The sequence below is a fragment of the Triturus cristatus genome, chromosome 5_1 (genome assembly GCF_964204655.1).
Source record: "Triturus cristatus chromosome 5_1, aTriCri1.1, whole genome shotgun sequence".
NCBI classification, from domain to species: Eukaryota; Metazoa; Chordata; class Amphibia; order Caudata; family Salamandridae; genus Triturus; species Triturus cristatus.
In genome coordinates this window covers 670977932-671050020 of record NC_140587.1, presented here as the reverse complement: position 1 = coordinate 671050020, position 72089 = coordinate 670977932, and positions in this window count along the sequence as shown.

The window sequence follows — 72089 nt, the reverse complement described above, 5'->3', positions numbered from 1 at the left end:
TTACCCTGACTAGGAGTGGGGTTACTGCTTGATCAGGGCTCACACATCAGTGAACTAGAAACCAAGTTCCTAACAGCTAGTCTAACCCCACATTCGTGTTACTTGGAAGTGCTGCACTTCATGCAGCTACTGCCCACTGCCTCAATGGAGATTTTCGGTTTCATTCAATTTCTTACTGCGCTGGAATTTAGCTCCAATCTCACTGAGGCTAAGCTGACAAGCCGGTGTTGAAGAATTCCAAACTGGCAATCTTCAAATGAACAGCGACTGTTTGCAGATAGCATTGCAGAAAATTAACATTTCCATTACTGTGCCATTTAGCAGAGCCGACTGACTTACATCCATTCCTGAACATGTGCAGGACAATGGTGTGATTCAATGCTGGAATAAACATTAGGATTATTTCAAAGTATTTCCCACATGCACTTGGAAGTGAATGCTTTACTTATTGATAATATTGTCTAGTTAATGCAGGTATCCCTTGAAGGGAGTGCTGAGTCTTGGCAGAATTAGATGCCAGGCTAGTTATACAGAGAAAAAAGAAATTAGATCAGCCTCCACAAAAAATGAGGAACAATATTAGCTAGATATAAGAATGCAAATCAAATTGATTGGTCCAGTGATATTCAGTAGGACCTACCTCAACTACCAGAGCTGTCAGAACTCAGGAAACCACAAGAGTAAATAATTCCTTTCTTGGCAAGGTCAAATTGCCAACCCAAAGAAAGAAAGAGGCCTGCTGGAAGCCTGAAGATGTGCTCTACTTTTAATGCTAGTAACAAAAAACTTAGGCACTTAAGGGAAGATTTTCTAACATTTTGCACCAGGTTTCTAACACAAAAGTGATGCAAACCAGTGCACAATGTCTATTTAGGTAGGATTTATTTTCCAGCAAAAATCATTATTTGAAGTGAAATGTAGCCCTAGTGTAACTCAAAGCACAGCTACCATTACTTAATTTTGCAATTATTAAAGACGATAAACAAAAGTCAGTAATTGAGATAAACTGGAACAATAAAATTCAACAGAAAATTGATAAATATGAAATACAGTATAAAGTAGACAATAAAGCTATTGAAGTAGATGTAAATAAAAGAAAATATACATCTTACGCTGTGGAAAACTGTGGCTTTGCATAAAATACATAAGGGGGCACAAAAGGGGGAGAGGGGAAGTAAGAGTGTTAGCTGCATCTATTCATTTGTAAATCTATATTAAAATTTGGCCAAAAAAAAAAGACAGAGAGATGAATTCATGGTGGTTTCTGTACTTCAGCAGACACAGTAATGGATTTGTTTGCAAGTAAGGTAGATTGGGATAAATAAGTAGTCATTGGGAACCATAAAATTTCTCTTTTTATAGCTAAGGATATCGGAGAAACATAATTGGTATCCAGCCGATGTTGAAAGCAGACAGCATTCCACGAAAACCTGAAGGTAACATAACAAGCCTGTTTCCAATTAGTTGGTATTAAATGAAAAGCAACAGCCAGTAATAAATCTATCTGTTTGTGGTTTGGAGCTAACTGAGATCAATGGGGAGACAAACTGCCAGAGAAAGTATTTGATAAGGAAAAGGGAATAGCAAACTTGAACATCTTGTTGATTTCTTGCCATACCAGTTTACAAAATTGGATAATAGAAGTGTACTCAAACAACATATGTTTCAAATTAGCATTCAAACACAAAAAGAGCAAGCAAGATGAACATAAAGTTGGAGAGAAGGATTTTAAGGTTATGGGAATAAATAATAAACAATGATAAACAAAATAAAGAGTCTGCAGAGTGTTTTGGTGCCTGACTAGATTTATGGAGCTTAAACCAAAAATTATCCCAGAAAGCAGTAGGCCAGCATTCCAAGAGATCCTTTTCCCAAATTAGTACAGTCTTTGCTTGAATTCGGTCAGTGGTATCCTGCAGTGACATATAAATAGTAGAAGCCGTGGGACTGGTATCCAATAATTGATTTTTTTTTTTAGATGTTTGAGGTCATGTTGGGACATATCAGTGAGGGAGGTGCGGAGAAGGTCATACTGTGTTTTGAAAGTATATGGTAAGGAGAATTTAACTTGGAGATCAGAAAAGGATAAAATCTGATTTCCATTGAAAAGTTGCGATAACCACCACAATCCTCAGACTCTCCAAGTTTTCAAATATATAGAGCAATTGTTAATCCAAATAAGTCTGTTATACCAAATAGATTGCTGTTGTGAATTAGCGACGAAGGATTGGTAGATAGTATGAGAGGAGCCAAGATGTTACAAGAGTGGGTGATTACTGGAGGACCTGTTTTAGAGAGAGTTGCAGTGAAAGTCAATATTTCTTTAACATCAAAAGGGGATATTAGAGATTTTGTTAATAGTCACATTTTCTAATTTGAGTTTTAACAGAGTTCCACCAATCAACAATGGGGTCGCCAGCAGTGTGCATTTGAATGTTAGTGAGACAAACAGTTTCCAATAGGTAGTGACATTCACTATTATGATCAAATGTTCCAGTAAGAGCACTGTCAAAAAGTAGTCTGCATCAGAGAGTCAAAAATATTGACCAAAAATGACCCCCGTCCCCACATAAAAAAACCCCAAAAGCTGTAAATCGTGAGTGTTATTATCAAAGTCACATGTTGTGAGATGGGTGCAGGTGAACCAGGCCCAAGGGTCCCGCCATGTAGATTCAGGTCCCCCATCAGTTCTCTCATGGCATTATATTTGGAAAATATGAAGTGCCTGTGTTTGAGTGGGGCAGGCCGTGAGTGGGAGGCCAATGGAATATGTCAGGCCTTCCATTGTCAAGGCCTACCACAATCGGGCATGCCACTGTGTAATTGAGTGAGAGGGTGTTAATTATTTCCACAAGGCTGTCAACGTTGTCTTGGCCGCTCCTAGGCATAACCATAAGATTGAGCAATCGCTGAGGTTTGGCATTTAAGGTATTTGTCCCACAAACTCAATAGGGCAAACCCCAGTGTGGAGGTGATCAGGTAACCCAGTATATTTTTTGTCTGTGTGAAAAGTTTAGACCAGAATTGGCGGATTATAGGACAATCCCACCATATATGAAGGAAGTCTCTCAGCAACCCACACCCCCTCCAACAAAGGTCAGTTGTGCGGGGAACACATTTTTGGAGTTTAGTATGGTATAAGAACCCATCAGATAATAATTTGTAATAAGCGTCTCTCATCCCCATAGACTAGTCAAATCATGGTATGCCACACCATAACTTTTACCATTGGTCCTCTGGGATAGCTTCCCCTACTATAATGGATCAGAAGTCTATGTGCTGTGGTCAAATTTGGGGGATGTATCCATTAAAAGTGGATAGAGAAAAGAGATAATATCCTCAGCCCCTTTTGCTCGTCTTACAAATTGTCCAATTGGTGAGATTTCTCTAGTGGTGAAGTCTCTAATGTCCGGGTGGAGAACACAGTGTTTCAATTGTGTGTAGTGGTGCCTCTCAGAATTTGGAAGTCCAAAGTCTCGCTGACAATTTTTGAAGGTAAGGAAATCCTATCCATGAAACAAGTCCGAGATGGTGTGACTCCCCCCTCTCTCCAGACATCAAAGGGACCTGGTTTAAGCACTGGATTAAAGTGAAACGGGGCAAGTCGGGAGGGGAACGTAGTCCAGGCTGTGCAGTGATGCATATCATCCCATGCTTTGAGGGTTATTTTTGTAGGTATGCTAAAGTATGCAGTAGGGGGTAGGTCTGCTTTGTGTTTCTGCAGCAAGTCCCAGATCTATCTGCCCATCATTGCCCAGTCCATGTGGAGCCAGTGTTTGTCTGATTACTGCAGGGACATTTGTAGAAAGGAAGTCTGGGCAGGATTGGGGGCATAGACTATCGTGCCTATTCGACCCACTATGTTCCCTTTCACCATCAATAATCTCCCCTCTGATTTATGACCAGTAGGTTGGAATTGAAGAGATAAATAACAGATAATGGCTACCCCATTATGCTTGGTGAGGGCCTAGAATCGATATATCAATGGGTATGTTCTATTACATAGTCTATGGTTTCAGTTCTTTTAAGGTGCGCCTCTTGCAAAGCTATTATGTCATGCTTCTTATCCAAGATGTATTTCCACAATTTGTGGCATTTGGAGTGGGAGTTCAATCACCTAACGTTCCAGGTCAATGTTGGCAACCCTATGATGATATATTACAGGTAAATTAAAATAATAGGTTCAGTTTGAAGCCTCCATTCCTTGCCACCCCAGCAACACCCAACTTCCCCAGGCAGAGGGATAGTTATCCCTGCCTCCCGGGTCCACTCCCTCCAAAAGCATTCACTCATGGAAACCAAACAGAAAAAGCGAACAAAAACAAATGAGAATTTAGCTTCAGAACTTTGGTAAGGAACAGTTGTAACTCTCATCAGTGTGGGTGTATCGGCCACACACCGCTATGGGATTATAGCCACATGCAGCGACAAACTAGGCAAGTTAGCATTAATAAACAGTTCCTTCTCAAAAGTAGGGAAGCCTTTTTACTGGAGGTCAGCAACTGTTGCAAATAAAGTTTATAGCAATCATGAGTGAACAAAGAGTGCTATTGCAATAAGGGGAGTTCTAAAGCTGGTAAGCCAAAAAGAAGACTAAACAATTAAAAGGAGACTATGATGGCTGCAGTGGTCAGCGTAGAAAGCCACCATAGGTCCTATCCTAACGCTTTCCCTGTCTTTTCAAATGTCTCTGCGAAAGCCATTGTCCTATTCCAGTTCCGGACATCAAGCTTGTAGTGGGTCTCTCTCTGGGCTGTTCTGCATCTCTGCAATCTGGAGGTGGTAAGCCCAACAGTGTTACCACTTCTGACACTTTCGTGAAGTGGTATGGCTTATTTTGGTATTCGAATGCGAAGCCAAGGGGGTAAGTCCACCTATATTTAATGCAACTGTGGCACAGCTTATCTGTGACTGGTCAGAATTGCAGTCTATGGGCCAGTGTGGTTGGAGCGATGTCTTAAAATACAGCCATTAAATTCAGTGGGGTAGCCCTGTGTCCCTAAGAACCTGGGTAGTAAAGCCTGCAATGTGCACTGTAGGGTCATCCAGTTGCTTAGTATAAATAGTGATTTAATCAAAAGCCATGAATGTTTGGTGCAACCATATCAATCCCTTTGCAAAATGGAAATGTAAGTCAACACACACCACACAATAGACATACTCAATACTTAATAGATATCTATTTCATTTAAATATCTTATAATCTACATTTCTGTTGCATAAGTGAATCACAGAACAAACAACAAAAATAAAATGACTGATGTACCATACGGTGTAACACTGTTCTGCACAAATTTACAGACAGACAGAAAAATTCAATAAAACATAGATAGTACAAATAAATGGAAAACCGTCCTCTTTAAGTGTATGGAGTTCCACTATCACCCGTTTTGATCCTTTAGCATTGATTAAAGGTGCAGTAACTCAGGACGTGAACTTAATTAGGTGTTGACGTTTCAACTCGAGTGTGTGTGTTAATGATTAGACATCATGTTGATTCTTCCTCAGGACAGTTCTAAGCCATGTAGACAGCCAAAATGATAATGTAAGGTACTCTTCATTGTCTGCATGGAGTCACCTTGTACACATGAATCAAAACAAGTAGTGTGTCAAAATTGCCAAACTGAGCCTTGGTCCAAGCCTGGGTGTGCTATTTTGTAATATGTATGCCAACAGTCCCATGTCAATCCCTCAAATCAAAATCCGTCTTCCAAAGAACCTTTAAGTTTATTTTGGTGGCCGCTGCATTTATTGCTGTATACTGTGAGGATTAAACAGAGATGAAAACTTGGAATTTGGACCTTCTGCCACTAAAAGAAACTTACCTTTTCCTTCTTGTTATCCACCTGGCGGTCAGCCAGGAGTACTAGTGGGAGCGCTCCGCTGAGTAGAAGCCTGAGGAAAGGTACCAATGCTTGTTATTTAGCTGATGAAGAAATCCTCAGTTGGCCTTGACCGCGTGGGCCATATGCCTCTATCTCGATGCAGTGTGCTGAGTGGCCACCATTTTGAAGTCAGCCACGCCATCCTGACCTGCTGCTGGGGGATGCAGAACTTCAATGTGTCAGGCCCCTGGACCTAAAGAGACTCAGTCCTCAAGCAGATAATTGGAGAGGTGAGAAGCCCCATGATCTTGTCCCAGTGAAGCATTATCACTCACCTGCAGCTCATTGTTATTTCTTGCTCCTTTCCCCGCGCTGGACCAGATCATCGCAGCAGCTGCATAGGGTTGTTAGCAATCCCCAGGTTTTTTTTTGTCACCCCTCCTGCCTCACGGATCGCCAGGCATGCCAGGCCCACAAAATGATCCTCCAGGGTCCCTTGCTGCCTCGATTCTCAGCATTACTGCCACTCGCCCATGTTGGTTGGCCACCCCCCAAAGAGATTTTTTTAACAATAACCGTAAAGGAGTTTAAAGAGGGTAATTCTGAGTGAGCTAGTGAGCAGATTGTTTTAAAGGGAAAGCATAATGATATTGTGTAAAATCTGGAAATTTAAGGCTGTCTTCAGATTTGTCTTTTGTTAAGGTTGGTAAAGCTATATGGGGTGATTTACCTTTCCAAAGAAGTTTTGATAAAAGAGAATCTACTTTTGTAAAATAGTAATCAGGAATATGTGTTGAAATCATATAAACGATAGAGTCCATCCTGCCCTACCAATAAAGAAATAGTGGGTGAAACTGTATAAAAGTATCATTCAAAGTCTTGGTAATATGATCAAAATTACATTTAAGTGGGTGTCTTTTATTGTCTGCATGAACCATAGTCCAAGATATTTTTTTTTTGTGTGGGCTACCACGTGAAATTAGCATGAGTAAAGTGCAGAATTAGACTGGTATTTGACAATTTGCAGAAGATAAAAACTTGTTCAAAGAAAGGAGAAAAGGAAGTGGTAGGTTTGGAACAATATAAGAGGATGTTGTCAGCTTAAGCTGACATTTTAATTTGCTGCTGGCCTATTTTAATTCCTGGTATGTGTAGGTCTAGTTGAATTTTTGTTAAAAAGTGTTCGAGTGCAACAATAAATAAAAGAGGAGCCAACAGACATCCTTGGCGTACACCCCTAAACAAAGGAAAGTAATCAGAGAGGAAACCACTGACAAAAAATTGCAGATTTTGGACCTGTATATAATAATGAAATAAGAAAGCAATCACTTGAGGTAGAAAACCTATTCATTTTAATGCATGAAACTTAAATTTCCAACTAATACTGTCAATAGCTTTGTCAGCATCCAAAGCAATAGCAGTGGTAGGATAGTCCAATGTGGATACTTTACCTGAGATATTGAAAAAGACACTGGCGTTGTCAGATGCCTATCGGCCCTTGACAAAACCAGATTGTTCAGGGCCTATGAAATCTGGCAAAATAGAATCAATGCACAATGCCAACGTTTTTGCAAAATTCTTGTAATCAGTATTAAATAAGAAAATGGGGTGATAGTTTTTATATTGCATGAGACCTTTATTTTCTTTTGGATTAAACAAATCATGGGATCTTGAAAAGAGCCTCAAGATGTACCATTATTAATGAAAAATTAAACAAAAGTAAAAGATTGGGTAGGAGGAGCTTTGCAAAATGACTATAGAACTCAATGGTAAAACTGTTAGGTCCTAGAGCTTTCCCTCTTAGTAATATTGAGACTACAAACGTGATTTCTGATAGAGATATCCGCACCCAGCGGTTTCAAAATTAATATACTGGGAGTGAGGGGATGCAATGGATTGAAAGTAATTGGCCAAATCTGATAGCGAAGACTATGTTTCTGTGGAATAGAGAATTGTATAAAACTTAACTAATGCATTAAAAATATATTTATCCTTAAGAAGAGCACCCCCTTAGTTGTCTTTTAAAGATTGTATTTTGGTTCTAAGTTTTGGGATTTTTAAAACCTTTGCAAGTAGTTTTCCTATCCTGTTTTGACCAACATTGTATTGTGCACTACTCTTTAATAATTAAGAAGAAGTGGTGTTAGTAGTTAATCTCTTAAAAGTGAGTTTAGCGTCTATTAATTTTTGTAAGGAAACATCGTTCTGCGAGTGATAAAAGGTGTACTCTGATTTTGTATTTTGGCATGTAGTATATATGACTGAGTTTCCATAGATTTTTTTCAAACAAGAGACAAAATTAATTATAAAACCTTGCACTGCTGTTCAAAGGAATCTGAAATCGTAACAATCTCTATAGGTGGCCTTAAGCAAGAAGGGATGGATGAAACAAAATCTGGCATTGATTGTTCTCAGCTGAGGATGCATATCAAGGAATTGCTTTTGATGATTCACTGTAAATTTAGCCATATCTTGGAAGTATAGTCTGTGACCAGTCAAAATTATTTGTTTATTACATTTAACAGGAGACATCAATTGTAGAAGATCTGTATATTGCAATAGACATGGGATTCATCATCTAAATGTTGCAAAGTCTTGGTGTCTCTTCCATGAAGGGTTTTAATGCTGGGAATACCTCAAGGATAGCTTCCATGGAAGTTGGGGCTATTTTAACTGGTGAAGGGGAGTTATTTTTTGTTCATTGACCATTGACCCATGTTCAATTAGCCATTTTCAGTCAATGGGTGCATGAGTGTCTGAGTGGGTCTTTGAGAGGATGTATCAGTGACTGAGTGGATCTGTGACAGGACAGGGTATGTGAGTGTCTGAGTGTGTCTAAGAGTGGGTGTGAGAGTGTCTGAATGGGTCTCTGAGCAAGTGTGTAAATATTTGAGTGGGTTTGTGAGTGTGTGTATGAGCGTCTATGTGGGTGAGTGAGTCTCTGAGTGAGTCTGTGAGTGGGATTGTGAGTGTCTGAGTGGATCTATGAAGTCTGCATAGATGTCTGAGTGGGTCGTTAAGTGGGTGTGAGAGTGTCTGTGTGGGTCTGTGAGTGTGTGTGTGTGTGTGTGTGTGTGAGTGTTTGTGTGGGTCTGTGAGTGGGAGTTTCTGAGTATGTCTCTGAGTGTGTGAGTATCTGTTTGGCATGTGTGTAGTTGTGTCTGATTGGGTCTCTCAGTGGGTGTTGAACAGTCTATGTGGGTCTCTGTCTGGGTGTCTGAGTGTCTGTGAGTGGGGGTATTATGATGTTAGTGAGTGGTTGTGTTTTTTGTTTTCAATTTACAGCAGATTTCCCTGATCCACCACAAGTATACACAGGGCTGCATTGAGGGTCATGGTGGATCTGTGGATTAAAGCAAAAAACCCAGTTAAGTGGAATTTTCCTGCCCATCTGGGGTCCCTCACAGACCCCTATATTGCACCTATAGGATCTGGGCACCTCTACTCTGACCACTTCTATTATTTTTTTTAATTCATTTTCACCTCCCACGACCATTCAGAGATAACTAAAATGGCAGACTAAAATTTCTACTCATATTGTGGCCAGCCAATCCCACCATTCCTGGTGGCATGTGAATCTGCAGATTCCCCACGGAATTGTGGACCAACATCTAGATTTCTATTAAGCGGTTCATGCTAGAGTCGAGTCTAAAATTCCTATGTAAAATTGCATGGGGAAAACGTGTTTTGAGACACCCCCTTTTTTCATACCCTCTGTTGACGGATCACCCCAAAACTTTGAGACAACAGCTAAAGTGAATGGCAAACGTGTTTTGAAAGTTTTGTGGGGATTCATCAATCGGTTCCAAAGTTATTGGCAAAACAAAAATGCTTTTCATATGGAAACTAGGTCTTAACTATAATTAACTACTGATTTATATATATATATATATATATATATATATATATATATATATATATATATATATATATATATATATATATTACCTACTGGCGGTCGCCAGTAGGAAGTTATAGTGAGGACCTAGTTACTATAGGAAAATGGCAACATTCTATTCGCAATAACTATGGCTCCGATTGATGCATCTTCGTGAAATTTTCAAAACTAATTCTTTGTTGAGATCAGCTCCTGTGTTGAAAGTTTGGGGGTGATTAATCAAGGGGGGGCCGAGAAAAAAGGGGGTCCCCTTGATTTTTCAATGTTAATTTACATAGGAAACTTTAGACAAGGCTACAGGTCGAACGGGTGAACGGAATTACCCCAAATTTGGCAGGGAGAAGGGTCTTGGTCTACAATGCACACTTTTGTTTATTTGGTGTAAATCCGTTCAGTAGTTTTTGAGAAATATCGAGATTTACAGATATAGATATTTGGGAATTCTGCCATCTGATTGGCTGAGGCGTTACGAGCACGAGCTTGCTGCTGATTGGCTGCGAGCGTTGTGAACATTTGCAACTAGGAAGTGTTGGCCGCCATTTTGTGATTCCGTTGAAGCGAGTAAGGGGGAAAAAGGGCAGAAAATGTGGGAAAGAGGAGGGTAGGAGCACTGTAACCTTTGTGGGGTGTTTAGAGTGTGCTATAGAGGGGGTGCAAAGTGGACTAATCATACCTACCGGGTGGGGCGCTAGAGGGTGCACAGCAGAATGGCTCACTCTTAAGGCAACTCCGCCGGTCGGGTCAGAACCGTAGCGTCAAAGACTGGCATGCAGATCACCTACCGCTGCTAAAATGCGGGTGGGTAAGTCGGAAGCACTGGTGCACGATTTGCGTACGTGGTAAGCCTGGATGCACACAGGAGAAGCCGCTTTGGGTCTCTTGCCGATTTCCCCGCGGGCGGGGCGACCTGCGGCACAAGATGGTGGCGCCCTGCCGCGCAACTGCTCCGTTACTGACATCGCTCCTGGCAGCCGAAAAACGACTGAGAGGAAGACGACTTGCCCCTGTCTGATCGGATCTGTGGGCGAAGTTGCCACTACCGACTAAAGTGCCGATTTATGTGTCTGGCGCGATCTCCTGATGCAGAGCAAGAAACGTGGCAGGTCGGAGTAAAATGGCGGCTATCAACTAAAGGTGAGATTCTTCCCGCAGATCCAGGTCGTGAAGAGGCGAAAGGTATCGCTACAGGGAGGCGGGGGTGCCTGATGGAAGCACAGGCTGGAAGAATGTGGTGAGACTGTGCCCCCTCTACTATAGTGACTCATTATACGTACGTCTCTGTTACTCAGTTTGGCTCTGCGCTATACACTCTGAAAATACTCTCTTGAAGGGGATTGTTGCCGCTATATAGCAGTGAAGTGGGCTTCGCTAAGACAAGTACTGATCCCACGTTGACATGACTGTGAGTGCCGGCAATCGCAGACCCCGCTGAGGATCGCGTGGTGGTAGTGGCGGCATTGCTATTAGTGCGGGGGAGAGTGTTGACATCTTGCGTCTCTAACGAAGATATCCCAATTAATGGACTGGTGGCCTGGAGGTAGTGGATTAATATGAGATGAGTGCAGCTTGGGCACATGACTGCCTCCGCAGACCCTGTGGCTTGTAGATACTAATCAGTGGCTCCTCCTGGACACTAGGGGCCACAGTAGTGGTGGCCTACCCTAGCAACATTAAGTTCAAGGCTGTAACATATATCTGCTGACATCGGAGGCTGGGATAGTGTGCCACATAGTGCTGCGAGGCCCATTTAGGTGGCGCTGAAAATTGGGGACCACAGAAATTACGAGGTGGTGTAGAGGTGCGACAGCATCTCCACCGGTGGTATCAACGTGCATCAGATATCGTGGTAACTGGGGCCTGCCATTCTTATCATGGGAAAGCCGGACAAGCAACAGTCAAAGCTCTCCTTTGAAGCGAAACGCCAAACGAAAGGTGCATCGGTGCCAACGGATACTGAAATGGAGGGCGTTCTATCCGGACTTTACCATGACGGTCCAACTAGCGCGTAAGGAATTCAATCCAGCAAAAAAAAAAACTGAGGGAGATGGGGATGGAGTATGCAATGCTCTATCCAGTTCGACACAGGATGGCAAATCTACGATTCTCCACTCTCCAAGGGCCGCGCAAGACTTTATTAAGAAGCTAACTGGCCAAGGCAAAGAGCGTAAGCACGCCGAGCAGACCCGTGACTCTGAGTGAGGCTCGCCGGGCTACTATTCTAGTATTGGCCAGCTATATTTGTGTGGCATAGGTGATGATGTGTGATTTGTACACTATGTAGACACCTCCTGCAAGGTCGGTATGATTTGAATACTCCTCACAGGGTCTTCCTGGTACTAACAGAAAGGTAGCAGTTAAGAATGTGTGCTCTGCTAATAGACACTGACTTTCCGTTTGGTGCCCTGCAACACTGAATGCAATGAGGAGCTGAATACATACCATGTATATTTGACACTATTGACGATGGTGATCAGGGCACAGAGGTTGAATTGACACTAGGCTACTTTGTGATGCAGTAAGAACCCTGCTGCATCTGTTTAGCTGTCATTGGAGTACACGCTCCAACCGTTGTGAACTGCCTCACGCTAAACCACTAATTCTGATCCTTTTAATTTATTGCACATTCCAGACAGAGACATATGGGATTACGGTAGCATTAAGATAATCGCCCACTACTGGGCACTATTGGATCTGCATATGTAACGTACGCCTGACCACATACACGATGTTGGATGGAGTTATGTGCTCTCAGTGGTACCCTCAGGAGGGTGCTCCCCACAAAGTGTTTTGAGATGTGGTTTCTTCTGTTAGGGATTTGTCTTTGACATAGTTGGGGTGCTGAAGTGGGTGGGGGGGGATGGGGTGGGGGACTGTTATACAGACTGTAATGCATGAGAGACATCGCAGATATTCAGTAGAAAAATCACATAAATGTGGCTCACAGATGATGTACCCGCAGGGGAAATGGTATCTGACCTTAGGATCTATTTCAATGTTTCCCTATGTCCGCATCTAGATCGCGTCCAACTCAACTAAATCTGATTACGTGGAACGTTAGGGGGCTCAACAACCCGAAAAAAATAAGGCAGGTATTTGCCTACTTTGATAGGCTGCATATTGACATAGCCTTTCTTCAGGAAACCCATATTGCCCCTGACGCTAACAATACTATTGGACGCAAATGGGTGGAGGCAATATATAAGTCATCATACTCATCCTACTCTAGGGGGGTCGTCATATTGGTAAAAAAGGGAACGCAACTCCAAGTAGATGGTTCATTACGGGATGAACTAGGGCGCTATGTTAACCTTACAGTTAGCCTCCGAGGTCAGCGTATAGCTTTTATTAATACCTATGGCCCAAATGTAGATGACCCAGATTTCTGTAGAGAAATATGGTGTAAAATACATGATTTGAAAGGCATGACTATATTCTGGGGTGGAGATTTTAATGCCGCCATGTGTGACAATCTGGATAGATCAGACACATCTAGAGAAACACACCAGAGGGCTGTGGAGGTGTTGCACAATATTATGAGGGAAGAGGGTCTCCATGACATTTGGCGCACCCGTTACCCAGATAGAAGAGAGGCCACGCACATCACAGCGGCTCATAATAGCTGGTCCCTTATAGACTATTGGTTGGGGACTAGCGAGGCACTGTTGTGGACTCAAAATGTGAGTCACGTCCCTAGAATATTATCTGATCATAATCCAGTGATATTGTCTATAAACATACCATATTATATGCCTTCCCATATACATGGCGTTTTATCTCTAAAGCATTGTTAGACTCAGTGTTCACAGATACACTCAGTAAGACCATTACTGAATATTTTGAGCTGAATACACCAAATACAGATGATACTGGCCTGCTATGGGAGGCTTTTAAAGCGACAATCCGGGGAGTGTGCATCAGTACCAGTGCTGGCATTTTAAAGGATATACGTCAGCAGCTCAGTAAGAGGGAACATATTCTACAAGCACTGGAGCGGGAATATGAAAGCACACAAGATGTCAAAATATTGGGTGATATTCAGACCGTACTCTCTGAATACCAAACGTATGTTGAGGATGAACTGAGGTATATCACGAAGCGTCAGGTAGCGCGCTCATATGGGGAGGGGGGCAGGCTGGGTAAGATGTTGGCTGACAAGATATGCACAGGTAGACCACAACAGGCCGTACTAGCGATCAGGGATAAGCAGGGGGTGTTACAGCTAGAAGCGCAGGGAATACTGGGGGAATTTATGAGAACATATGGGGAATTATATGCGATGCGAAATACTGCTGGGTTGACTGAAGTCCAGGACTATTTGCAGGATATTGCGATTACTTGGTTATCCGATACACATAGGGAGTATTTATCCTTGCCCATCACTGTGGAGGAAGTTGCGGATGTTATTAACTCCCTTCCCAATGGATAAGCCCCTGGCCCCGACGGGTTTACATGCGAATTTTATAAGGCTTTTGCAGGACAGCTGGCGCCACATCTAGTCGCGATGTATGGGGATGCGCACGACAAACAGATGCTCCCACCAACGTTAAGAGAAGCTGTGCTTATTGCACTGTTAAAGCCAAACAAAGATCCAGAGAGTTGCAAATCCTATAGGCCGCTGTCTCTCATAAACGTGGATACTAAAATATTGGCCAAACTTCTTGCCACTAGGCTACAGCCCCTAATGACCAGACTGGTCTTACCAGATCAATCTGGATTTACCCCGACTAGAACGACTACTCATAACACCAGGACACTGTTTGCACTGTCTCATTATTTAATTCCTAGCACTAAGGCCCTTGCGGTTCTCCTAGATGCGGCGAAGGCATTCGATTCTATTGAGTGGCCGTATTTACACACCGTGTTGCGCCGCATGGGATTTCCACCAATCTTTTTAAGATGGGTGCAGACATTATATGCTGACCCTATGGCACTTATCAGAGTAAACGGCTATGTGTCGGATGCCATTCCAATAGCGAGGGGGACGAGGCAGGGTTGCCCATTGTCCCCATTATTATTCGCGCTAGCCCTTGAACCACCTGCCTTTAAGATAAGGCAAGGTCATCATTATTCGGAGCTCCAATTCCCGCAACGGCCGCTGCATATATCACTTTACGCGGATGACATGATGCTATGTGTGCGTGATCCTGAGACGAACTTGGCCCCATTGTTGAGGGAATATATTCGTTTTGGTCAACATTCAGGATTACAAATTAATTGGTCCAAATCTCTAATAATACCACTAACGGATTCAATGGCTCCACACCAAACTGAATTTCCACTGGAATGGCAATCAGAACAGGTTAAATATCTGGGTGTTTGGTTCCACCGGGATCCAGAGGTGGTGATCCGCTACAACTATGGCAGGGCAATTGACGCCATGGAAGATAAAATCGGGAGATGGATTCAATTACCTTTAACGTTGGCTGATCGTTTAGCCATTGTCAAAATGGTTGTATTACCGAAATTTTTATATCTGTTCAATAACATCCCAATTACTCCCCCAGCACAGATTTTTAAACGAATCTCCACTATGGTGTCAAGACTGATTTGGGCCGGCAAGCAAGCCCGCATCAAATTGCATACCCTCACATTACCTTACTCGCGAGGTGGGTTCACTGTTCCAGACTTTCTGCTTTATTTTTTGTGTGCTCAAGCACAATTTGCGCATTACTGATACCACACTGTCCCGTACATCCCCCATGTAGCCATCGAGGAAGGGGACGCACTTCCTATTCCGTTGAAGGCTATCATCACGCATCGTAGACCTCTACTTCACAACCGAGACATCAACCCTATAGACGCAACAGTTGCTGCTTGGCATTGTATGGGGAAGTTAGCAGGCAAATACCCGCTATATGCACAGGCGCTGCCATTGTTACATCATCCAGAGCTGTCCGTCACGCAAGAGCAAGTGGGTCAGAAACAGCTGCAACAATAAGGTATAGACAAGATGGGGGACTTTTACTGCAATGGTGTTTTTAGAACGCTCACTGACCTTACATATATTAGTAACCAAACGACTTTATTTCGATTCACATACTACAGACTACAAAATGCGATCAAAACACTATATCCCTCTTACCCTTAGGAGCCGACACAGCTGTCCACTCTACAGTGGATGCTTACTGCACCCAACAATAAGCATTTGGTCTCTAAATTGTACATTAAACTACAGGAGGATATAGCTAGCAAGACGACGCAGGCGATGGGGAAATGGAATGAAGTTCTTGATGTCCCACTCACAGAGAAGGAATGGTCCACGGCCTGCGCTCTAACTAGTTTGCTTACGCCTAACGGTAATCTGAGAATGGTAAACTATAAATATCTCCACCAAACATACTACACACCAGCCAGGCTATGTGCATATGGCCTACGGTCAGATGCGACATGTGGGCGCTGTAAGGCAGATGGGGCTGATTTTATGCATCTGGCATGGGACTGTGCAGAAGTGCATGAGTACTGGCTAAATGTTACAAAGACATTGGGAAACATGGTGGGTATAACTATCGACTGTGCTGCTCGCACCTGTTTATTAGGCCGTGTTCAGAAAGTGCAGGCTCGTAAGCGTAAATTTTGTGCTGTTGCTCTATTAGTGGCAAAGCGTAGAGTTTCTTTGCGCTGGGATAGTAAGGTGATACCAACACTTCAACAATGGCTTCGAGACCTGACGTACTGTAAGGATACTCTACACACCTACACGGAAGAACTGCCCACTGGTGCCAAACCTAGAGACTATTGGACATACCTAACTGACTATCTACAAATACATCCAATGGAATAATTGGATATCGTAGTATGCCTGGGGTATATGTGGCTTGCTGGTAACTTGCCAGATTTGTCAACACTGTAAGATGGATGTTGTTATGCTACAACCTGAGGGTTAATTTTTGTGGTTTGTATACTGTACAATTTTGAAATGCCAATAAAAAAAAAGAAAAAAAAATCATACCTACCGGTGTGAAAGTGGTAGGCTATGAAAATTAAGTGAGGTATTGCCTAGAGTGTGAGGCTGCTAAGGTGCGGTGGTGCGGGACTCGGGGATTGGAGCGTGAGTCTAAACTGTGTGTCTTATGCTGTGAAGTCATGTGCCGTGGCCGCTGCATTACAGCTGTGGAAGTAGTGTCAGCATGTGTTTCTAACTACTAGGACAAACTACTGACCCGCACTGGTCTGAAAGTTCTGGGGTACGGAAAATATGTGAGGTAGTGTGTAGAGTCTCATGCTGCTAAGCTGAGCTGCTGCCGGACTCGGGGATGAAAGCGTGAGCCCAAACTGTGTGTCATATGCTGTGAAGTCATGTGCTTTGGCCGCTGTGCCACATCTGCGCAAGTAGTGACAGCATGTAGTTATAGCTACTTGGAGGAAATTTTGTTTCAAACAATGTAACATGTGTATGGTGCTTAGTAGGTGTTATATAGGGAGTGCGAAGGTAAATTTGTGTGTATGAAATGAATTTGGTATTTGGAAAGTGGAAAGCACTGACTCCTACAGGTCTGATGGCGCTGGGGGCGTAAGGTGAGGTGCTGATGGAGTTGGGAATAAAGCTGATGAACTACTGACCCCTATTGTGAACTTTTAACGTGCACGTGCCATTAAATGTTCGATAAAATGTTGCAATAGTATATCGTTGGGTTAAAAAGAAAAGATGAACTTTTAACCTACAGGTGTCGTAGAAGGTTCCAGAAAGTGTGGTGATAAAATAGGTTGAACTTGTGACCTGTATGTGGCGCGGAATAATAAGTAGCTTTTCGGAAGGAAAATTCAAAATTAACCAATGGAGGTAAGTTTTGGAATGTCGTTGAAGGAATGAAGTATTCTGATTTGTTTTTTAAATGTATTTATGTGTGGAGCGATAGAGAAATTGTGCCATTCCTGGTTTCATTCTTGATGACGTCGGAGCTTTACATGTACTATGTGAGAAAGAGAGAATTGTATGCGTGTGTCATTTGAAATCTGGATAACAACTACAAATGTGAGTTAGAAATGAACAAGGTGTGTTATGTGTTTCATAGTATTGATTAAGTATTTGAGGTGATGTTTTTAATTTTGAAAGTATTTTTTATTTCAAAGTAATATAGTGTTAGTAAAGTGTGGTGTTTGATATTGGTTATGAAATATGCATAAAATTTGAGCTGTTGTTATATAAGTATTTTATATATGTTTAGGAATTTTTCACAGAGAAGAAGTGTAGTTTGTCATCTTTATAGGACTGTATTGTTTTGAAAATGAGGTACAGAGTTAATTTGAGTTTGTAATGTATTTGGGGAGATAAAGAAAATATTGCACGTTTGCAACTGATACTTTTTGTGGAAATAGTGGGGTGGGGGTGGTGGTAGGAGACGTATGTGTTATTAAGTTAAAAGCGATAAAACGAAATGCAGAAATGTTATGTGGGCAGGTTGTGGTCTTATTTTTGACACGTAGGTTTGAATTTAAGTCAGGGTAGGTTGTTGTACAGTGGGGCCGTGTACAGTGTTGGAGATTAGATGGAGAGGAGATGGAGATAGGAAAAGTGATACTTTCCTTTTATATGTACACATAGTTTGAATCAGGTGTTCCTAAGTTGAGATATAATAAGAATATGGTTTCTGGTTTGCATTTGGGTATAGTTAATAGTTTTTGTAGTTTCTGACTAGTGAATAATAAAAAGGTAGATATACTAAAATATATGGTAGTAAACTGTTCTGTTTCTGTTCTGTTCTGTGTCTGTTCTTATTGAATAGAAGCAGTTGGTGAGTGCTTCTTTAGAAGAGATGTTTTATAAATGTGTGAGAGATAAAAAAAAATGTAAATGTGCGGTATATTTTCTGTATGACTTTGTTGACATAGAGAACTGCATGTGATTATAAGTGATACTATTTATCAGGCTGTGTCGCTGTGGTGGATATATGTAGGTGTTGAAGTGGTTTGTGTTTTACTGATGGTGAGCTTCACTATCCCTATTGCGACACTTGTCAATTTATTCATTCCATTTAATATCTTTAATATAGATACGGTAAAGGGACTGTATATCAAAAGTTTGGCAATTGGAACTTTGTTTACTCTCCCCATGCCCTGCTATACACTCTACAGAGTGTTTAAACGACTTTCGTAACATATAGATATCTAGCTAGTAAAGGTGGTGTAGTTTGACTGGGCCCATTTATAAACCGTGCTATGGGAAGGTTTATGTTTTACCCGCCAATTTGCATGTTTGAATACTTTTTGCCGATAAGTGTTCCGGCAGACACTTGTTAAAATTAACGTTGTATATGGGTATAGTGGCGCTATTAGGAATGGGGAGGTTTCTGTTTGATTTCATACTGTTAAGCAAGGGCGGTGGTGGGTGTGGGGAGGTAGTTATTTTGCTGTTTGAAACACAGAATATAGTAACGTGTAGATGTGGAGGTACTAAAGGTGATGTAGTATCACTGGGAGCACTTATAAAGTGCAAATTTGCATGTTTTAATACGTTTTGCTGATGAGCTTTCCAGGAGACATCTGTTGAAGTTAAGGCTGTGTATGGCTACAGTGGCGCTACTACGTTTGCTAGGGCTCTTTCTTTTATTGCGTAAAGATAAGCTAGGGCGGGTGTTGAGGTGGTGTAGTGGTACTGTGACTTTTTATAAACCGTATTATGGCATGGTGTGTGTTTGAGTTGAAAAATTGTAAGTTTTAATAGCTTTTTCTGATGAGTGTTTCGGCAGACACCTGTTGACATTAAGTCTAACTATGGCTATAGTGGCGGTAACGGGAGTGCAGGGGCTCGTTGTTTGATTTTGTAAGGTTAAGCATGGTATGGGCGGGGGATGTGCGCATGTTTCTGATTAATAGATGGACATTTGTAACGTGGGCATGTGTTGTTAGTAAAGGTAATGTAGTTTCACTGGGCCCATTTATTAACCGTGTTATGGTATTGTTTCTGTTTTTCCCGCGAATTTGCATGTTTGAATAGTTTTTGTTGATAAGTGTTCCAGCACACACCTGTTAAAATTAAGCCTGTGTATGGGTATAGTGGCGCTACTAGGAATGGTGGGGTTTTTTTTTTTGTTTTGTACGGTTAAGCAAGGGCGTGGGTGGTTGTGGGTGTGGGGGAGGTGCGTATGTTTCTGATTAAAACACAGAATATAGTAACGTGCAGATGTTGATCTAATAAAGGTGATGTTTTACCACTGGGAGCACTTATAAAGTACCCTATGGCATGGTATATGTTTTACTCGCAAATTTGAATGTTTTAATATGCTTTGCTTATGAGCGTTTCAGAAAGTGGGGGTGCTCTAAAAGGGGGGGCAAAGCTCGTAAAGGGGTGTGGGCTATTCAAGTTGGGCCGTGGTCTAAATCAAGATAAGTATAATTGTTTGCTTTAGAAAATCCTCTCCAATTATCCTACGTTTGGAAAAAAACATTCGTGAAAGGATTTCCCTTCCTTCTACAATGTGGGTAATGTAGCGTGATGTCTCCAGTTCTCGGTAGTGAGCAAAATAAGCATTCGTACATCGATGTGCATGCTCTCAATGCAGTGCAATAAAAAAAAAATTGACTATGTTTGCGAGGGCAGAAAATAAAATTGACTATGTTTGCGAGGGCTGAAAATAGAGCCTGATAGAGACCCTTTTGGAGGCTCCTTTAAAATAAGTGCTAGTCCTCAGACCCGGCCCAATTAAAGCCCAGCATTCATCTATCCTAAGCACTGCACCATCCAACCAGCTTTTAATTGATGCATACATTCCTACTTATATACATACATACATACATCTGTTCCTGCACTTATCTTAAGCATCTATGAGCGCACTCGCCTATTGTAAGCACTGTGTCATTAATGCAGCCATACACCTATATATCCATAGATACATCTGTCCCATAACCAATCCTAAGCATCTATCAGTCCACCAGTCTATCGTAAGTACTGGTCCCTGTATTCATTTATCCTTCCATTCATACATTGATACATCCATCTATGTATATATGCATTGATGCATCTGGCCAAGCAGCCACTCGCCTTTTATTCAACTATACGTTCTTATTTTCAGGCATCATCCGCCCCCGATCCTAAATAGGACGTATTATACTCATCCATCCAGCCTGTTAAGGGGTTGAAAAGGTTTGCGAAAAGCATTGACAGGCAGATTATTTTATAAAGAATAACAAAGCTTTGAGTTGCTCTTTGTGGAGCATACTTCACCATCCTTCTCTGGTGGTGTTTTAAAGAAAGGTACATATAGCGAAAGAAATGTAAAGGAGCTTTTAAGTGTAAGACATTAATTTAGAAACATAACGTTTTGTTGAGTTGTATATAGGTACACGGTTTAAAAGTGGCCGTGACTGACAGATACTGAATACCCCTATTTCTTACATTTGAGAAAGTATACCAGAGAGGTAATTTGGGGTGGTGAGAACCTTGATTTCTATATTTCCATGTGAAGTACAGTATAGGAATATAAAAGTAAGTGGAAAGCTTTTATGTTCATATTAAAGAGGGGGTCTGAGAACTAAGTGAGGCAGGCAAAGCGTGTGTTTTCGTAGCCCTAAAACAAGAGAATGTGTAAGGTCAGAGCAGGTTCGTGCTGGAGTTGCTTGCTTGTGGTCGTTTCAAGAGGCGCAACCAGAGCGAAATTTTGGGGAGCCTAATTCTTTCAGCAATAGGCAGAGTGGGGATGTAGAGGCTGTTAAAAGGGGTGAAAAAGAACAGAGTCTTATTTACCAAAAAATTTGCTTTTGAAAACCTTTGAAGTACTCGGGTGCGGCTGTGTGTGCGCGCTCGTGAATCTGTTTGTGAGAGTCCGGGGCAATGGGCGATGCGCACCTGGTGGTGTGTTTTCTAATTACCCCACGATGATGTTGCTCCTGCGTTGCAAAAAGAGAAGGGAAATTCTGAGAGAAAAAGTGTCTTTTTAAAGGATTTCCCTTCTCCTACAATGCGAGTCACCTGGCATGATGTCTGCACTTCTAAGTAGTGAGTAATGTGTATGCTCTCACAGTCTCACTGCAGTGCAATAAAGAAGAAAAAGGGATGAGGTTTGCAAAGCCCGAAAGTAGACCCCCATAAAGACCTGTTTCGAGGCCACCTAAAATAAAGTGTTGCTCAGACACCCACAGACACCCCCGCACTTAAAACCGGGGGGGGGGCAGTGTTATGTTTGGAAAGATGTAGGTTAATAATGGTAATTTTTGTGTGTGCTTTTTGGTTGATAATATCTTAAGTACATAGATTACATTTAAAAAAAATACTATCTATAAAGTTGTCTGTGGTGGGTTGCAGAGAGAGTGGTGTGAGGTGATGGGGTGCGGCGGAGAGGTGAAAAGTATGAGGTAGTGCAGTTACATATAAATTGTAAAGGTGTTTGTAAATAATTAAATAAATACTTGCTGTATGTTCTATGGCACTACTTGTCATGTTAGTGCTGCTCTGTTGTTTTCAATCACGTTGCAGCACTGGGTATGGAAGTCGTTAGTGGAAGTTTTGTAATTGCATGTTATAATTTTAACATAGTGAACAAATGTGAAAAATAATTGAATCTATTTTTTTTCAGAAAATTATTTCATTTGGATTAAAATTTGGAAATGCCAAGAAGAATACTATCTATAAAGTTGTCTGTGGTGGGTTGCAGAGAGAGTGGTGTGAGGTGATGGGGTGCGGCGGAGAGGTGAAAAGTATGAGGTAGTGCAGTTACATATAAATTGTAAAGGTGTTTGTAAATAATTAAATAAATACTTGCTGTATGTTCTATGGCACTACTTGTCATGTTAGTGCTGCTCTGTTGTTTTCAATCACGTTGCAGCACTGGGTATGGAAGTCGTTAGTGGAAGTTTTGTAATTGCATGTTATAATTTTAACATAGTGAACAAATGTGAAAAATAATTGAATCTATTTTTTTTCAGAAAATTATTTCATTTGGATTAAAATTTGGAAATGCCAAGAAGAAGTAAGAAAAGAGAAGAAAAATATATATTTGTGCAAAAGGCAAAAACTTTGTTCTACTATAAGTACAAGATGAAAAAAGGATCACACAAGAGGAAAAATAGGAATTTTTCAGGTAAGGTGAAGCAGAGTTCAATTTCAAATACCAGGAAAAGGAAAGATGATAAAGAAATAGTATCTGTTACTCGGAGACAAAAGGAGTTTTATGAAAATCTTCAGAGACTTTTTCGATCTAGAGTGATTCAGAATTCAGTGAAAGAATGCTTCAAATATAAAAGGAATGTTTTTGAATTGAAAGAGAAACCGCGTATTGAAAGTATAATGGATAGTGCTTTCAATTTAAAACAGAAGTTATTCATTGTGATTTTGAAGAGAAAGAATTAAACAGCACGTTAAGTTGTTACAAGGACTAGATCTATGTCACGTAAGAAAATAATCTGAGAAGTATGGGCATTCTCTGGCTTGTCTTTGAAGAAAAGTTTGCAAAAGTGTTTTTTATCAGTTAAGGATGTTAACAGTCTGTTATTCAGAAATGCGGAAGTTTGTGAGGAAAGTGTACTATGTAAAAGGTTCTGCATTATTTTTAAGATAACTGAGTACAAGTCTTTTATATGCTTCTTTATTAGTTGTTCAAAAAAAGTGTGATATTGAAATGCGATATTTTGGTTCAGAGGAGCAGTTCATAGAATGTGAAAGTTTGACAATTACAGATGTTGGAGGAGATGGGAAAGTGATTAGCACTGATCAGTTTGAAGAAGAAATTGGAAAGTTTAATGTAGTGTGGTGTGAAATACGAGACTATGTTTGTGTTTGTTGTCGACGTACTGATTATAAGAGTCAAAGTAGGAATGTTGATTTGTATTTGAAAAGTGAAAAGGAGAACAATGGTAAGTGGGTAGAATTTACAATTTACTTGTTGGTGAAAGGTCAATTTGAGTTAGGTAGCGATCAACGTATATGTAAATATTGTTATAACAAATTAGAAGAGAAAAAAATGCCTTTTAGAGCAGTGCATAATACCTTAGAATTAGTAGCTATTCCGGAGGAACTGGCAGAATTGAATACATATGAGACTGTTCTAATTCAATGTGTTAATTATTTTTAAACTATAATTTGGATGGAGCCTAAAACATGTTAAACTGTCACCAACAGACTTGCAAAGAGGTTTGAAGGAAGAGTGGTGTTCTTACCTTTGGATTGTAATCAAAATATTGAAACTATTGCTGGAGTGAAAGAGGAAAATTAGGCAGTAGTCATTCTAGTAAATGTTGTAGTAACAAAAAGCCAGAAAATATGGAAAGATTTTGTGGGTGTTAATAAAGTTGAAAAGGCTACCTTATATCTTATAGAGAACAATATTTATTACAAAACTGTAAATGTGGGTGAACAGGTAATAGGTTTAGAAGAGGAATCTTGTTGATCGATATTCTGAAGCTGCAATCGGTACAGGTGGATCATTATACTGTCCACCTTCTCCTGTAGGAAACAGCTGTAGAAAATAATGACCTTCCAAGGTTTTCTCCCATACACTTATTGGAGTTCCCTGTGCTTTTTTTATTTCAAATAACTCAATGCTGCTTCCTATTACTTCTTTTCAATGCAAAGGACATATTGTGCAATGTTCATAAATATCTTCAGTCCTTGACTTGTCCACTTTCTCTATTTGACCACTTGAAATTACAGATTTTAAAAGTAAAACATTTCCACACCACTGAAGCAAAACGTTCTTTGCGTGGTGCCTCCTCCAAAAATTCATCCTCAGATGAATGAGGAGATCCTGGAGATGCCTGCTGCCCTGAAGCCATTATTTGTAAAAAAATAAGTTTGAGCTAAGTGTAAACTTAGTCCAAAAAAGCTTCTTCTCTGCAAAGAGATGCTCCTCCAAAGAAGGTCAAAGAAGAATGATTGAATGGGGTGGGGTCTCTCATTAGTTAGAACAGGAAGTGTAATGAACCAATCAAATCTCTTTTTTTGCAGGTAACATGCGATCCATGCACCCTGCGCTTACGCAGCACGCACCCAGCGTGCGTGCGCGAAAATGAATTAAAAAAAATTATAGGATTAGATGTAAAAATATATTAGTTTTAAGACTAGTTTCGAGTTTGTCTTCAATTAATATTCACATGAAATACATATATATATGTTTTTTTAAATGTTAAATATTTCGCGGGATCCATGCACCTACTGCGTCATAGACGCAGATGACGCATCGCGGAAGCACGTAAACGTCGCGTTACGTACATTAAACGTGTCGCGTATAGGCTGGGAGTGGCGTACCGGTCGCATTGCGATCGCGCACTAAACACGTACCCAACGCATACCATGCGCGGATGCTACCGCATAGGGATCGCGAACGGTGCGCTTAGGGTGCGCGGATCCAAAAACATGGAAAAAAAATATATAAAATAAAGTTTTAACATATAGTTAAAGAAATATTTTTAAAAATATAAAAAAATATGTTTGAAAGAGCCAATAAAAACAAAAATTATATTTTAATTTTTAAAAGAATTAATTAAAAAACTAAATTTAAAAAATGGTGATAAAAAAGAATTTTAAAAAAACATACTTAATGAAATTGACACACTGAATTTGAAAAATATAGAAATCCAATGAAAATCATTAAACATGATATCTTTAGAGATAAGTTATAGATAGGAATTAGCATTTAAAATACCTTTGAAATTCACTGAAAAAAACAAGGTTTCAGGGGCGTTATAGTTAGGAATTGGCATTTAAAAAACCTTAGAAATTCACTGAAAAAACCAAAGGTTTCAGGGACGTTATAGTTAGGAATTGGTGTTTAAAAAACCTTAGAAATTCACTAAAAAAAACATAGGTTTCAGGGGCACTATAGTTAGCTGGACATTTCCCTCGTGCAAAACCCTAGAAATTCCCCCATTATAGTTAGTTCAGCTAACTATAATTCATGCCCCCGCAATGCACTGCTTATGACGTCACATATTACATCACTCATGACATGGTCAGTGACATCACTGATGACATCACTGATGACATCTCAAATGACATCACTGATGACGTCATCCATGTGATAAATTAGTGCATCTTCTCACACCCTAATATAACCTTTGATACACCGACTCAAAATTTCAGACAGCCATTTTGAAAACCATAGATACTCCAATTCCAATAACTACACACCCACTCATTGACTCTTAGGTCTACATACATCTCCACTCACTCACCTGTACAGTCACTCATACTTACAGTCACTCCGTACAGGACTATCATATGCATTTATACACCTATATAGACACTCACACACCACCAATCATCCATTGAGGTACTGACACACCTAGTCAGTCATGCAAATAATTAATCACAGTCCAATTTACTCACCTATACTGTTAAACACACTCAAGTTCACTTACTCATAAAAATACTAACAAATTCTGACGCTCTTATACAATTACTGATACAAGCACACACTCATCCATACAGCCACTCCCGCAATCACACACTCTCACATATAGATAGTTATATACTCTTACACATATATACACTGTGTTTCACATATGTAGTTACTGATACATGTACAACTGAGATATACATTCAATCACTAACACACCCTTACATACAGTCACCCAACCATACAGTCCATCACAGTTGCACTCTTAAAACCATGCACCCATAGAATCACCCACTCACACATCTATGCACAGAGTCACACACACCCTACCCACACAAACACTCAGGCACCCATACAGATACTCAGACAACCAATCAATAACCCATATAGATACTCATATAGCTATTCACAAAACCATGCAGCCACTTATACACCAACACACAGACACATACAGACATTCACACAGTTTAGTCACTAGTCTGCAGTAAGATACATTTAATGACTCACTTATAGAGTCAGTTACACACCTAGACAATCATCCATTCACACACTTATACACCCATTCATTCTTCCATAGGCCTTTCACTATAAATATATAAAACATATTTAAACTTTACAGAAACACACAGTCACTGGATGACGCCATCAGTGATGTCATCAGTTATGTCATTTGAGATGTCATCAGTGATGTAATATGTGACGTCATTAGCAGTGCATTGCGGGGGCGTGAGTTATAGTTAGCTGAACTAACTATAACAGGGGAATTTCTAGGGTTTTGTACGTGGAAAATGTCCAGCTAACTATAACACCTCTGAAACCTGTGTTTTTTTTAGTGAATATATATGTATATAAAGAAAGAAAGAGAGTGAGTGTGAGACCTTCCAGGTATATATATATTCAATAAACAAAGGTTAAAGGGATTTTATAGTTAGGTGAAAATATTAGTTAAAGCATACTGTTTTAAATTTACAAACCCACAGGGATTCACTAGTTATAGTTATCTCAAGTAACATGCAGCTTTTTCTCCTAAGTACTATAATTGCAAATATGGCAGTGATATTATCAATGAAGTCATGGAAGATTTCATGAGTGATGTACTATGTGGGGTAATTAGCAGTGCATGGTGAGGGCTTGAGTTATAATTACCTTAGGGCATGAGTTATAATTACTTGAGATAACTACATCCAATGAATTTCAGTGGTTTTGTACATTTAAAATGGTTTGTTTTAATTTACATTTTCATATAACTATAACGTCCCTTAAGGTGTGAGTTTTTTTAGTGAACTTCTAAGGTTTTTCTTAAAAGTAATGTGTCATTACCATACACAATGCCAACTCATGCTGTGCAAGGCTTTTGGCCATGGAAGAACATTACACTTTCCGTGCCAGCACTCTCGGGATTGGGAATACACACCATCACTGAGCTGGCCCCAGTCAATGGGATCTCTGGGCCTTTAGAGGCTCAGTGAGTAGGGCCATGCACCTCCCTCTCCTTTATTTTTATGCAGTCACAGGAGATAGGGTCCCACTGTCTTTTTTAGGCTTGGAGAAGGGGGCCCACACACCCTCTTCTTTATTAAAATGTTGGCCCCAGGAATAGGGTCACAAAAAGCACTCTTTCCAGACCAAGATCTAGCTTTCTACCAAATTTGGTGCAAATTAGTTCAGCTGTTTGGGCTGTAGCTGAGTCTAAAGTTCCTATGGAAAAATGAATGAGAAAACACATTTTGGGACCCCCTTTTCCTTGACCCCCACTTGACGGATCATGCTGAAACTTTTCCTGCTCAAACTAGGCAGAAAAGAGCACTTTTTAGGGAAATAAATTACCTAATGGCAGTCACCAGTAGGTAGTTATAGCTAGGACCATGTTTCCAAATGAAAAGCATTTTTTGACTTGCCTATATCTTTAGCGCCATTTGACGAATCAATCTTATCTTTCTTGAAAAGTTTTGTGGTGTTCCGTCAAGCGGAGGCAAAGAAAAAGGGGGTAAAAAAAGTGCATTTCCCATGTGAATTCCAAAGGAGCTTTGAACACGAATACAACCCGAACCGCTGGACTGACTTACAACAAATTTGGCAGGAAGGTAGATTTTTGTTCACAGATCATACTTTCAGTTATCCTGTCAAAATTCGTTCAGTGGTTGTTGATAAATATAAGGGAAGAAAGAAGGATATCTGCAATGGTGGCTAATTTGTGAATAATAATGCACTCATGCAGGGAAATGCAGAGCTCTTATTGGCTGTCAACACTTCAACCAGGAAGTGTTGGCAGCCATCTTGGTACTTGCCTTCAGGTAAGTCCCAAAACCTCCACAAAAAAATAGAAACACGGGCAGGATATAAATACCCTGACGACCTAGCCTTCCTCCTAATGTCCCAGAGGGACACCGGCAGGCCCAAAAAATAATATATTTTTTAAAAAACTGAGGCCACAAATTCAGGCAATTCGTAAATTTTCTGCAATAAAAATCAAGCACTTCGTGTTAGGGGATGAAGGTCCCTTGGATGCTGAAGGTCCTTGGGGGCCAAGAATCCCTCCTGCTACTAACAGTAAGTCTCACACATCGGGACTGCTGAGACCTTGTCTGAAGTCCCACCCCCTTTTCTGTAAATGCACCTTTTGGCACACTACTGGTTGGGGTATGAAGTCCCTTGGCTGCTGAGATTTATAGGGGGCCAAGAACCCCTACTGTTACCACCAGTAATTCCCACACAGCAGGACTGCTGAAACCTCATCAGAGGCCCCACCTCCTTTCTCAACCATCCTTCAAACGGGCCTCCTAGTACACTACTCATTAGGGGATGAAGGTCCCTTGGATGCTGAAGGTCCTTGGGGGCCAAGAATCCCTCCTGCTACTACCAGTAAGTCTCACACATCGGGACTGCTGAGACCTTGTCTGAAGTCCCACCCCCTTTTCTATAAATGCACCTTTTGGCACACTACTGGTTGGGGTATGAAGTCCCTTGGCTGCTGAGATTTATAGGGAGCCAAGAACCCCTATTGTTACCCCCAGTAAGTCCCACACAGCAGGACTGCTGAAACCTCATCAGAGACCCCACCCCCTTTCTCAACCACTCTGCAAACCGGCCTCCTGGTGCACTATTCATTTGGGGATGAAGTTCCTTTGGCTGCTGAGGGGACAAGAACCTCTATTGTTATGACCAGTAAGTCCCACAGAGCAGGATTCCTCAGACCTGAGAGGGGGGGCCCTGCACCCTTTCTCAACCACTCTGTAAATTGGCCTCCTTGGGCACTACTGATTGAGGGATAAAGTCCTCTTGGCTGTGAGGGTCATTGGGGGAAAGAACCCGTATTATTACTATCAGAGTGTTCTGCACCGCTGTATTGCTTAGACTTTGTCAGATGCCCCGCCCCCATCTCATTACTGGTTGGTTGATGAGGTTCCCTTGGTGTTTTTGGTACAGAATTTACCACCCACCCCTAAAATAAAGGTGAGAAACAAGCAGAAAGAGGAACAATAAAGGTGAGAGGCAAGTATAAGGAGGCAAAATATAAGTCAGAAACCAGCAGCAAGAGGCAAAATGTAAGTCAGAAACCAGCAGCAAGAGGCAAAATAAAATGGGAGAAACAAGCAGAAAGAGTCAAAATAAAGGTGAGAACCGAGCAGCAAGAGGAAAAATAAAGGTGAGAAATTAGCAGAAAGAGGCAAAATAAAGGGGAGAAACAAGCAGAAAGATGCAAAATAGAATTCAGAAATCAGCAGTAAGAGGCAAAATAAAGGTGAGAAATGGGCAGAATGAATCAAAATAATGGGCAGAATGTACAGAAAGAGGCAAAAGAGAGTTCAGAAATGAGCAGCAAGAGGTAAAATAGAGATCAGAAACAAGCAGCAAGAGGCAGAATAAAATTTTGAGTGAGCAGAAATGAGGCAAAATAACAGGCAGAAAGAGCACAAAGAAGCAAAATGGAGGGCAGTAGTGAGAGGAGAAGAGGCAGAAAAATGAGTTGAAAACAAGTGTAAGAGGGACAAAACCAAAGGCAGCAGAGAGTAGCAGACTGGGCAAACTGGACAGGAGGACCATCATAGAGGGAGCTGGCACAAGGACCAGCTCGCAGGTGACCCCCCTACTTTTTTTTACCACATACTCACTGACAGACTCACTCAGACACTTACTTTCCCACTCACTCACCCATTCAATGACTAATCCATCTACTCATAGACTTTCAAAGACACTCATGCACCCACTCCCACACAGCAGGATTGCTGAGAAGTTGTCAGACACCATGTCCCTTTCTCCACCACTCTGCAAACATGCCCCCTGGTGCACTACTAGTTGGGGTATAACATCACCTTGGCTCCTGAGGGACCTTGGGAGCCAAGAAGCCTTCCTGGTGCCTCCTTTAAGTCCTACACAGTGGAATTCCTGAGACATGGTTGGAGGCCTAGTCCCATTTCTCTACCTCTCTGCAAGCGTGAATGCTAGTTGAAAAAGCCTTATAAATTCACTATATAAACCAAAGGTTAGAGGGAAGTTATAGTTAGGAATTAGAATTAAAAAACTTTTAAAATTCACTACAAAAACCAAAGGTTACAGTGACATTACCGTTAAGAATTCGTATTTAAAAAACCTTAGAAATTAACTGAAAAACCAACAGGTTACAAGAACCTTATAGTTAGCAAATAGAATTGAAAAAAACGTAGAAATTCACACAAAAATACAAAGGTTACAGGGACGTTATAGTTGGGGTCAGATTTTACTCACACAAAACCAGAGAGCTTCAGCTGTTATAGTTTAACTGTAACTCACGCCCCTGCAGTGCACTGCTTATGACCTCACATATTGCATCACTCATGACATAGTCAGTGACATCACTGATGACAGCACTGATGACATCTCAAATGACATCACTGACATCCAGTGACTGTTTTTAAAATGTTTATGAGTGTTAAATATATATACAAAGGTGTATTGGTGAATCAGTGGGTGTATGAGTGTCTGTATGGATGACTCTGTGGGTGCATGACTGACTGTATAAGTGAGTGATTAGGTATCTCAGTTAATGTGTGGGTGAGAGACTGGTTGTGTAAATGAGTGTTTCTGTCTGCCAGTTGATATCTAAGTGGGTGTATGAGTGTGTTAGTGGGTACATGAATGGGTATATGGGTGATTGATTGGGTATCTGAGTGCCTCTATGGTAACTAGGTGTCTGTGAGTATGGGTGAGGAGGTGTGTGACTTCCTGTATGGATGAGTAAAGGGGTGACTCAGTGGCTGTATGGGGTACTGTGTGCGTGTCTGATAAGTTTTATGGGTGAGTGAGTATCTGTATGGCTGTGTCAGTGATTTAGTGCATGCGCCAGTATGGGTAAGTACCTGGGTATGAGAAAGGCGGTATAGGTGAGAGACAGGGTATATGAGTGACTGTATGCATCATTCAGTGAATATGAGAGTGGCTCGATTACAGTGTGCTTCTGTTACTAACTGTATAGGTGGGTGAGTACATGTTACTATTTGTATGAGTAAGTGGGTGTGTGTGTAACTCTTTGGGTAAGTTAGTGGCTGTCTGATTGACTGTATGGGTGAGTGTCTATGTGTGTGAGTAGTCCTAAGACTGACCCTCTCAGTGTGTGAGTGCCTGTATAGGTGTATGAGTGGATATGTTAATGGCAGTATTAGTGAGTTAGTGGGTGTATGAGTGGCAGTATGGGTGAGCAAGTGGATGTGTGTGTAGCGCTATGAATCAGTGAGTGGGTGTGTAAGTACTGGTATGGCTCTGTGACTGGGCTTGTGAATGGTTGTGTGGAAGTGGCAGTGGGTGTATAAAAGATTCTATAGGGGCGTGAGTGAGTGCATCTGAAATGCTGTAGATGATGTCATCACTGATGTAATCAGTGATTTCATGTGAGATGTCATCAGTGTTGTCATCAGGGATGTTACTGCACACGTCATGAGTGATGTAATATGTGAGGTCATAAGCAGTGCATTGCGGTGCACAAGTTATAGTTAACTCAGGTAACTATAACGGCTGGATTTCTCTGGTTTGAGTAAAATCTTACCCTAACTATAACGTCCCTGTAACCTTTGTTTTTTTAATGAATATACATATGTATATATATATATTTTTTTATATATATATGTGTGTGACACACAAAAAGAGTTGCATTAACCAGGGAGAATATCCTCCTTAATCCTAATGGGAAACTGCAAGAGAAGGGAATTGTGAGACTTATTACTACCTACGGTAACCAGGGCCAGGAATGAAGGGCTTTAGTCAGGAAGAATTGGCATGTTATTTGTTCTGACCCAACAATAGGAGAATTTGTGCCCAAAAGTCTACACACCACATACCACAGAACATTATCTATGAGAGACACACTGGTCAAACCAAGCCCTGCAATCACCAGGCCCAGGAATTTTCTGTCAGACATAACAAGTAGGAAAGGCTTCTGCAAATGTTTTAAATGCAAAGCATGCACCACTGACAGAAATACCAATGAATATAACACACCCTTCATTGAAACACCAGTAAAAATCAGAGGCACCTTCACCTGCAAAACGGACCATGTGATATATGTGCTGACATGCAGTTGCAGTTCAAGATTCATGGGCAGCACAGTGTTGCAGGCTTATAAATGCATACCGCAACCCATGGGGCTTTCACAAAGGTAGAGAACACTTATCCAGTTGCTAACCACTGCACATTGATCCTTAACAGTGATATATAAAAAATGAAATACTTTGTGATGGATTCAGTCCCGTTAAATATAGGCGTGGTGATTGAGTGAGAAAGCCTAGACAATTGGAACCTATGTATACATTAAATCTGGATTATAAGCTTCCAAATGGATTAAACAGTGAGAAAGACTTACACAATTTCTTATAAGCTGTGAATATCAAAACCGCATTGTATAATATGAGCATTAATAAGAGAAAGTTAATCATCTAAGAAGTGTGGAGGATCTAAAATAATTAAATGTATTCTGTTCAAGGAAAATAGGGACCACCTCTCTACTCAATATACTTGTGCATAACAATGCTGACAGAACAATATAGTGATGAACACTTGGCCCACTACGTGCTCAATTATGATGATTGGGAGTACATGTCTGAGAATAATTTGAATTTTTTTTTTAACACAAATATATATTTCAATGACTGGCTTTTTCAATTAGTTATTTTTTGTTCCGGTAATTCCCGAAGACAATTTAACATGAATGGTTCTCCCTGACCTAAGTAGGGGAGAGAAATGAATTCATCTGAAATGTTACAAAGTAAATTATAATGAATACAGGTAAACACATTGTATTAGTCTATAAGTAAATGACTGGAAGTACAAATGAAAAATCAGTGGTTAAAATCCAAATGAATTTAACAGTGGTTATAGACTTCATATTAAATCATGTAAATACCTTGTAGTCTGATTTTGCTTTTTGTGAAGTTGTGCAGTATAAAACAGGCAAGATGGTGCCATAGTATTTGTGCGATCAAGGCCGCGGGTAGTGGCTGAAAAACATTACGGCACCCTTGCTTCCTTTTAATGTTGCAAGACAGGTCCTCAAAAATCACCTCCGGTGCATTAAAATAAAAAACTTTTTTAAAACCACATTACATATTTATATCGCAAGACAATTTCTCTACAAGAGAGAACAAATTAATTCTCTAAATATCAATTACTGATAACATTATTCCCCCGCTCCTAGGTGAGGTAGAGGCATTCAAAACTAGGCCTGGGTTAAAATTCAGTTCCGCTTGCGGAAATTGCGATAATTTGACATTTTCGCGTTCCGCGGAGAGCGCGAAAATGTCAAAATTTCCGCAATCCGCATCTTACCGGAATTTTTTTTCTTGCTCGTGCTGTAAAAAATTACATTCTCGCGTGCGTGCGATAACCTTACCTGAATCCCCACGTTCGCTGACAAGTTTTCCATATCCGGTCACGTTCTCCACGAGATGTTGGATTGTTGGTAGCCATTTGTGCTGTCTCGTGACAGTTCGCGCCCGCATTAACGTCATTTGTCACTCAATCACGTCATTCGTCGCGTGATCACGTCTTTCTTCTCGCGATCATGCACCTCAAGAGTATGAGATGATTGAGATCTCGCGCCCGTGAGAAACCGCATGGGTAAGTTGACGAGCCGGGATCACGCAGAAAATACTGCGAACGGGCGGGAAAAAAACTTCCGAATCTCCGGGATATTTCCGCGTGTTTGCGGAGATTTTTAACATTTTCGCGATAGTTTGCGAAAGTGAATTTCGCAAATTCCGCCCACCCCTATTCAAAACTCATGCCGGGCCAACCCCCTTTTCATAATCATTCATCTTTCCAACTTTCAAACCTGGGTATCATCCCCGTTCTCATTTACAAGGGTTACTCCCAATTGCACAAAGAAGAAGAACCCAAATTTCGCTCAGTTATGTCAGATAACATTTTAAGCAATTAAGACATTAGCAAATTCTGCCAACCACCATAGCAGCACAAGATACCAAGTTAATTCAATTTTGCTTAAATCTGCATAAAGGAATATGCAATATCAGGCAATTATACCAGCACCATAAATCAATCTTTCATACCTACGCATAAATATCAAAATCACATAGCATCATATCCATATAAAGTGCTAAATCAGTAATTCACACAGCATCATAAGTACACAAGCAGCAGAAAATAGTATGTGAGACTACACTGGGGTTATCAATGGTTAAAGGTATAAAAACATCTTAAAATGTCCTAAAATGAACAGCTAACTAGATAAAACATCCATACTTATTTTAAAATTCTCAGTCATTACAGCTATATTCCAAAGACCTACATTTAAATGGGTATTCACCCCACATGTACTTCCATCTCTTCATCTCTATTCGGACCTGCATGGAATTTCGTATGTAAATCTAAAATATATCTTGACTCCAAATGACTTAGTTGCATCAATCTATAATCACCTCTCACATTGATGGGTTCCCTGTCTACCGCAAAGTAAACAAGCTTCCCTGGGTCACTGTCATGTGTTTCACAGACATTTCTGGAAACAGAATATATAATATCAGTATTTGTTATTGCCCTTTGATATTCCAATATTAGTTTTTGTAAGTGAGAAATAGTGATCCCCACATATATAGGAGCACTCGGGCAAAACAGAACATACAGGCAGTGATCTGAAATACAAATATAAAAACTGCTTATTTTTCTCTTCTATACTTGTGAGATGGTATATTCAATTGTGTTAAGAATAGTTTCACAGCCTTACAATGGCTACATTAAAAAAAAACCTTAGTCTTAGATAGCCATGAATATGGCTTTTGAGCTTCAGTAAAATAGCTGTGTGAAAATTTGTCACTGAGAGTTCTCCCTTTCCTGTATGTTATAGGGGGAGCTGCAGGCAATTCATGTCCTATCACTGAGTGGCATTTCACTATTGATCAATGTTTACCAATCACATTTCTTACTTTACATGACATGGAATTTTAGCATCTATTGAATCATATCTTTTGGTCTTCTTCATCTGGCTTACAGTTAGGACACATCAATTAATATTTTGTCAAAATTGCTGCTTTCTTGGCTGCTGTATTTATTACTTTTGGTGTAGACCCTCTTTTGATGAATGTCCCTCTCAGCCGTGATATGTTTGGTGAATTCTTCATCCTGACTACATATCTTCTTCAACCTGAGGGTTTCCCTAGGGGATACTTTCTTTGAGACTTTTTGGGTGTTGACTCTTAAAGTGGAAAGTGACATTCCATGCAATGTCTTTACAATGTATCGAAGTAAGGATCTTACCTTCCTGTACCTTCAATATTATCTCTAAGATTGTAATTTCTTCTAGCTCATGGATACCGTGAATCTTAGAGGAAAAGGATTACTGTTTAGCCTGTCAACATATTCACATGCTCTTTCTCGTGTATCATTCCATAATAAAAACAAGTCATCTATATAAGTGGTCCATATTAAAACATTCTGTACAAATTCATGACTGTCATCTGCCTAGGCCACCTGCTTCTCCCACCAGCGCATCACCAAATTGATGAAGGTGTGGGCAAAGCAGGTGCCCATAGCAGTACCAACCTTCTGTCGATAAATAACCCCATCATGCGTGAATATTTTCTCCTTTACACAGGTCTGGATCATAGTAATCAGCATTCTATAATATCCAAGGTAACAGGCTGGTCTTGTTTTTAAAGAAAATTCACAAGCAAGTTTTCCAAAAGCATAATCAATGCTCGTATAGAGAAAGACCACATCTAGTGTTATTATCAGATAGCATTCTGCACAGACCAAATTGTGAATTTTTCCCAATAAGTCATTGTTGTACTTGCACTATGATGGAAGAGTCTTTAGAAAAGGAAATAAAAAGGTGTAAATGTATATGGTGGTATTTTCTGAAAAGCTTTCATTTGAGGAGACAATTGGTCTCTCAGGGAGATTAATCATGCTTTTACGCATTTTAGGCCGTATGTAGTATAACCGTACTCTAGGATGTCCTTACCTTAAAAAATCATATTCATCCCAGTCTAAAATCCCTTCATCCCTCCAAACTCGCAATTGATTCTGATATTCTCCTACGAAGGTTTTGTAATCATCCGTAGTGATTCACAGCATTCGGTATGAGACAATTGTCGCATAGCCTCTTTTTCATATTTGCAAGATTCCAATATTCCAATATCACAACACATTTCCTCATTTATCAGAGCTGTTTATTACTATAGAGGTGTGGAGGTGTCACTATATATATATACATATATATATATCACACACACACATATATATAAATATATATATATAAGTTTTGGGGTAATTGGTCTAGCGGGGGCCGAGAAAAAAGGGGGTCTCAAAATGCATTTTCCCAATGTTAATTTCCATAGGAAACTTTAGACACAGCTACAGCCCGAACTGCTGAACGGAATTACACCAAATTTGTCAAAAAAGGTAGCCCTTGGTTCAGAAAGCACTCTTTTTTTAATGGTGTAAGTCCGTTCAGTAGTTGCTGAGAAATTCAAGAAATAAAAATATCATTATCTGAGCACAGAGGAGGGTTCGCGAACCTTCCCAAGCACGAGCTTCATTCTAATTGGCTGCCAACACTACAAACCAGGAAGTGTTGACAGAAAAAGGGGGAAAAAATGAAAAATCAAGAAAAGGAGGTAGGGTAGAAACACCCTGACCCCCTAGGCCTACTCAAGGAGTCCAACAAGGACCCTCAGGCCCGAAAAAAGCATTTAAAAAAAGAAAATCAGCAGGATTTGCACTGGGGGCACGAATCCTGCTGAGAAAATTTGGAAAAATGAAGCAAGGGCTCTTGTGCTTTGTTTTAATCAGCCCCCGGGTGAGCCAGGTCCCGGGGGCAATGCCAAAATCATATAGTGGGGACCCACGGGGGCCTCCGCAGCCCCGGAGACTGACACCTCCCCGGGGCTTTGCTCATAACGTGCCCAGCCCCTGGGACCGCCACCTCCCCGGGGATTTTATTCACAAAATCTGCCAGGGAGGCACTGTGGCACCAGTAGGGAGATGTGAGTGAGTCTGGGCTGCCAGGGAAAGCGCACGCACAGCTCAGTCCGGCCGCCATTTCCCTGTCCCCAGCGACATCTGTTACAGCAGCAGCGGATCGGACAGAAGGTAAGAGTCTGGAGCCCATCACCGACACACCCGCTGCACCGAGGAGCAGTGCGTGAAGGGAAAGTGCTGGGAGGTGAGGTATGTGGGGGACCCATGTCTGTTTAAAGGTACAGGCAAGCAGCTGAGCTCACCCTGCCCCGTGCTGAAATGTAAAAACTCACAGAGCTGACCATGGGTGCCAAGTAGTGATCAACATATGAGGAGATATTTTCGTACAAGGAATTGCAAGACGATACGATAGGTCTTCCCGGGGGATTTATTAGGGTTTTGTGAATCTTAGGCAAGAAATAAATCGTTGGAATCGTAGGGTTTTCTACAAAGAGAAATTTGCGTTCCTTGTACGAAAATATCTCCTCATATGTTGATCACTACTTGGCACCCATGGTCCGAGACCTAAACTCTTATATTCAAGACACAGGAGATTTCCTCCGTATCCTTTCTAATACCACTTGGGATCCAGCATATTTAATGGTCACAATTGATGTTGTCTCCCTGTACACTTCTATCCAACATAGAGTGGGACTCAACGCATGCGCATATTTCTTGAAGCAAAGAAGTATAGGCGAACTGGAACACTCTGCAATGCTACTAACCATGATACAAATGTGCCTTAACAATAATATTTTTCTCTTTAACCATGAAATATATCACCAACTCTGTGGCTGCGCCATGGGCATTTCCTTCTCCCCCAACTATGCCAATCTAACTATGGGGTGGTGGGAGAAGGAAATAGCCTGGGGTCCCAAAAACGAAAAAGCTCTGAAAAAAATTATCCTCTGGTCACGATATATCGACGACCTATTCCTAATCTGGAATGGTAGCAGGGAGCAATTTATGGAATATTTTGAAGTCCTGAACAACAATGATATTGGGCTATCCTTCACATGTACCAGCAACTGTCACAAAATACATTTCTTGGACATCACAGTCTACATAGACGAAGGCCAATTGCACACCACCCTATACAGAAAGAAAACTGCTACTAACAGCATCCTCCACGCTGAAAGTTTTCACCCGAAAGCACTTATAAGAAGCATCCCTTATGGCGAATTCATCAGGATGAAAAGGAATTGCTCCAAAAATGAGGATGCAGTAAACGAAATTGAAAAAAGTGCACAAAGACTCAGCAATAGAGGATACAAAGAACGTGACCTCAACAAAAGTAAAAGAAAGATCAATGAATTAACACGCACTGAAATTTTGGTCAATAAACCGCGAAACAATCTTAATGAGACACAACCGAATCCTCGACTGATTCTGACGTATAGCAAAGAAGCACACAAAATTAGACAAAGTGTCCAGAAATACTGGCCACTACTCCAACAGGATCGTGACTTGGCCAAAATCATCGGGACTAGACCCCTAATTACCTTTCGCAAAGCACCATCAATCAAGGATGCAATAGTCCAAAGTCATTTTCAATCCAAAAACATAACTAAGAATTGGCTTGAACAACAACAAATTGGGTTCAATAAATGCAACAACTGCAAAGCCTGCAAAATTGGAATGAACAAGAAAAACCTCAGAGATCCGGAGGGGAGAAAAATTTAAATTACACAGAAAATTACATGTACTACCAAATACGTAGTATACTGTATCCAATGCAACTGTGGGGTGAGATACATTGGCAGTACGATTTGCATGCTTAAAAAGAGGATTCTTGAGCATATCAGAGCTGTGAAAAACCGAGACTCAACATATGAACTTCTTCGCTATTGACTCAGTGGAAGAAAGTGAACGCTTAGGAGATCGCAAGAAGAAACTCCGACAGCTAGAGTCTAAATACATCATTAGACTACGTACTAAAAATCCAAAGGGGATGAACGTTGATGAAGAATTCTATGTTCATCTATAAATATGAACTCTAATCAATGTCTGTAACAATGTGGCTAATTAACTTTACAGCTCCATCATAACGATAGATGCATAATCAATCGTACTAGACGATTACAGTGTCTCCCTACTGAGTAGTCATACATGCATCTAAATAATCTCAACACCAACACCAGTATGCAGTCAACAGGGGTACTACACAATTGATCATACCAACCTTAGACTGTCAAACTGCAATGTCGTGTTCGGTTTAATTACTATCAAACTTTTTCCTCTTCCTTTCTCTTTTATGATTACTTTATTCATAATAATGACTGATTAGCCTTAATACTAAATCACGAATGCATTGGTAATAATGGTAATTGCATTTACAATGTGTACAAATTATCGTTTCTGTCATAAGGTGACCCTTAATTTAATTTGAACTACAACTCCCAGAATTCAATGGGAGCAATCTATGGACAGGATATGACATATAATATCAGCTGACAGTAGTGTCATCTACCGTGAGAAAGGCCGTCATGGCCGAAACGCGTCAGTACGACAGACTGGACAGAAAATTGAACTTGGCCTGGGTTTGGCCCAACGCTCGCACCCGCTGTTGTGCGATCCGGCATTAAACCACATTGGAGTAAAAATAAAAAATAAAAAAAATTATATATATATATATATATATATATATATATATATATATATATATGGTTCCATCAAATGCCGCTCACATTGCCGAACTCCATAGACGGGTGCTTCCGTGCCGTGCGAGTGGCTTGCACGTTATTCAATTCATCACCAAAAATCCCAAAGGAAAACGGAGCACTCTGCGGGTTTCTTTAAATGCACTTTTATTCTCAGTATCCCCAGTAGACGCGTTTCAGCAAACTGCCTTTCTCAATACTGGATATGGATGTGAGGTCACATGATTGATTTCAAATACACTTGTAATCGCTCCCATTGGTTCACTGATTTGTTCCCATGGAGACGATGTCAAGTCTCCATTCACCTTTCTCAGCAAGCGTGCAGCCATCTTGGAGTGTATTGAAATTCAATATCCAAGGGAGAGTCTTTCAGCTCTGCGTGGCGTAAGTAGCTTTTCTTCCATAATGGAACTTCGCCGCATGATTTGTTGTTAATTTACACGCTGGTCATGCTTGAGTTTTTGTTGGTGGGAGCGATATTCTCTTACAATGTGTATCGGTGCTTCCCTCGTAGCCGCAATCAACAATTGGCATATGTTAGAAAACACAAAGGCAGTTTTAGGGAAAAGTGAAAACAGTTGTGCAAAGGTCTCCTTCATAAGCATTTCCAGACCTACCCAAGTCAAAGTGCCTAGGTCATTGCCACCACAGTGCACTATTATGAGGTCAGGGTGTTGGATTTGCATGAAGGATTTCACCAATGGCATCAATTGGTGCCACTTTAACCCTCTCTGACCAATCCATTTAATGTCTACATTTGGCAAAGCAAGGTCTCTCACCATATCTGTTTTCTCTGCATACTTTTCACTCCAGAAGACATAGCTGTGCCCTACAATCCACACTGTGAACATCTTCAAAGGAGAACTGGATGCACTCAGGAGGTGTAATTCGGTAGAATGGAAAAAAGAAATGAAAGACAGTTTGGAAATGGAGGCAAACATATTTAAAAAAAAAAAAAAAAAATCTGATTGGCTGTTTCATACCATTCTAGAATAAAAACTAGGCTGTATGTGTAAATTTATAGAAGCATGTTTTGTATTGGTACAGAAAAATGTGTTACCAAAGAACAGTACTATGGATTTGCTGTTCGGTTTGAAAAGTCAAGCACTCCTGCTCTTTGGAAATGAAACATTGTTTGGTGAACTTCTGACCTGACTCTACACAGCAGTGTTCCATGAGCTGTTGCTATGGTAGCAGGCAGAAGTCAAGTTGGGGGAAGGGTACTAGGCAGAAGTCAAGTTGGGGGAAGGGTACTTTTGGAAAAGGGTTGGTTTTCAACCAATAGAAATGTGTGATTACATTTGAAAAAAAGGGGGAAGCACTGAGATTTGAAACTTACATGTATATGTGTGGAAAAATAGAGGGAAACTTTGCCATTATCTGGTTCTGCTGAGAGGAGAGAGGTGTAGAGAACAGAGATCCTGGCTCTGATAATCTGTTGTTTGAGTGCCACATTTCTTTCACAACTAACTAATTTTAAAGGTGAGTTTAGAGTTTGAGAGGGGATGTATATGGTAAATTAAGAAATGAATAATAGAAATGGAATTCCTTTTGTTGAAGTTGTGTTTATTTTTTAAATGTGAGGAACATGTAAAATAATATGGACTATGTTTTCACAAAAATTTAAGGTGTACTGGTAAAAATAAGGAATACTTTAAGGGTTTGAGGTTGCACTCAGTAATGCAAATACATTCAGCATCACTGAGGCTGGTTGCCCTTGCTGGAGTGTAGTGAGTCACCCAGGTTACACATGTTGCTGGTCTAAGAAAGCTGTTTGGTATTGCTCTGGTGATTTTACATTTGCATTAGAAGGAAAGGGGGAGACATTTTTTTGTATGCAGAAGCAGACTCTTAGCACACAGCCAGCTGGTTATCCTGTGGAATCATGCACAGTATTCACAACCGAGTGGGGTTTGAGGTTTCAGTCAGTAATGCAAATACATTCAGCATTACTAAGGCTGGTTGCCCTTGCTGGAGTGTAGTCAGTCACCCAGGTTACACATGGTGCTGGTCTGAAAAAGCAGTTTGGACATGTGCTTTTATCAGAATTTGAAAAGTGGATTCATAATGTGTCAGTCTGTAAAAGTGTTTATCACTTGCCAAAAAAAAGAGTAGTAAGTGTGCTTTCAAATTGGCAAAGAAATTTCGTTTTGTGACTAATGTGAAAACATGACTCTGTGTGTAAATAGGAATTACAGGCAGAGATTTATTGCGTATTGCTCTGGTGATTTTACATTTGCATTGGATGTAAAGGGGGAGCCATTTTTTTGTATGCAGAAGCAGACTCTTAGCACATAGCCAGCTGGTTATCCTGTGGAATCATGCACAGTATTCACAACCGAGTGGGGTTTGAGGTTTCAGTCAGTAATGCAAATACATTCAGCATTACTAAGGCTGGTTGCCCTTGCTGGAGTGTAGTCAGTCACCCAGGTTACACATGGTGCTGGTCTGAAAAAGCAGTTTGGACATGTGCTTTTATCAGAATCTGAAAAGTGGATTCATAATGTGTCAGTCTGTAAAAGTGTTTATCACTTGCCAAAAAAAAGAGTAGTAAGTGTGCTTTCAAATTGGCAAAGAAATTTCGTTTTGTGACTAATGTGGAAACATGACTCTGTGTGCAAATAGGAATTACAGGCAGAGATTTATTGCGTATTGCTCTGGTGATTTTACATTTGCATTGGATGGAAAGGGGGAGCCATTTTTTTGTATGCAGAAGCAGACTCTTAGCACACAGCCAGCTGGTTATCCTGTGGAATCATGCACAGTATTCACAACCGAGTGGGGTTTGAGGTTTCAGTCAGTAATGCAAATACATTCAGCATCACTAAGGCTGGTTGCCCTTGCTGGAGTGTAGTCAGTCACCCAGGTTACACATGGTGCTGGTCTGAAAAAGAAGTTTGGACATGTGCTTTTATCAGAATCTGAAAAGTGGATTCATAATGTGTCAGTCTGCAAAAGTGTTTATCACTTGCCAAAAAAAAGAGTAGTAAGTGTGCTTTCAAATTGGCAAAGAAATTTCGTTTTGTGACTAATGTGGAAACATGACTCTGTGTGTAAATAGGAATTACAGGCAGAGATTTATTGCGTATTGCTCTGGTGATTTTACATTTGCATTGGATGGAAAGGGGGAGCCATTTTTTTGTATGCAGTAGCAGACTCTTAGCACACAGCCAGCTGGTTATCCTGTGGAATCATGCACAGTATTCACAACCGAGTGGGGTTTGAGGTTTCAGTCAGTAATGCAAATACATTCAGCATCACTAAGGCTGGTTGCCCTTGCTGGAGTGTAGTCAGTCACCCAGGTTACACATGGTGCTGGTCTGAAAAAGCAGTTTGGACATGTGCTTTTATCAGAATCTGAAAAGTGGATTCATAATGTGTCAGTCTGTAAATGTGTTTATCACTTGCCAAAAAAAAGAGTAGTAAGTGTGCTTTCAAATTGGCAAAGAAATTTCGTTTTGTGACTAATGTGGAAACATGACTCTGTGTGTAAATAGGAATTACAGGCAGAGATTTATTGCGTATTGCTCTGGTGATTTTACATTTGCATTGGATGGAAAGGGGGAGCCATTTTTTTGTATGCAGTAGCAGACTCTTAGCACACAGCCAGCTGGTTATCCTGTGGAATCATGCACAGTATTCACAACCGAGTGGGGTTTGAGGTTTCAGTCAGTAATGCAAATACATTCAGCATTACTAAGGCTGGTTGCCCTTGCTGGAGTGTAGTCAGTCACCCAGGTTACACATGGTGCTGGTCTGAAAAAGCAGTTTGGACATGTGCTTTTATCAGAATCTGAAAAGTGGATTCATAATGTGTCAGTCTGTAAAAGTGTTTATCACTTGCCAAAAAAAAGAGTAGTAAGTGTGCTTTCAAATTGGCAAAGAAATTTTGTTTTGTGACTAATGTGGAAACATGACTCTGTGTGTAAATAGGAATTACAGGCAGAGATTTATTGCATATTGCTCTGGTGATTTTACATTTGCATTAGAAGGAAAGGGGGAGACATTTTTTTGTATGCAGAAGCAGACTCTTAGCACACAGCCAGCTGGTTATCCTGTGGAATCATGCACAGTATTCACAACCGAGTGGGGTTTGAGGTTTCAGTCAGTAATGCAAATACATTCAGCATTACTAAGGCTGGTTGCCCTTGCTGGAGTGTAGTCAGTCACCCAGGTTACACATGGTGCTGGTCTGAAAAAGCAGTTTGGACATGTGCTTTTATCAGAATTTGAAAAGTGGATTCATAATGTGTCAGTCTGTAAAAGTGTTTATCACTTGCCAAAAAAAAGAGTAGTAAGTGTGCTTTCAAATTGGCAAAGAAATTTCGTTTTGTGACTAATGTGAAAACATGACTCTGTGTGTAAATAGGAATTACAGGCAGAGATTTATTGCGTATTGCTCTGGTGATTTTACATTTGCATTGGATGTAAAGGGGGAGCCATTTTTTTGTATGCAGAAGCAGACTCTTAGCACATAGCCAGCTGGTTATCCTGTGGAATCATGCACAGTATTCACAACCGAGTGGGGTTTGAGGTTTCAGTCAGTAATGCAAATACATTCAGCATTACTAAGGCTGGTTGCCCTTGCTGGAGTGTAGTCAGTCACCCAGGTTACACATGGTGCTGGTCTGAAAAAGCAGTTTGGACATGTGCTTTTATCAGAATCTGAAAAGTGGATTCATAATGTGTCAGTCTGTAAAAGTGTTTATCACTTGCCAAAAAAAAGAGTAGTAAGTGTGCTTTCAAATTGGCAAAGAAATTTCGTTTTGTGACTAATGTGGAAACATGACTCTGTGTGCAAATAGGAATTACAGGCAGAGATTTATTGCGTATTGCTCTGGTGATTTTACATTTGCATTGGATGGAAAGGGGGAGCCATTTTTTTGTATGCAGAAGCAGACTCTTAGCACACAGCCAGCTGGTTATCCTGTGGAATCATGCACAGTATTCACAACCGAGTGGGGTTTGAGGTTTCAGTCAGTAATGCAAATACATTCAGCATCACTAAGGCTGGTTGCCCTTGCTGGAGTGTAGTCAGTCACCCAGGTTACACATGGTGCTGGTCTGAAAAAGAAGTTTGGACATGTGCTTTTATCAGAATCTGAAAAGTGGATTCATAATGTGTCAGTCTGCAAAAGTGTTTATCACTTGCCAAAAAAAAGAGTAGTAAGTGTGCTTTCAAATTGGCAAAGAAATTTCGTTTTGTGACTAATGTGGAAACATGACTCTGTGTGTAAATAGGAATTACAGGCAGAGATTTATTGCGTATTGCTCTGGTGATTTTACATTTGCATTGGATGGAAAGGGGGAGCCATTTTTTTGTATGCAGTAGCAGACTCTTAGCACACAGCCAGCTGGTTATCCTGTGGAATCATGCACAGTATTCACAACCGAGTGGGGTTTGAGGTTTCAGTCAGTAATGCAAATACATTCAGCATCACTAAGGCTGGTTGCCCTTGCTGGAGTGTAGTCAGTCACCCAGGTTACACATGGTGCTGGTCTGAAAAAGCAGTTTGGACATGTGCTTTTATCAGAATCTGAAAAGTGGATTCATAATGTGTCAGTCTGTAAATGTGTTTATCACTTGCCAAAAAAAAGAGTAGTAAGTGTGCTTTCAAATTGGCAAAGAAATTTCGTTTTGTGACTAATGTGGAAACATGACTCTGTGTGTAAATAGGAATTACAGGCAGAGATTTATTGCGTATTGCTCTGGTGATTTTACATTTGCATTGGATGGAAAGGGGGAGCCATTTTTTTGTATGCAGTAGCAGACTCTTAGCACACAGCCAGCTGGTTATCCTGTGGAATCATGCACAGTATTCACAACCGAGTGGGGTTTGAGGTTTCAGTCAGTAATGCAAATACATTCAGCATTACTAAGGCTGGTTGCCCTTGCTGGAGTGTAGTCAGTCACCCAGGTTACACATGGTGCTGGTCTGAAAAAGCAGTTTGGACATGTGCTTTTATCAGAATCTGAAAAGTGGATTCATAATGTGTCAGTCTGTAAATGTGTTTATCACTTGCCAAAAAAAAGAGTAGTAAGTGTGCTTTCAAATTGGCAAAGAAATTTCGTTTTGTGACTAATGTGGAAACATGACTCTGTGTGTAAATAGGAATTACAGGCAGAGATTTATTGCGTATTGCTCTGGTGATTTTACATTTGCATTGGATGGAAAGGGGGAGCCATTTTTTTGTATGCAGTAGCAGACTCTTAGCACACAGCCAGCTGGTTATCCTGTGGAATCATGCACAGTATTCACAACCGAGTGGGGTTTGAGGTTTCAGTCAATAATGCAAATACATTCAGCATTACTAAAGCTGGTTGCCCTTGCTGGAGTGTAGTCAGTCACCCAGGTTACACATGGTGCTGGTCTGAAAAAGCAGTTTGGACATGTGCTTTTATCAGAATCTGAAAAGTGGATTCATAATGTGTCAGTCTGTAAAAGTGTTTATCACTTGCCAAAAAAAAGAGTAGTAAGTGTGCTTTCAAATTGGCAAAGAAATTTTGTTTTGTGACTAATGTGGAAACATGACTCTGTGTGTAAATAGGAATTACAGGCAGAGATTTATTGCATATTGCTCTGGTGATTTTACATTTGCATTGGATGGAAAGGGGGAGCCATTTTTTTGTATGCAGAAACAGACTCTTAGCACACAGCCAGCTGGTTATCCTGTGGAATCATGCACAGTATTCTCAACCGAGTGGGGTTTGAGGTTTCAGTCAGTAATGCAAATACATCCAGCATCACTAAGGCTGGTTGCCCTTGCTGGAGTGTAGTCAGTCACCCAGGTTACACATGGTGCTGGTCTGAAAAAGCAGTTTAAACATGTGCTTTTATCAGAATTTGAAAAGTGGATTCATAGTGTGTCAGTCTGTAAAAGTGTTTATCACTTGCCAAAAAAAAGAGTAGTAAGTGTGCTTTCAAATTGGCAAAGAAATTTCGTTTTGTGACTAATGTGGAAACATGACTCTGTGTGCAAATAGGAATTACAGGCAGAGATTTATTGCGTATTGCTCAGGTGATTTTACATTTGCATTGGATGGAAAGGGGGAGCCATTTTTTTGTATGCAGTAGCAGACTCTTAGCACACAGCCAGCTGGTTATCCTGTGGAATCATGCACAGTATTCACAACCGAGTGGGGTTTGAGGTTTCAGTCAGTAATGCAAATACATTCAGCATCACTAAGGCTGGTTGCCCTTGCTGGAGTGTAGTCAGTCACCCAGGTTACACATGGTGCTGGTCTGAAAAAGCAGTTTGGACACGTGCTTTTATCAGAATCTGAAAAGTGGATTCATAATGTGTCAGTCTGTAAAAGTGTTTATCACTTGCCAAAAAAAAGAGTAGTAAGTGTGCTTTCAAATTGGCAAAGAAATTTCGTTTTGTGACTAATGTGGAAACATGACTCTGTGTGTAAATAGGAATTACAGGCAGAGATTTATTGCGTATTGCTCTGGTGATTTTACATTTGCATTGGATGGAAAGGGGGAGCCATTTTTTTGTATGCAGTAGCAGACTCTTAGCACACAGCCAGCTGGTTATCCTGTGGAATCATGCACAGTATTCACAACCGAGTGGGGTTTGAGGTTTCAGTCAGTAATGCAAATATATTCAGCATCACTAAGGCTGGTTGCCCTTGCTGGAGTGTAGTCAGTCACCCAGGTTACACATGGTGCTGGTCTGAAAAAGCAGTTTGGACATGTGCTTTTATCAGAATCTGAAAAGTGGATTCATAATGTGTCAGTCTGTAAAAGTGTTTATCACTTGCCAAAAAAAAGAGTAGTAAGTGTGCTTTCAAATTGGCAAAGAAATTTCGTTTTGTGACTAATGTGGAAACATGACTCTGTGTGTAAATAGGAATTACAGGCAGAGATTTATTGCGTATTGCTCTGGTGATTTTACATTTGCATTGGATGGAAAGGGGGAGCCATTTTTTTGTATGCAGTAGCAGACTCTTAGCACACAGCCAGCTGGTTATCCTGTGGAATCATGCACAGTATTCACAACCGAGTGGGGTTTGAGGTTTCAGTCAGTAATGCAAATACATTCAGCATCACTAAGGCTGGTTGCCCTTGCTGGAGTGTAGTCAGTCACCCAGGTTACACATGGTGCTGGTCTGAAAAAGAAGTTTGGACATGTGCTTTTATCAGAATCTGAAAAGTGGATTCATAATGTGTCAGTCTGTAAAAGTGTTTATCACTTGCCAAAAAAAAGAGTAGTAAGTGTGCTTTCAAATTGGCAAAGAAATTTCGTTTTGTGACTAATGTGGAAACATGACTCTGTGTGTAAATAGGAATTACAGGCAGAGATTTATTGCGTATTGCTCTGGTGATTTTACATTTGCATTGGATGGAAAGGGGGAGCCATTTTTTTGTATGCAGTAGCAGACTCTTAGCACACAGCCAGCTGGTTATCCTGTGGAATCATGCACAGTATTCACAACCGAGTGGGGTTAGAGGTTTCAGTCAGTAATGCAAATACATTCAGCATCACTAAGGCTGGTTGCCCTTGCTGGAGTGTAGTCAGTCACCCAGGTTACACATGGTGCTGGTCAGAAAAAGTAGTTTGGACATGTGCTTTTATCAGAATCTGAAAAGTGGATTCATAATGTGTCAGTCTGTAAAAGTGTTTATCACTTGCCAAAAAAAAGAGTAGTAAGTGTGCTTTCAAATTGGCAAAGAAATTTCGTTTTGTGACTAATGTGGAAACATGACTCTGTGTGCAAATAGGAATTACAGGCAGAGATTTATTGCGTATTGCTCTGGTGATTTTACATTTGCATTGGATGGAAAGGGGGAGCCATTTTTTTGTATGCAGAAGCAGACTCTTAGCACACAGCCAGCTGGTTATCCTGTGGAATCATGCACAGTATTCACAATCGAGTGGGGTTTGAGGTTTCAGTCAGTAATGCAAATACATTCAGCATCACTAAGGCTGGTTGCCCTTGCTGGAGTGTAGTCAGTCACCCAGGTTACACATGGTGCTGGTCTGAAAAAGAAGTTTGGACATGTGCTTTTATCAGAATCTGAAAAGTGGATTCATAATGTGTCAGTCTGTAAAAGTGTTTATCATTTGCCAAAAAAAAGAGTAGTAAGTGTGCTTTCAAATTGGCAAAGAAATTTCGTTTTGTGACTAATGTGGAAACATGACTCTGTGTGTAAATAGGAATTACAGGCAGAGATTTATTGCGTATTGCTCTGGTGATTTTACATTTGCATTGGATGGAAAGGGGGAGCCATTTTTTTGTATGCAGTAGCAGACTCTTAGCACACAGCCAGCTGGTTATCCTGTGGAATCATGCACAGTATTCACAACCGAGTGGGGTTAGAGGTTTCAGTCAGTAATGCAAATACATTCAGCATCACTAAGGCTGGTTGCCCTTGCTGGAGTGTAGTCAGTCACCCAGGTTACACATGGTGCTGGTCAGAAAAAGTAGTTTGGACATGTGCTTTTATCAGAATCTGAAAAGTGGATTCATAATGTGTCAGTCTGTAAAAGTGTTTATCACTTGCCAAAAAAAAGAGTAGTAAGTGTGCTTTCAAATTGGCAAAGAAATTTCGTTTTGTGACTAATGTGGAAACATGACTCTGTGTGCAAATAGGAATTACAGGCAGAGATTTATTGCGTATTGCTCTGGTGATTTTACATTTGCATTGGATGGAAAGGGGGAGCCATTTTTTTGTATGCAGAAGCAGACTCTTAGCACACAGCCAGCTGGTTATCCTGTGGAATCATGCACAGTATTCACAACCGAGTGGGGTTAGAGGTTTCAGTCAGTAATGCAAATACATTCAGCATCACTAAGGCTGGTTGCCCTTGCTGGAGTGTAGTCAGTCACCCAGGTTACACATGGTGCTGGTCAGAAAAAGTAGTTTGGACATGTGCTTTTATCAGAATCTGAAAAGTGGATTCATAATGTGTCAGTCTGTAAAAGTGTTTATCACTTGCCAAAAAAAAGAGTAGTAAGTGTGCTTTCAAATTGGCAAAGAAATTTCGTTTTGTGACTAATGTGGAAACATGACTCTGTGTGCAAATAGGAATTACAGGCAGAGATTTATTGCGTATTGCTCTGGTGATTTTACATTTGCATTGGATGGAAAGGGGGAGCCATTTTTTTGTATGCAGAAGCAGACTCTTAGCACACAGCCAGCTGGTTATCCTGTGGAATCATGCACAGTATTCACAACCGAGTGGGGTTTGAGGTTTCAGTCAGTAATGCAAATACATTCAGCATCACTAAGGCTGGTTGCCCTTGCTGGAGTGTAGTCAGTCACCCAGGTTACACATGGTGCTGGTCTGAAAAAGCAGTTTGGACATGTGCTTTTATCAGAATCTGAAAAGTGGATTCATAATGTGTCAGTCTGTAAAAGTGCTTATCACTTGCCAAAAAAAAGAGTAGTAAGTATGGTTTGCAATTGGCAAAGAAATTTCGTTTTCTGCCTAATTTCAAACCATGACTCTGTGTGCACACAGGAATTGTTTTTAGATATTTAATTTGTGATGGTGTTATTGTGATTTTCACTTGTAGGAAAGGGGTACATAGTATTTTAAGATTTGAAAAGATCATAAAAAATGTAGTAATATATTTAAATAAAATAAAGGATTTTTCTTTTAGTTTTTTTCAGGTATTGCTGAAGAGCAGTGAACAAAATTTGAGATGCCTACAAAATCCAGACTAAGAAAAGACCACAAAAAAAATCTATATTTGAAGACAACTGGAGGACCTAAGTTAGTTGGAGATGCTCATGTTGGGAAAAAGAACAAATCTTCTGGTAAGCATACAAAAGATTTTTTAAAGAAAATCTTCAAAAAAAGGAAAAATGTACAAAATGTCTGTACTGGAAAGAATGTTTTCAAGAGAAAAGAACAGGAAAAAATTGAGAATTTAGTTAATCCAAATATACCTTCTGCAACAGAAAAGATTAACTTAAACAGAAAAACAGCGTTTAAAGAGATACGTAGAAAAATGTTTCAGAGAAGAGTTATGTCCAATTTGATAAAGGATGTGAAGAAATATAAGCAAAAGGCAAAATTTTACAAGAGAAAAAAAGAAATTGAAGCCATTGCAGCAAAGGCATTAGAATTAAAAAGGAAACTATTCATTTTAATTTTGAATAGGATGCGTACATTAGATAAAATGGTTAATGTACTGAAATCACAAAGCAAAAGGAAAAGAGTAGTGAACAGAACAAACTTTTGTAAAGTGTTTTTAGGAAAATGGATGCATAGTTCAAGTAGTGAACCTTTTTTTAATGAAGAGAGTTATTTTCAAAGTAATAGTTTGCTGCATGCAGTTGACACCAGAGGTCGTGCTTATGAAGTGAAAAATGGTTGCATAATGGAGAAGGAGATAATGGTTCCAAGAGATGAGGTACAAGTGATGGCGGATGAGGCTATGGGGAGACGTCCTAAAGCCCCAGTGTACACTTGGAATTGTAGCAGTATTTGCACTGTGCGTCAGGAATCTATTGATAAATTTCGTGAGTTTCTAAGAGAATATAGTAAAAAAAGTGTAAAACAGAAGATTAAGGTGCTTCAAAGTCTAGATCCATGCAGAGTGAGAGAGAATACTGGTTTGCAGGGTCATTCTCTGTCTTGTCTATCTAGAAAAGTGTGTAATAGTGTTTTCCATCATTTTAGGATGCTGGCTGTTCATCATACTGAAATGAGAAAGTTTGTGAGACGGTTGTATTTTGCTAAAAGTCCAGCAATAAAATTAGATGAATTGAATAGGGCTCTGTTCCGTGGATCGGTATCAGATGTAGAGAAGGTTGTTGATGAAATTCAGTTTTGTTACTTTGGTCCTGAACAAAACAGTGCAGAAAAGGACACAGTAAATGAGGAAGAAGTGGAAGAGAATGTAGAACCCTCTGTAAGTAAGACCTTTAATGATCACATAACAAAATTTGAAAAAATCTCTAATGAAAGACCAAATATTATTTGTATTTGTTGCCGCAGAACTCATTATAGAAAACAAACTAGGAATGTTGATCTCTACAGAAAGAGTGAAAATGAAGATAATTATAAGTGGAAAGATTTTGCCACATATATATTTCTAGAAAATTGTTTTGAATTGGGTGAAGTTCAGCATATTTGTAAATACTGTTACAACAAGTTAGAGGAAAATAGAATGCCGACCAGAGCTGTACATATGAATTTAGAATTGGATGCTATTCCTGCTGAACTTTCTGAATTAAATACATATGAGTCTATACTTATTCAATGTGTTCATCCGTTCCAGACCATAGTACGTATGGAGCCTAAAACTGGTAAATTACCTCCTTCAGATTTACTGAGAGGTTTAAAAGGTAGAGTGGTGTATTTGCCCTTGGATTTGAAAATAAATATGGAAACTATTGATGCGGATACTTTGGAAACTGAACCATTAGTTATTCTGGTTAATGGTGTACCTACAAAGAATAAGAAGATTTGGCAGGAGCTGGTAGATGTACGGAAAGTACAAAGAGCAAATTTGTATTTGAAAAGGAATAACAAATGGTATGAAACAATTTATATAGAAGAAGAAGAAGAAGATTTACAAGAAGACACAGAAACACCAACTGGACAAATTGAAAAAGTGGACAAGTCAAAGGAAGAAGAAATTTATGAACATTTTAGCATACATCCTCTTCATTCAAAAGAAGTTATGGGAGACAATATTGATCTGTTTCAGATGAAGAAAGCAAAAGGAACTCCCGTGAGTGTATGGGAGGAGAGCTTGGAAGCTCGATGTTTTCCCCAGCTGTTTCCTACAGGAAAAGGAGGACGATACGATGAACGTCCAGAACAGATTCCAGCTTCTGAGTATCGGACTACAAGACTATATGCTGAAGATCCCAGATTTCGACAAAGTATTCCTTATTTGTTCCATCTTTTATTTGAAAGCGACTTGTCTGCACTGTCTTATGCAGTAAATCACATTTTAAAAAGTGGAGTACATTTACAAAATGTGTCTGCTAAGGATTTTATGGAGAAAGTGCAGCACCGAGATGATCATTTGGAAACACAACTGATCAATCTGATGGCTTGTCAGCGTGGGAGAAATGAATATTGGTACCGACGCCATGGTGAATTAAAATGCATGTTACGGAATTTAGGAACACCAACATGGTTCGTTACCCTAAGCTGTGCTGAGTACGCTTGGGATGATTTACTGGATTTTCTACGAGAGGCAAATTCAAACATTAAAAACATCGAATACAAGACAGCAGGAGAACTGTGCTCATTGGATCCGGTTAATGTTTGCAGATATTTCAATCATAGATTTGAGGCTATGATGTCCTTCATCTGCAATAAAAAAAATCCACCTCTTGGAGAAGTAGTGGATTTCTTTTGGAGAAAAGAGTACCAGGCAAGAGGTGCTCCTCATATTCATATGCTGTTGTGGATCAAGGATGCCCCAAAGTTTGGAACAGATGCTGATGAAGCAGTGTTATCTTACATTGAAGAATATGCAACATGTGCTATACCAAAAAGCACAGAAGAGAAAAAGTTAAAGGAGCAAGTTTTACGTTTCCAAAGTCATCGGTGTGGAAAATACTGTCGACGGAAATACAAGAGCAAAGAAAAATACTACACTAAATGTCGATTTGGATTTCCTAGACCTGTTCTTTCAAATGGAAGAGTAAACAGTTTTATGTCATCTGTGAGACATACTATCACAAGAAAATCACCTAAGAATACCTACAACCTAAAAAGAAAAGAAGAATCAAAAAATATAAATGACTACAACCCAGTCATTTTATCCATGTGGAATGCTAACATGGATATACAGTATGTAGCTGACAATTCCATTGCTGTTGCTCGATATGTAACGTCTTACATTACTAAATCTGAAAAAACTGAATTGAAAGAAATGTGGGAAGAGATTTCTCACGAGAAGATTGTCAGTAAGAAGCTGTACAGTTTCAGTTTAAAGATGTTATCACATCGAGAAATTGGATCCTACGAATGTTCAGATAGGTTATCTTCTGCAAGTCTCTACTCGAAATCAAGAAGAATAATTTGGGCAAGTTTAGGCCTTGCAGCAATGAGAAATCGGGTACTGAAATCTGTTGGAGAAATTGAATATTTGGCCGAGAATGACCCAGAAAGTACAGATATTTTGAAATCAAACATGTTGGACACATATTATCCCAAGAGAAGTCAACATCTGGAGAACATGTGTCTCTATGAAGTGCTGCAGAACTACATTTATTCACGGAAAGCCGCAGAAGACATCAACAATGGAAAATATAAAGTCATTGGTGAGGAAGGATGTTTGGTGAAGCAAACAAAAGGAAGTTTGATAAATCACAGGAAGCTGAGTTGCGACACTACTGACAAAAAGGAATTTTACTACTTGGCTCTTTTACAGCTATTTAAACCCTGGCGTACAGAGGATGAACTACTGGGAGAATTTCAAAGCTATGAAGATTAATTTAGTGCTTGCAAAGACAGCATACAATGCAATACATTCACAACTTATCTGCAAATGTTAAATGAAGAAATTGAACAGGAAACTACAATTGCAGCAGAAGTAGCTAGAGACAGTTCTCAGGACAGCCAAAGTTCAGGAACACTCAGTCAAGATCCCCTAGGACAACCAATCGTTGAAAATGAAGCATCAATAGCCATGAATGAAGTGGAAACGGCTATGAATCAAGCTCAAGAAGAATTTGTAGACTTACAAAATTTGGAAAGACAACTGAACGAAGAGCAGCAACAAATTTATGAAGAGATCAGAAACAAAATTGATCACGGATTTCTACATGAAAAAAATGAGTGTTCTTGCACATCATTTCATCCAATCAGGATGTATGTAAGCGGACAAGCTGGAACTGGAAAAAGTTTCCTTATAAAAGTCATCAGAAGCTACCTACAGCAAAAAACGGATTCTACTTTGTCTTGTGTGGTTACTGCTCCAACTGGGTTAGCAGCATATAACATAAAAGGAATCACTTTACATCGTTTGCTAATGTTACCAGTGGAGCATGAGAACAAAATACAATACAACAAGCTAACTGGAGAAGCATGCTTGGAAGTTTCAAGAGTATTGAAGAAGATGCAAGTTCTCATTATTGATGAGGTGAGCATGGTATCAAACTTAATGCTTGCCTTTGTGCATTTAAGAATGCAGCAAATTCTAAGGACAGACTATGACGTGTTATTTGGTGGAAAGCATGTCATAGTTTTTGGGGATCTTCTACAGCTTACTCCAGTTAAAGGACAACCAGTGTTTAATACTGTGACACATGAAGACACGAAGAAGTCATTGGGAAGCATCGGTAATGCAAATATTTGGTCCTTCTTTGAGTACAAGGAACTTACTACTAATATGAGGCAAGCAAACGATGAAGAATATGGAAGTATTCTGAAAGATATCAGGATTGGACTACTCACAGAAGTTGGCAAAAAAGCATTACAGAGTCGGCTGCTACATAATTTATTTCCAAAGGAAGAAATAGTTGCAGAGAAGATATACAAGAACATTGCAGAAAAGAAAAGTGTCATTTGCTTAATGCCAACTCTACATGAATGCTCAATATTCAATGAGGAGCTTTTAAAATTGGAAAAGGAAGATATCAGGAAATTGGAAGCAGTGGACAAAATTGAGGATGGAAGAATTACTATCACATTAACAGGCACACTGAAAAATAAATTGGATTCACTAGAGAAGAACATTTCCAAAACAGCTGGATTAGAAAAAAATCTGTATGTTTGCATGAACTGTAGAGTATTTTTAAGGAGAAATTTGGATGGTGAAAAAGGTTTAGTTAATGGAGCTATGGGAAGAGTTGTGGGTTTTATTAATTATCAGAAAAAAGATGGAATTGAATGTTTAAAAATAAAATTTGATCAGATAGAAGAAGTTAAAGATATTTGTCGTTGTTCAGTTCGTTTCATGCTTGTGAAAGACTTATATGTACGTAGGAAGCAGTTTCCTTTTTCGCTAGCATATGCTGGAACTATTCACAAGTCTCAAGGATTGACAGTAGATTGTGCTTTTGTGAACATTGGTTCAACTGTGTTCAAAGAAGGTATGGCTTATGTAGCTTTGTCACGAGTGAAAACATTATCTGGTTTATTCATGATAGACTTTGATGACTCAAAAGTTAGTGCTGATACAAATTGTGTAAAGGAGTATAATAGATTAAGAAGAACCTATGCTCCTCATTTAGGTCAGTATCCTGTGTTGGAGAAACATGTAGTTTCTCGTAAAAGGAGAAATGAGAATATCTGTAATGAAGATGTAGAGAGGAGGAAAAAAAAGAGGAGTGATGTAATTGCAAGCAAAAAGAAAAAGGAAAATGAAGAAGAGGTTGTAGGATGTCATTTTGAAAATAGCTCTGGTGTCAACTGCTATGCTAATGTAGTGCTGAATGTTGCATTTTATCTGGAAAGTGTGCAAGAGCAGATAATAGTAAATCAGAGAAAAAGATTCTGTTCTGAGTTGAGTCTCCTTTTTCAAAAGCTGAGTAATGATAAGAGTCAAATAGAAAGTGCTACTGAAATTAGAAAACTTTTAGATGTATGTTCAGGACGAACACAGTTTTCTCAAAATGTACAGCAAGATGCACAGGAATTCTTGATGTTTTTTCTTCAGGTACTGGAAGAAGAAGGGGTTCCCATTGAAAATGTATTTGGTCTCTCTTATAAATGGGAACATAGTTGTGAAAACTGTTATAATACATGTGGCTCCTATGTTGATTCTGAAAGGTTTATTTATTTAACATTGCCAGAAAGTAAAACAGTCACTTTTGCTAAATTAGTTAAAGATGCTAATCATAACATGGAATGCAGTGAGTGTCAATCTGAAATGTTTTCAACGTTACTTTTAAAGGAATACGGACAATATGTAATTTTAATGATGCAACGATGTAAAGCTGATGGTTCAAAATTGGATACTTTAATAAAGAAGTTTACAGGACAGCAATTATCAATTTCAGGAAAAACTTTTGTAACTGTTGCAATAATTTTCCATGAAGGACCTACTGTTACTTCTGGACATTACACAGTTTATCTTAAATGTGAAAAAGGCTGGACACTGTGTAATGATTACCAATTGATTTTCAAGCAACGTTTGCCTTTTGATTTAGCAAATTCCTATCTAATCTTCCTGAAACCTAAATTTTAGAGAGACTTGGCAAGATGTGTACAAAACAATTTTACCATTTTATTGGATTACCATTGGAATTTTCAAAAAAAATGATTTTTCAAATTATCATTTGGCCTAATGGAAAGATAACCAATTGTAATGTGGACTTTTTAAATTTTTAATGAAACTTTGGAAAACCAAAAATTTAGACAAAATCGGTAACATCTGCACAATTTAAATTTTGGAATGTTATTGGATTGCCATTGGAAATTTATTCAAAAAAGATTTTTAAAATTACTATTTGGCCATGAGGAAAGGTAACCAATTGTATTGTGGACTTATTTAATTATTAATTAATCTTTTGGAAACCAAAATGTTACAGAGAATCGGTGAGATCTGTACAATTTAAACTTTAGAATTTTATTGGATTACCATTGGAAATTTAATCAAAAAAGAATTTTAAAATTACTATTTGGCCTAAAGGAAATGGAACCAGATGTATTGTGGAGTTATTTGAGATATATTTTTGTGATTATACTTCTGAAACAAAAATGTCAGACGGTATTTTAAAGAAATAAGTTTTGATATTAGTAGATATTTTTTTTAGAATATTATGCATTTCTATAATGTTATGTATAAGTTAAAAGAGATTCTGGGCTTTTTTTATACAATCTTTGAGATTGTTATTTTTTTTTTGCCCGCTGTTAAATGATGAATGCAATTGCTTTCACAATTTATAGTGAAATGCAATATATTCTGAAAACAGCAAAAAAAAGGCAAAAATTTTTTGGGGAAAAACATGTAAATACGTGTACTGTGTAATATATTGATTTATTAAATATTAATACTTTTTTCTTTTTTTTTCAGATTGTGAAAGAACATTTTCAAAAAAAAACAACCATTTTTTCAAGTAATTTCAATTACATTTTAATTAAAAATTAAATTGTTGGGTGGGTCAGGTAAGTGAGAAATTAGATGGTCCTTTTCTTCCTCTTTATCTCAAAAAGATTTTTAGTATTTAGTTATTAATTCCTCAAGGATCTTGAGATGTGGTAATTGATTTTTAGTGTTTTAAAAAAAAAAAAAAAAAAAATACGCTTACGGTAAAAAAAAAAAAAAAAAAGTTGTAAAGAAAAAATAAAAAAAAGTTGAGAGGTAAGGTTGGCTCTTAAAAGAGCCGTTGTGTTCATGCAGGGACAGAGGAAAGGAAGTATGGGAACATTAGCTGGTTGGACATTTGTGCTGATCTATTCTGTTGTTAATGAGGGAAACACTGGTCTCCCTATGAACAATTAGATCATGGCAAAATGAACACCGCATAGTAACCCTACCAAACCGAGGGTTAATTTCCAGAGGTTCAGAAAAAGGTGAATGTGCCCCCACAGATGAAGGGCTCTGCTGAGCTTCCGAAGAAGGACTCGGCTGAGCTGCTGTGGATGTGCTTGGTTGACTTACTGAAGGGTTGCCCCTAGTATGTCTAGCATGTGTCCTAGGATGCACATCCTCAAGGTGTCTCAACATAGTGTGATTCCCGAAGGAATACTTCTTGTTGGGATTACCTCGTGAAAGTACACGCTTGCACAGCTTGCAAGTCACCAAGGCAGCATTAACTTTTTTCTCACCCTCAGGAAAAGTAAAATACTCCCATATGAAAGAGCCCTTCTGTTTCCTCCTTCTCTGCCTGATGGTGATGCTGCTAGCCTCACTCTCAGCAGAAGAGTGCTGTTCTGCCATCGTATCACAAAGACAAGACAGGTCCTTCTCCTAAGGAATCACAAGCAGAAATGAGGGGAATGGGTGTGGTGTAGGAGAGTTCTAGAACTGAAAGTAGTTTCAACCAATCAAAAGTTGTGTTTCATGATCACATGACCCACCGTGCGCGTACGTTACGCTTACGTTACGCTTACCGTGCGCTTACGGTGCGCTTACGGTAAAACTGCGCATGCGTGTAAAAAAGACACGCGCTCGCGCGCATGCGCAAAACAGTCACTCTACAACACTTCCGCGTAACGTGCGCGTGTAGCGTACACGCCTATGCACCCCACGCACAGTACGCGCGGCTACGCAAATTGCGTAACTATACGCAAACAGAGTAGATAAATTACAAACATTGCGTAAACCGTACGCTTACCGTACGCGTAATAAAAAAAAATATATATATTTTCTATGTTATACTAATATATCTTACCTGTTTGGTAAAAAAAAAAAAGAGAAAACTTGATATATTGCATATTTTTTTTTAAAAAACCATAGTATTTTAAGAGAATAAAAAGTTAACAAAAACTTGTTTTTTTAAAAAAAAAACACATTTAAGATAAGAATTTATAATAAAAAAATCATACAAAATCAATAAAGAAAAATATGGGAATCACATATGTTATAGGTAAAAATTAGCATTTAAAAAACCTTGCAAATTCACTGAAAAAACCATAGGTTTCACACATGTTATAGTTAGGGATTAGCATTAAAAAAACCTTGCAAATTCACTGAAAAACCATAGGTTTCACACACGTTATAGTTAGGAATTAGCATTTAAAAAACCTTGCAAATTCAGTGAAAAAACCATAGGTTTCACACATGTTATAGTTAGCTGGACATTTCACTCGTAAAAAACGAATGAAATTTTCCCGTTATAGTTAGTTCAGCTAACTCGCGCGCCCGCAATGCACTGCTGATCACGTCACATATTACATCACTCATGACATGGTCAGTGACATCACTCATGACATCACTGATGACATCTCAAATGACATCACTGATGACATCACTGATGACATCATCCTTGTGATAGAGTGGCAGACCTCCTCTCACCCTAATATAACCTTTGATACACACATTCAAAAATGGAGACTGAAATTTTCAAAAAAATGGACATACCAATACCAATTACAACAACCTCTTCAATAATTCTAAGAACCACATACACATCCACTCATTCACCAACAGTCCTGTACAGTCACTCATTCGTGTACTCACACATCATATGTACTCATACACCTATACATCCTGTTACACAACACCACTCATCCATAGAGTTACTCACACACATAGTCACTCATGCTAATAAAGAATCAAACATCCATTTACTTGCATATACAGTTATACACACACCACCACACTTACTTCTACAGAAACTTACACATACTTAGTCTTTTAAACAATCACTTATAGAAACACATACTTATTCATACAGGAACTCTTCCAATCTCTCACTCTCACATATACTCACTTATATACACCAATAGTCACATATACTAGTTTAAAACATATGTAGTTACTCATAAAGACACTATTGAGACAGTCATTCACTCACTAACACACCCATACACACACTCATCCACCCATACAGTCCTGCACACATGCTGTCTTCAACACATACAAACAGTGAATCACTCATTCATGCACCTATGCACTACATAATACCCCCCAGCAAACCATGCAGTCACTCAGACTGATACTCAAAAAACAACCTAAAATCCAATATAAACACCCATGTAGCTACTCACCAACCCATGCAGACACTTATACACAAAGTGAGAGACTGATACAGATATTTACATATTTAAACATTACTCACTAAGCCATGTATTCACTATGATACACTTAATCAGTCAGTTACACAATCAATTTTTCAAAAACAAATCATCCATTTAGACACTTATATACCCATTTATTCTTCCATCGACCTTGAGATATACATATATAAAACATATTTAATTTTCAGAAAAACACACATTCACTGGATGATGTCATCAGTGATGTCATCAGTGATGTCATTTGAGATGTCATCAGTGATGTCATGAGTGATGTCACTGACCATGTCATGAGTGATGTAATATGTGACGTGATCAGCAGTGCATTGCGGGCGCGCGAGTTATAGTTAGCTGAACTAACTATAACGGGAAAATTTCATTGTTTTTTTACGAGTGAAATGTCCAGCTAACTATAACATGTGTGAAACCTATGGTTTTTTCACTGAATATATATATATACATATATATATATATATATATATCCAAATAGACTCCTTCCCAAAGAGTGTGGACCACCGTGGCTCGCCAGCTGTATTTTATTCATACTCCCAGAATAGTGCAGCAGCCATATATATATTTTTTTTCACTGAAAAAAACATAGGTTTAAGGGGTGTTATAGTTAGAAATTAGCATTTAACAAACGTTTGAAATTCACTGAAAAAAACATAGGTGTAAGGGATGTTATAGTTAGTTGGATATTTCACTCGTACAACACCAGTGAAATTTGGCCGTTATAGTTAGTTCAGCTGAATATAACTTGCAGCTCCACAAAGCGCTGCTGATGACATCACATATTACATCACTCATGACATTTTCAGTGACATCACTGATGACATCTCAAATGACATCACTGATGACATCATCCAGTGACTATGTGTTTCTGTAATGATTCAATGTTTTATAAATAGTGCCAAGGTGTATTGAAGAATGAGTGGGCTTATGACTGTCTGAATCGATGATTTAGTAGGCGCGTGACTGACTGTATAAGTGAGTGATTAAATGTGTCTTACAGAATGCATAGGTTAGTGACTAAACTGTGTGAATGTCTGTATCAGTCTGTCTGTGGGTGTGTAAGCAGCTGCATGGGTTGGTGAGTAGGACATGAGTATCTATATGTGTTATTTATTAATTGTCTGAGTATCTGTATGGGTGCCTGAGTGTCTTTGTGGGTGGGTGGGGTGGGTGACTCCCTGCATGGATGTGTGAGTAGGTAATTCACTGGTTTTATGGGTTCAAGTTTGAGTCTGCCAATGGCTGTATTGGTGGATGAGTGTGTGTATGGCTGTGTTGGTGAGTGAATGGATGTCTCAGTGGTACATGTGTGAGTAACTACATATGTGAAAGGCAGTATATGTGACTGTTGGAGTATATAAATTACTATATGTGAGAGTGAGTGATTGTGAGAATGTCTGTGTGGATGAGTGTATACTTGTGTCAGTGATTGTAGAAGAGAGTAAGTATGTGTTAGTATCTGTATGAATACGTGAGGTAGTGTGTGTATAACTGTATAGGTGACTAAATGGGAGTGTGATTGATTCTTTGCATGACTGACTAGCTGTGTAAGTAACTCTATGGGTGAGTTGCAGTGTGTGAGTGTCTGTATAGGTGTATGAGTGCATATGATAGTGGCTATATTGATGAGTGACTGCATGTATGAGTGACTGTATGGGTGAGTGAGTGGATGTGTGTATAGACCTAAGAATCAGTGAGTGGGTATGTAGTAATTGGTATTGTTTTGTCTATGGTTTCCAGAATGCTAGTCTGTATTTTAGAGTGGGTGTATAAAAGGTGATATTAGGATGTAAAGAAGTGCATCAGATTATCACGTGGATGATGTCATCAGGGATGTCATCAGTGATGTCACTGAAAATGTCATGAGTGATGTAATATGTGATGTCATCAGCAGTGCATTGTGGTGGCGCGAGTTATAGTTAGCTGAACTAACTATAACGGACGAATTTCACTGGTTTTGTGCGAGTAAAATGTCCAACTAACTATAACATCCCTGAAACCTATGTTTCTTTCAGTGAATTTCTAAGGTTTTTTAAAGGCTAATTTCTAACTATAATGCCCCTGAAACCTATGTTCTTTTCAGTGAATTTCAAAGGTTTTTTAAATGCTAAGTTCTAACTATAACGTCCCTGAAACCTATGGTTTTTTCAGTGTATATATATATATATATTAATATGTTACCGAAGGTGCATAAATATCCCACAGACTCTCCAGGCAGGCCGATCATCTCAGCCAATCAAAGCCTCCTTGAAAATACTTCCGTCTATCTAGACTATTTTCTTTGTCCCTACGTCTTCAACCTACTGTCCTATTGCAGAGACTCCATGGACTTCCTGTCAAAGGTACAAGAGATTCCGTGGAAAGACACCTACATACTGGCAACAATAGATGTTGTTTCCCTATACACCTGTTTTGAGCATGATCTGGGCCTGGAGGCTTGTAAATATTATTTAAGAGACAGATCAATCACCATGTATGACTACACTATGCTTTTGATGCGCATGCTACACTTCTGCCTACACAATAACTGTTTTTTGTTTGAGGATGACTGGTATGAACAGTACACCGGTACTGCCATGGGAAGTTGCTTTGCGCCTAGTTACACCTGTTTGTTTATGGGGTGGTGGGAGGCGGAGCACCTGTGGCATGACGGCAATATCTTCCAAATGAATAATGTTGTCCTGTGGACCCGCTACATCGATGATATTTTTCTGATATGGGATGGTCCACAGGACACCTTGGATGGGTTTATTCAAGGACTCTCTGTGAATAATTTAAATCTTAAATTCACCAGCAAAACTAACCGTCACAGCACCGAGTTCCTAGACATTTTAGTGGAGGTTAAACTAGAGACACTACATACCAGTCTGTATAGGAAGCCAACATCGAGCAACAGTATTTCACATGCACATAGTCATCACCCAACGGGTCTGAAGAATAGCATTCCATATGGGGAGTTATTAAGAGCGAAACAAAACTGCAGCTCGACTGATTCCTACGAGAAAGAAGCTAAAAACATGAGGGGTCGCTTTAGAAGCAGGGGCTATTCGGCCAAAACCATCAGAATAACCACTGAAATAGCAGATAGCAGAAACAGAAACAGTTTACTCATTCCAAAGGAGAGTGAAGGTGACAAACATGAAGTGAGACTCATTACCACTTTCAACCATGCCTCACAAGAAATCCATCGAATAATACGCAAACATTGGCACATAGTCAGAAATGATGTAATCATTGGAAAACTGGTCAGCCCATCAGTTTGGTCCTTAAAGGACATGCTGGTACACAGTCACCTTTCCATGAAAACTAAGACACGCTGGACCTGGTTGAGGGAACTCCCAGGTTTCCACAAGTGTGGGCGGTGCAAAGCATGCAACAACAGCACAAATGTGAAAACATTTAACCTTCCTAATGGAAAATCAGGGAGGATTAATGTTTTTATAAACTGCAATACTGATTTTGTTGTATATGTCTTGATTTGCATTTGTGGTCTTCGCTATGTGGGGAGCACCATCTTCCCAGTGAGAAAACGTGTTCTAGAGCATTTGCAGACAATCAAAAACAGCAACATGTCCTACGCCATTGCTAAGCATTGTGATTTGGTACACTCGGATGTCAAAGATATCAGCTCTAAAATCTCATATTTTGGCATTGACAGGGTCCCTGCATCAGCAAGAGGGGGAGATCGGGAACGTCATCTGCGACGCCTGGAATCTGAATATATAGTGAAGCTGCAAAGTAAGACCCCGGGAGGCCTCAACCATGAGGAGGACCTCCATGTCCACTTAGGCTGAACTGAGAATAACCGCAAAAACAACAATTGATGGACAGAATGCAGAACAATGTCATACATTCACCCCAGTACAGAGATCTGGGCCTAAATCCATCGTTTTTTTGCTCACCATGCCATTCCAGTTTGAACCCAGCCATATGCAAATCAGTCTTGACCCTGTGCCCTATGGGAACAGTCCAGCCCGAACTGCCAAGCCAGGTCCTCCCTGGACTGGAAACAAGCATCCTAGGACCGGTTTCGGGCTTTCAGCCCTCGTCAGCCAGGATAGCTTGATTCCAGTGGCATGGAGAGCACGGGACTCACGTCTGAGCATACCCTTCCCACTCGGGGTGACAAATGCAAAAACAACAATTGATGGACAGAATGCAGAACAATGTCATACATTCACCCCAGTACAGAGATCTGGGCCTAAATCCATCGTTTTTTTGCTCACCATGCCATTCCAGTTTTAACCCAGCCATAGGCAAATCAGTCTTGACCCTGTGCCCTATGGGAACAGTCCAGCCCGAACTGCCCAGCCAGGTCCTCCCTGGACTGGAAACAAGCATCCTAGGACCGGTTTCGGGCTTTCAGCCCTCGTCAGCCAGGATAGCTTGATTCCAGTGGCATGGAGAGCACGGGACTCACGTCTGAGCATACCCTTCCCACTCGGGGTGACAAATGCAAAAACAACAATTGATGGACAGAATGCAGAACAATGTCATACATTCACCCCAGTACAGAGATCTGAGCCTAAATCCATCGTTTTTTTGCTCACCATGCCATTCCAGTTTGAACCCAGCCATATGCAAATCAGTCTTGACCCTGTGCCCTATGGGAACAGTCCAGCCCGAACTGCCCAGCCAGGTCCTCCCTGGACTGGAAACAAGCATCCTAGGACCAGTTTCGGGCTTTCAGCCCTCGTCAGCCAGGATAGCTTGATTCCAGTGGCACGGGACTCACGTCTGAGCATACCCTTCCCACTTGGGGTGACAAATGCAAAAACAACAATTGATGGACAGAATGCAGAACAATGTCATACAGAACTGAGAATAACCAGCGCCTCCTAATACTCCACAGTAATATGGCAGAGCCCCCCTCCATCTCTCCCCTTTCTTTGTCCCATCAGGGGGCCTTCCCCCTTCTTTGTACCAGGAATTATTCACAATGTATCTAATGGCATTACCCATCCCTGTCTCCCTCTCCCCTACTTGCTCCCCTGCCACTGGGCCATGCCAATTCATGCCAATTCACTTACGTAGAAACTGATGCTAACCTTTGGTTTTTAGTGACCCGGAGTGGACTCAACCCAGTGTCTCATCCACTTGCACCTACTGTGGCATCAAGAGGACATGCAATCACAGGCACTTTCCAACCACTGCACAAACTCTCATTTATTAATTCATCTCTCGTGCCCCCAATATAAACCTTGTGTTATAGAATTTAAATGAGGCATGCAATATAATTGAGCAAAGAACGATAGCAGTGTTCAACGCCACTCGACGTTTTCATTTTTCAGAACTATTTGTTTTGTGCGTTGTCACTTATTGCCACAATGAATTTACCTGCAAAACTGTCTCCTTGCATATATTATGAATTAACAGTGTTTATTTTAACTGTTTGAAATTATTTTCATACTTTGTTCAATTCAGATTGATAAAGTTTTGTCAAGTTTGTCTTTTAAACCAGGAGGCAGGCAAGCAATATATGCAATGTGTTTTCTATGTTTACTAACTTGTAACAGGAAATGCTTGAAAAGACACTGCCACTTCCTGGTCTTTGTATGACGTATTGACAAAGACCATGCTGTTGAAACGCATCGAGTCATTAAATACGAACTCCTAAGAAAATGAAAACCTGTGTGCGACTTTTTCTTGCATCCTGACAGCGCAAGAAACATTTTCAAATATATATATATATATATACACACACACACACACAATTTAATAGTATCTTATTCTCTAAGCATTCAAGAGTAGCAAATTATAGTAAGACATTTTACTGTGATGTACTTATTAAGATGAAGCGTAGTTACATTTGTTTTAGTTAAGTTTTACAATTGGAAACAATATGCATCTATTTTGCCAGACTATTTTTAATATGTCACGTTACGTGTCCACCATTTCTAAATCTCAATACACGGTTAAAGGGTGTCAGGAAGGTCAACTTTATCAAAAAAGTGGTTACATTGTTAGCACTTTGTTTTTTTTACAGAATACATGAATGTTGTCACTGTATGGGGATCATTTTTGTATGCATTTTATTTATTGCATGGCAGTATTTTAATGTTGTGTAAAATCTTGTAAAATGTGCAGAAATTGTGAAAATGTCAACATGAGCGAAAATTTAAATTGAATGGCAATTGCTGGTGAAAGCAGAAAGGAAAACTAGTCACACATTGTTCTCATACAATGTGCTTGCGACTTTCTGGAGACTTTACTCTGTGTATGGCTGATGCTACCACTAATGTGCGGATGCAACTTGTGTGACATCATGTTTTGTGTTATAATTAATGGTGGAGGTGGTTGGCGGCTGAACTTTTTTTATTCTGTGCTTGCTTCATTCTAGTTTAATTATTTTACAATGCGGTTGCCCGAAAGATGGAAGTTGTGCACCCTGGAAGTATGCGCCCTCGCTGTGTGAATCACTGGTGCCCTTGTATTATCATGGCCTCTTCCGTCCCTCAGTCTACCCCCTCACCTCCACAAGATGAACAATTCCCTCTTCCCCTCTGTGTTCTTGTGAAGCAGGGTAGTGCTTGTTTCTGACGGGTGCTGTTATATCCATTGTATTTCAAAGGTAAGACTTGTACTTTTCTCCTTATTACACACCATGACTGTTCATGCTCTCTTGCTTTCCAAATCAAAGCTTCTGGGATCCCAATCTTTCTCTCTAATTACAGACTGCATTTAAAAAAAGAATTTGGCGTTTGAAAGTTCTTTCATTTTACATACTCATATTTTGCCTGCGTGCAGCTGCTCTGAGGTGATTCGCTTTTTGCGCAGCTGGATTGAATCCATGGGGGTTGGGATGAGGGTGCCTGCCTACTACATGGCCCGTGGTTTGTTTTCAAGGTTTGGGGCATTGGGAGCAGGGGGCCGAGGCAGCTCCCTCGTGATCCTCTTTGATCCCTGTTCCCATCCCTCATGCTGTGGAAATATGGATTTTTCTGGTCAGTTATGTCCCCTATCTTGGACCCCAACGGTTCTATGTACATGTCACAAGTACATGTATGTTCCCTCCAGTTCCAGTTATGAAGACGCAAATACATGTGCGTCCACCGTCAACATGTCCTCTGTCAGATCCGCCATGAATAGGCCGGATATTCCATTCCTAAATATGAAAGGCCACCGGCTTTATATGGTTCACTTATGCCATTTTACAGTCTAGGCAAGTAGGCCCTGATTCTGTCATCAAACTCCTCTTGCTTTCTGCCTCTGAAACCTCGAGTCTGAGCCTGCATCTGTGACCATGAACTTTGTCTCATTCTCTGCGCGGCTCCCGAAGCCTGACATCAGCCTATTCTCTGCCAAGAACTGTATTTCACCTTCGAATTATCTGCTTCCCCCTCAGCCGATGCATTCCTGCCTAGTAGTTTAAGTAAACATTCTTCCAGTTACCGAGCAAAAGGCTCGGCTTCTCTGCCCTTATGCAAGTAATTCATAGTCCTGTTACCATGGAATATTTCTACCCCCTCGCATCCAGTGTAAACACTTAGACGCTTGTACACGCACGCACAGTCAGTATAGAATAGATTCTGTCCGAGAGTCCTTCTTTTGTGGATAACATAGTTCTTTAAACATAGGATGTTAGATATGATTTGGGATTAGGTTGACTTGACCCCCCAGACTTTTTGTCTCCACATGTAGAGCTAAATGTCAAGTCCCCTTCACCCCCTAGTTGCACGTCAATTACACGTCATACTGCTGCGCACGCATCTATGCCAAGTATTATCTTATAGATCCACCTATATGTGACATCATAACCAATTATGTTCCTTTTTACTCCTTATTACACCCATTTTTGGTTACGCAGATAAATCGTCATTTTCCTTATCAATTGTTACGCCTACTGCATTCGCTTCATTGTAATGTATGATCTATAAAAGTCATTTCATGTCAATAATGTATGTACTTCACTTCCTGAACCCCCGTGGTGATGGAACTTGGAGCAACCGATTATAATCGATCACTGGAATAAAGCCCATTCCGAACCTCTAATACCACGGATTCTGCCTCTCATTTTACTGAGCTATTTTATTATGTTTCTGTATCAAATTAAGTCCAGGTAAAGGAATTTTATTTACCACATGAATGGCGCCCGAACAGGGACACTTTCTCATCTCACGCGCCGGCGGTGAGTTGCAGGCCCGGTCTCCTGCCACAGCTGGACGGACAATAACGCGTACCAGCAGGATTTCCTGTATCTCCCTCCGGTCAAGCGGGGGCGACTGAGGCTGCGATCAACACCCAGACGAGGCGGTGAGAAGTGCGAAGTATCCCGACCAGAGCCTAGCTGAGAGAGCAAGATCCGAGGTATACAGAGACCCACCAGTTCGAAGTCAAGCCCAGTTTCCGACGAGTCGAGTCGAGTCCAGTCCGGTTCAAGTTCAAGTTACCGAGGCCTTCCGTTTCCGAAGCTACCCGGTGAGTACCATTACTGGGGAGGCATTTCTGACGTGCACATAGGTTGTGCCGGTCAAGACGGGTTTGGGTACACAAATCCGGTCTGCACTGTTTTAGCAGTGTATCTGTACTGTTTAGCAGTATATCAAGTATTCCGAAGTATCTAGTTATTGTCAAGAATTAAGCTTGGTGATTAGTTATGCAGACGATCATCATTGTTGGTTATTTTAAAGGGTAGAAAAATGTTTAATGTTTAATGTTTAATGTGTTAAACGTCCCGCATATTGTGGTATGAATGGTTGTTCATTATTGTGCTTTTGTATTAAGTGTGTTCAAGATTAAGTATCGGATCAGTTGCCAATATGCCGCTCTTTTCGAAATTAAGACAGATCACTACTAGAAAAGGGGTTCTCGAAGAAGCCGTCCCTATTCCTCCTAGGGACACTCCAGGGCACTTCATGTATCACAAACATGGCTTAGACGCTATATTATTTCTTGATTTATGGGTAGACTACACCAAGGGATTACCAGAAAGTCAGAGGTGGCCCGCAGCGGGAACCTGGGATGCAGAGTGCATCATGAAAGTCGAGGAAGAGTTATGGAAAAGGAAAGTCAGACAGTCACAGAAAGACGCCGTTGAGTTATGGCGTAAAGAATCTCATAGACGCACAGAAAAAGCACGTAGACAGGAAGAAAAGAATAAAGAGAGTTCAAATAAAGTTCGAGAGAATCTATTAATTGAGGAAGGTATCCGAGTGAAGTCAGAACAAGTAGATAGGCAAAGAAATGCCCTTATGAATGGTATGTATCCCCTTCTGGCCGAAGGATTACCTAAGGCTACTCCAGAGATACCGAAAGACTTGCCACCCCCATTATTTCCAATAAAGGTACATCCTAAGGGGCATCCTAGAACCGCAGAAGATGTTTTTCTTTCTTCATATTTAGATGACACAGCTCCCGAGTATGCTAATTCCGCCCCACATAGACCGCATACCAGGGAGATCCAACGCCAAGATCCAGTACCCGTATCCCTACAGCAACAAATCGAGTCACAAGTTCCGGCAAGCACATCTGTTTCTGCATCCGCTCCTACAGCTACTTCTATAGCTGTGTCCACACCTGTAGTTGCTGTGTCACGTTCGACGAATCCTTTCACACCCGACACCCCAGATGGGGCCACGGGAGGTGCTACAAATATTTTTTCTACGCCACCCAGAATGAATAAACTTACTTTTCAAGAGTCAGCACATTCACGTACACCCAAACTCATAAGTGCCCGTACGCTGAAGGAACTTCTTATAGATTGCAGATATGACCCTGTGCCCGGTAAAGAGGACGAAATGACCCTGGCATCATTGCGTATCAGACGAGCCGCAGTGTATTTAGGGAAGTTACCAGGAATGACTGCGCATCTAGATAAAATATATCATTTTGTCCAAACAGGGCGAGATCCAGAATGTATTAACAGAGCTATGGAATACCAGAAAGTAGAGATACAGGGGGAACTGTTACGTTTCCTCATAAATTGTGTGATCAGAAATCAAGACCGACCGGGGGTAAACCCGGAAGCAATGCAAATTCTTACCAGATGGAGCCAGAATATATCAGAAGGTAGACATGATAAACAAAATTGTATAATAGCCATGTGCCGAAAGATCCGTAAAGAAATAGAACGCCTACACGAAGAAAGATTAGAGGTAGACGAGTTCGAACAAAGCGAGGAAGAAGGGTCAGGACTGCCCACAGGACAGTCAGACACCATAGCCTATGTAGGTAGAGGAAGATCTTGTAATAGTAATAGATGTCTTACTGACTCGATACGTCCGATATGTCCAGATAATAACAGGAATTTCCAAATACCTATAATTAATATAAGGTCTAACGAGCATTCGTTCCAAACCGCCGACAAACTACTCCGAGAACGAAGGGGTTATCATTTTCTCGATTCTATGGATGAACAAGATTTAGCCAGGGCAGCTGTCCATTGGGTGGACAGTCCCGGAAAATATAGTGATGATACAGTAGTACGCACATTTTTGAATCTCACCCCAGATGAACAGAGGTTAGTTGGGATTTATATGATTCAACAACTCATTATACTATATCGGAGTCAGCGTTCGGACCCTGGTCCCTTACCTGACATATTGACTGAATTGCTTATGAATAAATGGAGAGGAGCAGGTACTAAATTAATTAAAGAAATTCTAGAATCAAGAAAGCAGTATATTCTTTTTGTATGCGCAGAGCATGTCTCATTGCCCGTCAAGGAAAGAACCACGTATCACATGGATAGACAGAATCCCTTACGAGAAGTGCACCCAATAAAGGGCGAGGACAACGAGTTTAAGCGCGTATTTGTATATACGCCCATATCGAAAATAGAATTGTTACAAATGAAGAAAGTGGTACCCAGTCATGACAAAGACCCAGCGGGTTTTCACCGATAAATTAAAGACATGTTACTCATGGGAGAGTATACCTATCCCGACATTATGACAATATTAAAGGTATTGATGCCTGCTGGCATTTATGAGAAACTCAAGGAAAAGGAGTGGGAGGTAGGAGACCAAAAGATAGAATGGTCAGTGTTAGAAGCGGAAGAAAAGGCCCGAACTGCAGGAGCAGGACTTGGGGATAAAACTAAAGCACTACCAGGTTTATTAGTACAGGTACTGCCACGTTTATTAACTACGAAAAAGGAAGATTGGGGTACAATTTCAGCCTGTAAACAGAAGCAAGATGAAGACACTAGTGATTACTATGCCCGATTTGAAAAATGTTTTGGTATAAATAGTGGCATAAAAGCAAGTAGCGAATCATACCCACATCTGTTTGTAACAAAATTAGTAGAAAATGCCCTGCCCCCAGTAAAGAATAGAGTATTAAAATTCGAGAGTACCTGGCAAGGTAACACTCCATCACAAATGTTACAAATGTTACAGTACCATCACAATAGAATTAGAGAGGAACAAGAACATGA